Source organism: Gorilla gorilla, chromosome 17 (genome assembly GCF_029281585.2).
Source record: "Gorilla gorilla gorilla isolate KB3781 chromosome 17, NHGRI_mGorGor1-v2.1_pri, whole genome shotgun sequence".
Taxonomy (NCBI): domain Eukaryota; kingdom Metazoa; phylum Chordata; class Mammalia; order Primates; family Hominidae; genus Gorilla; species Gorilla gorilla.
The window spans coordinates 35716510-35788598 of NC_073241.2; the positions used below are offsets into that span (position 1 = coordinate 35716510).

Below are 72089 nucleotides of genomic sequence, written 5' to 3' on the forward strand. Positions count from 1 at the left end.
CGAGGTGGGCAGACCACAAGGTCAGGAGTTCGAGACCAGCCTGGCCAACATGGTGAAACCCCGTCTCTACTAAAAATACAAAAATTAGCTGGGCATGGTGGCAGGCATCTGTAATCTCAGCTACTGGGGAGGCTGAGGCAGGAGAATCACTTGAACCCGGGAGGCAGAGGTTGCAGTGAGCCAAGATCATGGCATTGCACTGCAGCCTGGGTGACAAGAATGAGACTCTGTCTCAAAAAAAAAAAAAAAAAAAGAAGAATTTAATCAGAGTGGCATGCACCTGCAGTTCCAGCTACTGGGAAGGCTGAGGTGGGAGGATTGCTTGAGGCCAGGAGTTCGAAGTTTCAGTGAGCTACGATGGCATCACTGCACTCCAGTGTGGGTGACCGAGGGACACCCTGTCTCAAATACAATACTGCCTACTGTCTGCAGGGAATGCCCCTCCATGAGTCACCCACCCACCAAAGCCCAGCAACCCTTGAGACTTACAGAAAGCCAGTCCCCAGCCCTGTCTCAAAAATGAAAAATAGGCCTGGCGCGGTGGCTCATGCCTGTAATCCCAGCACTTTGGGAGGCAGAGGCGGGTGGATCACGAGGTCAGGAGATCGAGACCATCCTGGCTAACACAGTGAAACCCTGTCTCTACTGAAAATACAAAAAAATTAGCTGGGCGTGGTGGCGGGCGCCTGTAGTCCCAGCTACTTGGGAGGCTGAGGCAGGAGAACCGTGTGAACCCAGGAGGCGGAGCTTGCAGTGAGCCGAGATCTTGCCACTGCACTCCAGCCTGGGTGACAGAGACTCCGTCTCAAAAAAAAAAAAAAAAAGAAAAACCGGAACTTATCCCTCCCAATAGCCATGCTTTATTAATGTTTTATAATACTAATTGCTACCATTTATGAAGAGTCCATTAATCTTCTAACAACCCAGACAATAGATATCATTACCTCTGTGCTATCAGTGGGGAAGGCTGACTCTGGCCAAGATTTGAGCGCGATCTGACTGCCTTCAGAGCTCAGGTTCCTGATGGAGAGGAGACAGGTGCTACTTGACGTGTAGTGGTCGGGGAAGCCCTCGGCTTCTCTCCTTCACTGTCTGCACATCCTCTCTGGGCCCCCCTGGGCATTTTCTGACTGTTTGATCATTGAGTGGATTAGGTGGTCCCTGAGCTCAGAGTGACAGAGCACCATCCACAGGATGGGGACCTGGGGCTAGTGGCATCTGTGCCCCTTAACTGAGAACAGGCTTCCTCGAAGCTCACTGGTGCTGACTGGCTGATACCACTCATAATGGCACACCTGGCAGGGGGATCCCTCCATCCCCTCCCCTTTGTCATTGTTCCAGAAATCTTCACTCAAAATCTCAGCCTGTGCTTTAGTTCAGGGTGACAATCATGCTGCCTCTCCATGTCCATACTAGAAGGGCAGGAAAAAATCTCTATTCCTTTCACCTAAGCCCTCATAGATTTGGAGTTCTCCCAAAGAAATGTTTCCTGCCGGGCGCAGCGGCTCACGCCTGTAATCCCAGCACTTTGGGAGGCCGAGGCGGGTGGATCACGAGGTCAGGGGTTCGAGACCAGCCTGACCAACATGGTGAAACCCCGTCTCTACTAATAATACAAACATTAGCCAGGTGTGGTGGCAGTCGTCTGTAATCCCAGCTACTCAGGAAGCTGAGGCAGGAGAATTGCTTGAACCCGGGAGGTGGAGGTTGCAGTGAGCGGAGATGGTGCCACTGCACTCCAGCCTGGGTGACAGAGCAAGACTGTCTGAAAAAAAGAAATGTTTCCTATGAAATATATCAAACTCCACTGGAGGCCGGGCGCAGTGGCTCATGCCTGCAATCCCAGCACTTTGGGAGGCCAAGGCGGGCGGATCACGAGGTCAAGAGATCGAGACCATCCTGGCCAACATGGTGAAACCCTGTCTCTACTACAAATACAAAAAATTAGCTGGGTGTGGTGGTGCATGCCTGTAGTACCAGCTACATGGGAGGCTGAGGCAGGAGAATCGCTTGAAACTGGAAGGCGGAGGTGGCAGTGAGCTGAGATCGTGCCACTGCACTCCAGTCTGGGCAACAAAAGCGAAACTCCATCTCAAAAAAAAAAAACCCACTGGATAGGCAGAGCAAGTTTTACTGTATTTTATTTATCCTATTTTATTTGTTTGAGACAAGTTCTTGCTCTGTCACCCACACTGGAGTGCAGTGGCGCCATCATAACTCACTGCAACCTCAAACTCCTGGGCACAAGTGATCCTGTGGCCTCAGCCTCTTGAGTAGCTGGGACTACAGGTGCAAGTCACAACCCCTGGCTAATTTTTCAATTTTTGCAGAGGCAGAGTTACCAAGGCTTATTTTGAACTCCTAGACTCAAGTGATCCTCCTGCCTTGGTCTCGCAGAGTGTTGGGATTACAGGTGTGAGCCAGCAAGCCTGGCCTAGAGCAAGTTTAGAGTATAGTTTGTTATTGTTTGTATGGCTGCTTTTTTTCTTTTTTCTTTTTCTTTTTTTTTTTTTTTTTTTTTACAGAGTCTCACTCTGTTGCCCAGGCTGGAGTGCAGTGGCACAATCTCAGCTCACTGCAACCTCCGCCTCCTGGATTCAAGCGATTTTCCCGCCTTAGCCTCCTGAGTAGCTGGCACTAGAGACATGTACCACCACGCCCAGCTGATTTTTGTATTTTTAGTAGAGACGAGGTTTCACCATGTGGGCCAGGCTGGTCTTGAACTTCTGACCTCAAGTGATCTGCCCACCTCAGCCTCCCAAAGTGCTGGGATTACAGGCATGAGCTATCACGACTGACCTGTTATGGCTTTTTAAAATTATTTATTATTTATTTATTTATTTATTTTTTTATTTATTTATTTTTTCATGACAGGGTCCTGTTCTGTCACCAGGGTTAGAATGCAGTGGTACTATCTCAGCTCACTGCAGCCTCGACCTCCTGGATTCAAGCAGACCTCCCACTTCAGCCTCCAGAGTAGCTAGGACTACAGGTATGTGCAACCATTCCTGGTCAATTTTAGTTTTTTGTACAGCCAAGGTCTCAGTATATTGCCCAGGCTGGTCTCAAACTACTGGGCTCAAGTGATCCTCCCACTTCCACCTTCCAAAGTGCTGGGATTACAGACGTGAGTCACCATGCTTGGCCTGTTACGGCTTTATTGAGATTTCTTTCACATACCACAAAATGCACCCTTTTAAAGTCTACAGTTCAGTGATGTTTAGCATATTCACAGATATGTGCGACCATCACCACAATCTAGATTATTTCAACTCCCCGAACCCTGACCACTTGACAGTCATTCCCCATTCCTGCACCCTCCTCTCTGCCACCTACCTCCTCACCCCGACCCACAGCCCTAGGGAATTAGTAACTTACTTTCTATCTGTATGGATTTCCCATTGCAGACCCTTCCCACAAATGGAATTATACAACATGTCGTCTTTTGTGACAATCTTCTTTCTACATGTTTCCAAAATTCATCTATGTTGTAGCATGTATCAGTACAGATGCAGGGCAGGCAAGCCCCCAAATTGGGGTTTAGCAGAGGAGGATTCTTGGTTTTGTCTGGGAAATAATTCAAGGGTGAGCCGGTGGTGTTAGACAGAGCTTTTATTGAAGCGACAGTGCACAGCAGCAGAGGTGCTGTTCCTTGTGGAGCGGGGCTACCCCACAGGCCGTGTGCTCAGAGTAGCAGCTCAGAGGCGGGTCTGCACTCATACCCACTTTTAATTGTATGCAAATTAAGGGGTAGATTATGCAGAAATTTGTAGGAAAATTTTGGTAACTTTTGGGTCATTGGGTCGTTGCCATGGAAAGGGGTGGTAATTTCTGGCTGTTGCCATGGCAATGATAAACTGAAATGCTGCACTGGTAGGCATGTCTTATGGAGAACTGCTTCCACTCCATCTTTGTTTTAGCTAGTTCTCAATTTGGTGCAGTGTCCAAGAGCTGACTCTGGAGTCGAGTCTCACCTCCTACCTCAGTATTTCATTTTTTTATTATTATTTTTTTTTTTTTTTGAGACAAGAGTCTCTCTCTGTTGCCTAGGCTGGAGTGCAATGGTGTGATCTCGGCTCACTGCAACCTCTGCCTCCCAGGCTCAAGCGAGTCTCCTATCTCACCCTCCCAAGTAGCTGGGACTACAAGTGTGTGCCAGCATGCCCAGCTAAGTTTTGTATTTTTAGTGGAGAAGGGGTTTCACCATGTTGGTCAGGCTGGTCTTGAACTTTTGACCTCAAGTGATCCACCCACTTTGGCCTTCCAAAGTGCTGGGATTACAGGCATGAGTCACCACGCCCAGACTGAATAATTTTTTCTTGTATGGATATATCATATTTTGCTTATCCATTCATCGGTTGATGGATATTTAGGTTGTCAGTACATGAACATTTGTACAAGTTTTTTTGTGTGTTGACATACGTTTCAGCTCTCTTGAGTATATCCTAAGGAATAGAATTGCTGGGTTTTACAATAACTCTAGGTTTAACATTTTGAGGAACTGCCAAACTGTTTTCCAAAGTGGCTGCCCCACCAGCCATGTAATAAGCGTTCTAATTTCACCACATTCTTGTCAACACTTGTTATTGTCTGTCTTTTTACTGCAGCAACCCTAATGTGTATGAAGAGGTAGCTCATGGTTTTGATTTGTATTCCCCTGATGACTACTGATGTTGAAAATCTTGGCCAGGAGCGGTGGCTTATGCCTGTAATCCCAGCACTTTGGGAGGCTGAGGTGGGTGGATCATGAGGTCAGGAGATCAAGACCATCCTGGCTAACGATGAAGCCCCATCTCTACCAAAAATACAAAAAAATTAGCCGGGCATGGTGGCGGGTGCCTGTAGTCCCAGCTACTCGGGAGGCTGAGGCAGGAGAATGGCATGAACCCGGTAGGTGGAGCTTGCAGTGAACCGAGATCGCATCACTGCACTCCAGCCTGGGTGACAGAGAAAGACTCCATCTCAAAAAAAAAAAAAATATTCTCATGTATATAATAGCTATTGGCATATCTTCTTTGGATAAATGACTTCAGATCCTTTGCTTATTTTTATTTAAATTGGGTTGTCTTTTTATTGTTGAATTTTTATTGTTCTTTATATATTCTAGATGAGTCCCTTGTCAAATGTATGATTTGCAAATGTTTTCTCCCACCAGGTGTGGTGGTGCATGCCTATAATCCCAGCTCAGGAGGATCACTTGAGCCCAGGAGGTCGAGGTTACAGTGAGCCATGATCATATCACTGCATTCCAACTGGAGCCACAGAGTGATTTCCTGGCTCAGGAAAAAAAACACACACACACACACACACACTTTTTTTTTCCATCCAATGATTGGTTGTCTTTTCACTTTCCTAATAGTATCCTTTGACACACACAGTTTCTAATTTTTATGAAGTCCAATCTATCAATTTTTTTCTTTTATAGCTTGTGCTTTTGGTGTTGCAGCTAGAAGATCCTCACACCTCAGCCTCCCAAGTAGCTGGGACTACAGGCATACACCTCCATACCTCACTAATTAAAATTTTTTTTGTGCCTGTGCATGGTGGCTCATGCCTATAATCCTAGCACTTTGGGAGGCTGAGGTGGGCAGACCACTTGAGATCAGGAGATTGAGACCAGCCTGGCCAACATGGTGAAACCCCATCTCTACTAAAAGTACAAAAATTAGCAAGGCGTGGTGGTGGGCACCTGTAATCCCAGCTACTCGGGAGGCTGGGGCAGGAGAATCACTCTAGCCCAGGAAGTGAAGGTTGCAAGGAACTGAGATCGTGCCACTGCACTCCAGCCTAGGCAACAGGGTGAGACTCCATCTCAAAAAAAAAAAAAAAAGAAAAAAATTTTTTTGGTAGACAGGGGGTCCTGCTATATTTCCCAGGGTGGTCTTGAACTCGGCGTCCAAAAGTGCTGGGATTACAGGACCTGCCACCACACCCGGCTAATTTTTGTATTTTTAGTAGAGATGGGGTTTCGCCATGTTGGCCAGGCTGGTCTCGAACTCCCGGGCTCAAGGGATCCGCCTACCTCAGCCTCCCAAAGTGCTGGGATTACAGGTGTAAGCCACTGGCCTGGTCTTTTCTCACATTCTTGATGATGTCTCGTGACATACAGAAGTTTTAAATTTTTCTGTTTTTTCTTCCATTGTTCATGCTTTTGGTACCAAATCTAAGAATCCATTGTCACATTCAAGGCCATGAAGATTTACCTTATGTTTTTTTCTAAGAGTTTTAGATTTTATTTTAGAGTCTATGATCTATTTTGAGTTAATTTTTGTAGACAGAGTGAGATAGTGGTCCAATTTCATTCCTGTGCATGTGGTTATCCAGTGTCCCAGCACCATTTTTTTTTTTTTTGAGATGGAGTCTTGCTCTATCACCCAGGCTGGAGTGCAGTGGTGCAATCTCAGCTCACTAACCTCCGTCTCCCGGGTTCACACCATTCTCCTGCCTCAGCCTCCCGAGTAGCTGGGACTACAGGTGCCCACCACCACGCCTGGCTAATTTTTTGTATTTTTAGTAGAGACGGGGTTTCACCATGTTAGCCAGGATGGTCTCGATCTCCTGACCTTGTGATCCGCCCACCTCGCCCTCCCAGCATGCTGGGATTACAGGTGTGAGCCACTGCACCCGGCCTCAAACACCATTTTTTTAGAAAAGATTATCATTTGCCCCATCGAATGGTCTTGGTAACATTGTCAAATATCAAATTGACATCCAGTGTGTTTCATGGATGTAAAAAATGTATGTATCAGTTGACCATAAATGTTTGGGTTTATTTCTGGATTCTTAATTCTTTTCCATGGGTCTATTTATCTAGCCTTATGCCAGTACCACACTGTTTAGATTACTGCAGCTTTGTAGTAAGTTTTGATATTGGGAAATGTAAGTACTGCTACTTTGTTTTAAATTTTGTTTTCACTATTTGAGGCCCCTTGGAGTTTCCTAAGAATTTTCTACATACAATCTCATGTCATCTGCAAATAGAGACGGTTTTACATCTCTATTTGTGGATGGCTTTTATTTCTTTTTCTTGCCTAATTGCCTGGGCTAAAACTCCCAGTAGAATATTGACTAGAAGTGGTAAGAGTGGACATCTTGTCTGTTTCCTGATCTTAGAGGGAATGCTCTCAGTCTATTAATTTAATAGCATGAAATACAATATTAGCTGTAGTTTTTTTTTTTTAAGACAGTGTCTCCCTCTGTCACCCTGGCTGGAGTGCAGTAGCTCAATCATGGCTCACTGCAGCCTCAATCTCCTGTGCTCAAGCAATCCTCCTACTTCAGCCTCCCAAGTAGCTGGGACTACAGGTGTGAACCACCACGCCTGGCTAGTTTTTGTATTTTTTGTAGAGACGGGCTTTCACCATGTTGCCCAGGCTGGTCTTAAACTCCTGGGCTCAAGCAAGCCACCCACTTCAACCTCCCAAAGTGCCAGGATTATAAGCATGAGCCACCCTGCCTGGCCTAGCTACAGATTTTTCATAGGTATGTTTATCAGGTTGAGGAAGTTTCCTTCTATTCCTAGTTTATTGAATTTTATAATCATAAAAGGGTGTTGAAGTTTGTCTTGCTTTTTCTGCATCTATTGAGATGATCATGTAATTTTTATTCTTTATTCTCTCAATTTTGTGTGTTTCATCAATTGATTTTCAAATATTAAACCAACCTTGTATTCCTGGGATAAATCCCACTTGGTCATGGTGTATAATCCTTTGTATACTTTTCTTGATTTGTTTTGCTGGTATCTTTTTGTTGTTGTTGTTTTGAGACAGAATCTCACTCTCTCTTCCATACTGGAGTGCAGGGGCATGATCTCAGCTCACTGCAACCTCCGCCTCCTGGGTTCAGGCAATTCCTGTGCCTTAGCCACCAGAGTAGCTGGGATTACACGTGTGTGCCACCACACCCAGCTAATTTTTGTATTTTTATTAATAGTAGAGATAGGGTTTTGCTATGTTGGCCAGGCTGGTCTCCAACTCCTGGCCACAAGTGATCCACCTGCCTCAGCCTCCCAAAATGCTGGGATTACAGGTGTGAGTCATCACACCCAACCGGTTTGCTGGTAGCTTGTGGAGGACTTTTGTTTCTATAGTCACAAGGGATATTAGTCTGAAGTTTTCTTGTGATATCTTTTTCTAGCTTTGGTATCAGGGTAATACTGGCCTCACAGTTCCTTCCTCTTCTTTTTTTGAAAGAGTTTGTGAGGGATTTGTATTAATTTTTCTTTAAATATTTGATAGAAATCACCAGTGAAGCCATCTGGGTCTGGAATTTTCTTTGTTGAAAGTTTTTAAATGACTAATTAAATCTTTTTCCATGTTGTAAGACTGTTCAGATTATGAGTTCTCCTTCTTATGTCAGTTTTGGTAATTTATGTCTTTCTAGGAATTTTTTCATTTCTTCTATTTATCTAACTTGCTTGCATGCAGTTGTTCACAGTGTTCCCTTATTAACCCTATACTTTTGTGTGTGTTTGTGTGTGGAGATGGACTCTTGTTCTGTCTTCTAGGCAGAGGGCAGTTACACGATCCCGGCTCACTGCAACCTCTGCCTCCCAAGTTCAAGTGATTCTCCTGCCTCAGCCTCCTGAATAGGTGGGATTACAGGTGCTCGCCACCACGCCTGGCTAATTTTTGTATTTTTAGTAGAGACAGGGTTTCACATGTTGGTCAGGCTGGTCTTGAACTCTTGACATCAAATGATCCACCCACCTCGGCCTCCCACAGTGCTGGAATTACAGGCAAGAGCCACTGAACCCAGCCCCCCTTTACTTTTTATAAGTATTAATAGCTCCCTTTTCATACCTGAGGTATTAATCTGAGTCTTCTCTTTTTTTTTTTCTTGGTCAGTCTAGCTAAACAGTTGTCAATTTGTTGACCTTTTCCAAGAAAAAACTTTTGGTTTTACTTACTTTCTCTATTTTTTCTATTTTCTATTTCATTTATTTTTACTCGTACCTATTATTTCCTTCCTTAGGCTTTCCTTTGGTTGAGTTTGCTCTTCTTTTTCTAGTTTCTTAAGGCAGAAGTTTAGGTTATTAATTAGAAATCTTTCTTCTTTTCTAATATTGACATAGTTACAAATGTCTCTCTAAGCACTGTTTTAGCTGCATCCAGTAAGTTATGTTATGTTGTGTGTTAGTTTCCATTCATCTCAAGATATTTTCTAATTTCCCTGTGATTTCATCTTTCACTCATTGATTATTTAGGAGTGTTTTTAAATTTCTACATATTTCTAGCCAGGCGTGGTGCCTCATGCCTGTAATCCCAGCACTTTAAGAGGCCAAGGCAGGCAGATCACTGGAGGTCAGGAGTTCGAGACCAGCCTGGCCAACATGGTGAAACCCCGTCTCTATTAAAAATACAAAAATTAGCCGGGCGTGGTGATACACTCCTGTGGTCCCAGCTACTTGAAAGGCTGAGGCAGGAGAATCACTTGAACCCAGGAGGCGGAGGCTGCAGTGAGCCGAGATAGTGCCACTGCACTCCAGCCTGGAGGACAGAGCAAGACCCGCCTCGAAAAAAAAAAAAAAATTCTACGTATTTGTTAATTTCCTCGGTTGTCATTTTCTAATTCAATTCCATTGCAGTTGGGGAACAGACTTTATATAATTTCAATCCTTTTCCATTTATTGAGGCTTGTTTTAAGGCCTAGTATAAGTCTATCCTGAAGAGCGCATCATGCGTAGCTGAGAACAATGTGTGTTCTGCTGCTGTGTGGAGTGTTTCGATGTCTTTCAGGTCTTGGCTTACAGTGTTGTTCAAGGCTTCTACTTCCTTGTTGATCTTCTGCCTCATTGTTTTATCTGTTATTGAAATTGGGGGCCGGGAGCAGTGGCTCATGCCTGTAATCCCAGTAGTTTGGGAGGCCGAGGTGGGTGGATCACGAGGTCAGGAGATCGAGACCATCCTGGCTAACACGGTGAAACCTCATCTCCACTAAAAATACAAAAAATTAGCCGGGCATGGTGGCGGGCACCTGTAGTCCCAGCTACTCGGGCAGCTGAGGCAGCGAATGGCGTGAACCCCGGAGGCGGAGCTTGCAGTGAGCGGAGATCGTGCCACTGCACTCCAGCCTGGGCAACAGAGTGAGACTCCGCCTCAAAAAAAAAAAAAAAAAAGGAAAAGAAAGTGGGGTATTGAAGTCTCCAACTACCATATTGAATGGTCTAATTCAGTTCAGTTCCCTTCAGTTTTATTAGTTTTTCCTTCATATATTTTGGGCTCTGTTGTTAGGAGTATATATGTTTACAATCATTTTATCTTCCTCATAAACTGCCTCTTTTATCATTATAAAATATATTGTATCTTTAGTAATAATTTTTTTTTTTTTGAGACAGAGTCTTGTTCTGTCGCCTAGGCTGGAGTGCAGTGGTGCTATCGTGGCTCACTGCAACCTCCGCCTCCCAGGTTCAAGCAATTAGGAGCTCCTGTCTCAGCCTCCTGAGTAGCTGGGACTACAGTGCATGCCACCACGCCCAGCTAATTTTTGTAGTTTTAGTAGAGATGGGGTTTCACCATGTTGGTCAGGCTAGTCTTGAACTCCTGACATCAGGTGATCCACATATCTTAGCCTCCCAAAGTGCTGGGATTACAGGTGTGAGCTACCTCGCCCAGGCTTCAGTAAGAATTTTTGTCTTAAAGTCTAGTTTGTCTCACGCTTGTGTAGCCACCCTAGCTCTCTTTTAGTAACTCCTCACATGGTTTCTTTTTGCATCCTTCTACTTTCAACTCTTGTGTCTTTGACTCTAAAGTAAATCTCTCACAGTTAGATCATTTTATTTTATTTTATCCATTCTGGGCTGGGCCTGGTGGCTCACAGCTGTAATCCCAGCCCTTTGGGAGGCCCAGGTGGGAGCATCACTTGAGCCCAGGAGGTTGAGACCAACCTGCTTAAGATAGCATGACGTCGTCTCTACAAAAATTTTGTTTTTAAAATTAGCCAAGCGTGGTGACGTGGCCCCGTAGTCCCAGCTATTTGGCAGGCTGAGGTGGGAGGATTGCTTGAGCCCAGGATGTCGAGGCTGTAGTGATATAGGATCACACCACTGCACTCCAGCCTGGACAATTGAGCAAGACCCAGTCTTATAAAAAGAAAAAAATAATAATCCATTCTGCCAATTTCTGCCTTTTGATTGTGGTGTTAAATTCATTTACATTCAATGTATCACCAATAAGCTAGGATTTATGTCTGCCATTTTGCTAATTGTTTTCATATGTCTTGCCTTTTTTGTTCCTCTATTCCTTGATTCTGCCTTCTTTCCTTCCTTCTTCCTTCCTTCCTTCCTTCCTTCCTCCCTCCCTCCCTCTCTCCCTCTCTCTTTCTTGTTTTTTTTTTTTTTTTGGAGACACAGTTTCACTCTGTTGCCCAGGCTGGAGTGCAGTGGTGCCATCTTGGCTCACTGCAACCTCCGCCTCCCCAGTTCAAGTGATTCTCCTGCCTCAGCCACCCGAGTAGCTGGGATTACAGGCGTGCACCACCACCCCCAGCTAATTTTGTATATTCAGTAGTGATGGGGTTTCGCCATATTGGCCAGGCTGGTCTCAAATTCCTGGCCTCAAGTGATCTCCCCACCCTGGCCTCCCCAAGTGCTGGGATTACAGGCGTGAGCCACCATGCTTGGCCTCCTCTGATTCTTGAAGGGGCCTGAAGTAGATAGGGAATCCCTGCATTCCAATATCTGTTGTCAATGCAAAAATTGTCACGGCCAGTTCTCTGTCAGGGTCAGGGTCGTAGTGAGGTTTCTTATGGGGCAAGAGTTGGGGTCAAGGAATTTGAGGAACTTGAATAGGGCAGGGCCAGGGAAATCAGAGCCTGGTCAGGAGCTAGACTTCTCCCTGTACCAGTGGGAGTGCTCAGGGATTATTGCAGGCCGTAAAGAAAGCTAAGCAGTAGGCGAGGGACCACCAGAGAAGACAAAAGTGGTCCCCTTCCTCAAGAACTTGTAATTAAGATGATAAGGAGAGTGGGGTGCCGTGGCTCATGCCTGTAATCTCAGCACTTTGGGAGGCTGAGGCAGCAGGATCCACTGAAGCCAGGAATTCAAGAACAGCCTGCACAAAGAAGCAAGACCCCATTTCTACAAAAAATACAAAAACATTAGGCAGGAGTGGTGGTGTGTGCCTGTAGTTCAGCTAACTCAGGAGGTTGAAGTAGGAGGATCACTTGAGCACAGCAGTTAGAGGGTGCAGTGAGCTGTGTTCAGGCCACAGCACTCCAGCCTGGGTGACAGAGCGAGACCTGTCTCAAAAAAAAAAAAAAAAAAAGATGATAAGGGAGCCTTCTGAGTAATGAACAGCTCCACTCCACCCGCCGTGGAGCTGAGAGACTGCCATGTGTGCCTGCCCACACTCCTATCCGGGACAGCCTAAACCATCCACACAGGGAGGCATGATCAGAATGTGGCTGTAACTTGGGGCACCGATGCCGCCTGGGTGTCCTGGACACAGCCTGGAGAAAGTCTAGAGATGGGCTGTCACATCTAGAACAATGGATTCTGATGAGCTTGGGAGCACTCTGTCCAAATCAAATCCTCCCTAGAAACCCAGCAATGTGAGACAGAACCAAGAGTGGCTCAGATGGAGGCCATGGGAGCTTGGATCCCTGCACGCTTGGTCCTCTCATACACCTGTTGGTGGTCACAACCCCATGGTGGCTCCAGGGAACACAGTTTGACCCTCACGGACCTGGGTTTTAGAGTCAGGCAAGAGAGACAGAGGCTGGCAGTCGTGAGTGTCCGGCACTTGCAGGATTTGTGCCCACCCTCAGAGCTCACAGCCTGGTGGGAGGCCAGGCCCTGGTGCCCAAGGTAGCCCCTTCCCTACAGCTGGGACAGGAGGCCACAGGCTCTCAGATGCCTGGTGCCTCCTGCTTCCCTGACTCTGGTTCCTGGTCTCCCCAGTAGATGAGACTGAGACCACTGTGGCACACACAACTCAACGTCCCTGTCCCTGCAACAGTTATTCCTATCGCTGTACTTAATAGACTGACAGCCTTGTCCATGCCTCCATTTCTTAGAGGCTTGGCCGGCTGGTTTCAGCTCAGGCTTAGGACAGAGCCAGTCCCTGTGCCAGAAAATCAAGAAACACTCAGAGCCTGAGAACAGAGGATCAGAACTCAGATCAGAGCACCACCAAGGAAGGAGGCCACCTAATCAGCTCCCCTGCCTGAGGCCCAAGATATGCCCAAACTTCTAGTTGCTTAAGTTCTCTGAGCCTTGGTTCCCCCATCTGTAAAATGGGGATGGTACAAAATTCAAGGGTCTTCCGTAAAAATGAAATGAAACCGATGTTTGTGAAAAGTTATCTGCATACTGGATGGCACCTAGTAGGTGCTCAGTAAATGTGCATTCCCTCCTCTGTCATCTCATGCTAGTGATTGTGATGAACTCACTGGGTCACAGTGAAATCTCTGAGTCAGTTTACAGTAAAGACCTACTCTCTGAAAAGCACGTTCTATTGCTCAAGGCCCTATGATTGAGAAGGCCTCCTGCAGGCGTTCCCAGGCTAATGCAGGAGTCAGGCAGGCCCAGACTGGGAAGCGGTAACTGCTAGCATCTCAGGAGGAAGGAATTTCAAGCCAGGAGGCTTCAAGGAGGCAGTGGCCTGTGAGCTCTGGGGAGGTCAGTGTTGAGTCCACTGGAGACCCGGTGGGGTCACAGGAAGCAAATGAGGACATCTTCTGGCCAGAAGGGACTCAGAAGGGCCTCTCCGGGGAGTGTGGAGAAGCCAGGCCCAAAGGGGCAGGGCACGGCTGCTGGGCAAAGTGCTAGCTCTCAAGAAGGGGCCGCAGCCTTCGGAGGCCTCGGCCTGCCCATGATGCTCCTTGGCCCCTTCAGGAAATCTGCCTTGCTTCATGGGACCTATTTCAGACTTCCTTCACTCTGCTCAGACTTTCCCTGCCACCTTCACGCCCAGCAGAGGTCCTCACCTTCCACTTCACTGAGGAAAGAGCCATCAGCTGGGAGCGGCCCCAATGACCTGCTGCCAACACTGCCTGCTAGTGTGCCCCTGCCACCTCCCTCTCTTCCTACTACACCTGGGGATGCATCTGCTAGGAGCACAGGCTACTGCTGCTTCATGGGCTCTGGGCACAGCTCTTCCTCTCTCTCTGTCTCTCACCTGGATCATTCCCGTTGGCAAGTAAATATGTGCTTTTGTCTTTTTTTGTTTGTTTGTTTGTTTTTGAGATAGGGTCTTGCTCTGTTGCCCAGCCTAGAGTGCAGTGGCATGATCATGGCTCATCACTGCAGCCTCAACCTCCCAGGCTCAAATGATCTTCCTGCCTCAGCCTCCCAAGTAGCTGGGACTACAGGCATGCCCCACCATGCCTGGTTAATTTTTGCATTTTTTGTAGAGTTGAGGTCTCACTATGTTGTCCAGGCTGGTCTCGGACTCCTGGGCTCAAGGGATCCTCCTGCCTTGGCCTCCAAGTGTGTTGAGATTACAGGCATGAGCCACCATGCCTGGCTGCTTTCATCTTTTAATGAAAGTTTCCCTCAAGCCACATATTTTCCCATTTTTGTTCTGTAAATATCTCTTCACAATTGGACTTCTCACAAGAGTGGTCTATGTATGCGCTCTTCCCTCCCTCACTTTATTAGCTCATTCCATCTGGTTTCTACCTCCACTGTGCCTCCAAACCTGCCAGACAGATAGTCTGTTTCTTCATTAGCTTAGTGTCTGTCTCTCATTAGAAGATAAGCTTTGTGAGGGCAGGAACCTATCTGTTTGGCTCATTATTTATATTTTCAGTACCCAGCACAGTACTGATATAAAGTAGACATTCAACAAGTATTTGTGGTATTATCAAATGAATTAGCCCTATCTTTTTCAAAAGCATTGTTAGGTTTTGGTGTAAGGGTAATGCTGGCCTCATAAATGAGTTGGAAAGTGTTTCTCCCTCTTCTATTTTCCTTTCTTTTTTTTGAGATGGAGTCTCGCTCTGTCGCCCAGGCTGGAGTGCAGTGGCACAACCTCGGCTCACTGCAACCTCCTCTTCCCAGGTTCAAGCAATTATCCTGCCTCAGCCTCCTGAGTAGCTGGGATTACAGGCACATGCCACCACACCCAGCTAATTTTTTTGTATTTTTAGTAGAGATGGAGTTTCACCATGTTGGCCAGGCTGGTCTTTAACTCTTGATCTCAAGATCCAACCTCAGCCTCCCAAAGTGCTAGGATTACAGGCGTGAGCCATGGTGCCCAGCCACCCTCTTTTATCTTCCAAAAGAGGTAGTGGAGAATTGGTATTATTTCTTCAATAACTATTTAAATAACATTTAAATAATTCAAATATTTAAATAAACTATTTAAATATATCAATATTTAAAATTATACTATTTTCTATTTAGAATATTTTAAAATTATTAAAGTAAATTGTTTAAAAATTTAAAAAATTCCTTAAATATTTGGTAGAATTTAACAGTGAAACCATCTGGTCCTGAAGTTTTCATTGTTGGGGGGTTTTAAATTACATATTCAATTTCCTTAGGAGGTATAGGACTATTCAGGTTATCTATTTTTTCTTAAGCAGTTTTGGCAATCTGAATCTTTCAAAGAATTGGTCTATTTCATCTAAGTTATTGAATGTATGGGCAACTTTATGCCCATAAATTCAATAACTTATGGGTCTATAGCCAGGCGCGGTGACTCACGCCTGTAATCCCAGCACTTTGGGAGGCCAAGGAGGGTGGATCACAAGGTCAGGAGATCAAGACCATCCTGGCTAACCTGGTGAAACCCCGTCTCCACTAAAAATACAAAAAATTAGCTGGACGTGATGGTGGATGCCTGTAGTCCCAGCTACTCAGGAGGCTGAGGCAGGAGAATGGTGTGAACCCAGGAGGCAGAGCTTGCAGTGAGCCGAAATGGTGCCACTGCACTCCAGCCTGGGTGACAGAGCAAGACTCCGTCTCAAAAAAATAAATAAATAAAAAGTAAAAAATAACTTAGGGGTCTGTAGTGATGTCCCTCTTTCATCCCTGATACTGATAATTTGTGCCATCTTTCTTTTTATTCTGTTAGTCTGGCTAGAGGTTTAGCAATTTCATTGATTTTTTTTCAAAGAACCAGCTTTTGGTTTCATTGCTTTTTTTCAACTGTTTTCAATTTCATGGATTTCTGCTCATCTCTTTATTTCCTTCCGCTTGCTTTAGGCTCTCCAAAGACCTTAAAGGATATCTGTTTTATTTATTATAGCACCCCACAGATTTACTGATATTCCCATTTTATAGATGAGGAAGCTAAGGATCAGAAAGTGGTTAAGTAACTTGCCCAATGTCCGAAACTACTAAATGGTGGAGCCAGAACTCAAACCCAGGACTGTCTGACTCCAGAGTCTGTGCTTCTAACTACTGAGTGACATTGCCTCCTAGCCACATAACTCCCAGGCCAGGTCCTTCTACTACAGCAGATGCCTCACCAAACACTGCCAAGGTAAGCAACTTCCCAGCTTACCTTGGGCACTTGGTACCTCCTGCCTTCCCTCCCAGGGACCATCAACTTTCCCTATGGTCCAATTGCCATTCCCTCAATTCCCTTAAACAAAAACCAAAGTGAGCTGGCTTGTACAGGGATCAAGCCTTCAGAATTGCCTTCATACGTACCTTGGACTTGGCTGAACTACAGGTGGTAGAATCTGTTGGTGAAAGACAGAAAAAAAAATGAAAGTTGCATCAGGGAAAAAGAAAGCTGAGTCTTATGCACACAATTCCCTCTCCTCAAAGGCTTCAGAAACCAGGGAATTCTGAAACATGAGATCTCCCCAGGCCCTAGGAGTATGATGGACTTCTGATGTCCATCTACGGGAGAGGGATGGAGCAGAAAATGATGTTAATTGCCACTTCCTCTAGAGGCAGGAAGTGACATCAGGCTGCCAACCACTGGCCCCTCATTTACCGATGGCTAAGGGCAAGGGGGCATTGTCTTTGAGCCTGGTTCCTCTCCCCTTCCCCGCCCGTCCCTGGTACTCTGAAGCACTGGAGAGAAAATGCCAAATATCAGGTGCAGTCCATGGAAACCACCACAGTGAAACACAGCAAATCACAGATGCTCTGGAGAAATGGAGACCACACAGTGCACAGAGAGGTGGGTGCCCTACATCCACCCCCGAGCACACAACAAAGAAGAGGGACCACATGAACAATGGATAAAAGGGCAGAAATGAAGTGGGTGGGATACAGGAGGTGGAGTGGGCTGGTGATTAGAGCCTTGACAGGTTCCACCTCCGGACCTGGGGTCACCCTGCCTCATGGGCAGGGTCCCCAGTTATCACCCAGTTATGAAGGAGACTAAAAGCATGATTTCTATAGGAATCGGGTCCCACTCCCTTAATATCACTGGGGTGGAGAAGGAACCAGAAACACGTCCTGGTGGGTCCTCTCCAAGGCTAGAGAGGCAGCAGGTTGGTCCAAGGGCCTTCTGGGGTCCCACAGGGTAGTGGGCAGGTGCGGTTAATCCACACTCTCTGGCAGGCAAGTTAGACGCCCCCCTCTCCAGACCCCTCCCCGTGCACGAGGTGAGAAAAGCAAGATGGGCGACCACACACGACACAAGAGGCGCTGGGAGCGGCGGGTGATTAGAAGAGACAGGGCGTCCCTCTCTGCCATCCCACCCCCATGTCTTCTGGCCCCTCCTGAGCCTGCCTCTGGTGACTAGGGAGCTCCTGTGTGGCTCTGTCAGAGACGAACAGAAATGCTAAAACTAAAGGGAGGGACAACCATGGCGGGGGGAGGAGTCAGTGGCTGCAGCCACAAAGGGAGTGGCCCTCATCTGTCTCTGAGCATGTAAATCATCTGTCCTCTGCCATGAGAGGGCCACAGGCCCTGCAAACAGGACTTAGGGCCGCGGTTTCTTAAGCAGGAAGAGGCGGCCCATTGGGGTGAGTGAGGTAGGAGTTAGAGATAAAGAGAAGCTTCTGGGCGTGGCATCGCTGGTCTCCAGAGAGTGTCGGTCCCCAGCCCGGATGACTAGCAGTGGTGAGACTCGGCAAAGAGAGGCCACAGGGTCTGTGGCACTGCAGGAGGGCAGCAATTTGATGCCCAGGTGTCCAGGCAACGGGGCGGGCCCTGGGCCCAGTGAGTGCCTCCTTCCTCCTGAGAAGGGGCTTTAGGATGGGAAGGGCATGTACTGCTGGGGTAAGTGGATAACAAGCAGGGGTAACTGGCATGTCAGTGTGGGGTCCTCACAGTCCGGGACATTCTGCCTGCCTCTGTGCCCACCCAGCCTTCTTATCATCACCCGCCACTGTTAGTGACCGAGGCCGCAACACCGCACTGTACCCTTTAAATCTCCAACAGGTCTGCTGGAGGAGGGGAGGGGGAGGAGAAGAGAAGGGGGTGGGAGGAGAGCACGGGGAGAGGAGGAGGGAGAGGCGGGGGTGCAAGGAGGAAAGGAAGAAAAATTAAAAAGAGGAACATGCCCAGAAGGACACAGCCAGCCCATGAGAAATTAAAGGCTGAGGAAAGAAACCAGTGAGAGAGAGGGAACAAAGCTCCGACCCTGCCTGGGGCGGGGCATCTGCGCAGACAGGAGGTGGGCACGGGGCAAGCTGGACTTCCCCAGGGAGGGAGAAGGCCCCCAACAGCCCCATCTCCATGGTGGCTGGCAGGGGAGGGCCCCGCTGGGGTGGCACAGGGAAGCTGGGCATCTGGCCAGGCATCTGGGACCCTCAGGAATGCAGTGTCCACCCTCCCGCCTCTCCACTCCCAGGGACCTGCGCTCACCTGACCCCAGGTCGCCAGGGGGCACTGTCCTGCCAATGTTGGGCAGGAGGTACTCAATGTTGGGCACTGCCTGAGGCTCCTTGTCACCCACAGGGGCCTGCAAACAGGAGGCGGGGTCAGCTGGCATGCCCTCGGATGCTGGGCTGCCGACCCCCCAGAGGGGTGTGCCCTGATGACAGAGCCCGTGTCTCCTCCATCAGACCGGGCTCACTGGGGCAGGGACCGTCTCCCTCATCAGCCGGACGCTCTTGAGGATGATTCCTACATGTCCCCTGTTAGACAGTTTTGCGCCTTCCTCAACATCTCGGAACTGCGAAGGCCAGAGCGGCCCCTTCAGCTAGGGGCAGGAGCTGTGTCTCCTGCACCAGACTGGAACTCCTCCAACCTAAGTACTTCTCAGTAGCCCAGAGGGCAGGAGCTGCCTTTACTCCTGAATTGGGTTCCCTCTGAGCAAGGCCTATATCTCCCCCATTTAGATTGGGGATTCCTGAAGGCAAGCTTTGTGCTTCTCTATCAGACTAGGGGCTCCTGAGGAGAGGGTCTATGTTTCCTCCATCAGACTTGAGGCAAGCTTCAAGGACAGACACCTTCCCCAGCTTAAGTCCCGCTGCCTGCCCCACCCCCAAGGACTGGGGCTCACCCCAGACCAGTCCCCAGGCCAACCCAGCCCGCGGCATCACTTACTCTCTCTGCCTTGTCCTCTTTGTCACTGAAGAACCAGTCTGACTGCAGAGAAGACAAAAGGAAGGAATGAAATAGCATGGGAAAGAAGAGTCTCTTCCACCTGCTCATTCCAGAGGACCCACTCAGGCGGCAAGGGGGGCCTCTCTCTTAACAATCCCCAGGCTGGCGGGGCTGCAAAAGAGGGCTCAGAGGGAGCTGGACGGACCCTAAAACCTGACTCCACAGACTATGAAAAACCCTGGGGGAGAGAAAAGGTGGGACCCCAGTGTGGGAGGAGACACAGCAGTGAATGGGAGCGGCCACCTCAGACAGGAGATAGGCTTAGGGAGAGCTTCGCTTTTACTTGCTTTTCTCTAAACACTGTCCTGGGCACACCCCTATGGTATACTCCCCACAGCGAGCCGGGGGGCAGGGATGCACCAGTGCCATTAGTGTTGGCCAGGTCCATGGCTGTGACAGCTGAGTGTGCCCCACGCCACCTGCCACCCATGGGTGCCACACTGACAACAGGGGTGTCACGTACTCAGCCCAGAAAAGGAAAATGACAGGAGAAAGGTGTTGGAGGTTTCCTGAGGGGCAGGAGGTGAGAGCTTTCTCATAAAGGCCAAACAAGAGAGAAAATAAAGACCCCGACAGTTTAATGTATTTTGTAAAATTTGAGAATCTTTAAGATAAAATTCTAAGTTTTCTGAAAAAAAAAATCCAGATTGCTTATAAATGAACACGTATCACAGGTACTTGGAACTTTCAGCAGCAAGACACAAGAAGACAAGACAAGAAAGTAAGTTTTGATGTGTTGAAGGAACCTAGAATTTTATACCCTGCTAAAATCTCATTTAAAAAAATGAGAATGTAAAATAAAACTATTCTTTTTTTTTTTTCCAACAGAATCTCACTCTGTCACCCAGGCTGGAGTGCAGTGGTGCAATCTTGGCTCACTGCAACCTCTGCCTCCTGTGATCAAGTGATTCTCTGGCTTCAGCCCCACCCCCCACCCCCCACCCCCCCGAGTAGCTGGGATTACAGGTGCATGCCATCATGCCTGGATAATTTTTGTATTTTTAGTAGAGATGGGGTTTCGTCATGTTGGCCAGACTGGTCTCAACTCCTGACCTCAAGTGATCCGCCCACCTCCACCTCCCAAAGTGCTGGGATTACAGGCATACCACAGATTGTTTTAATTACCCCTTAAGTGAACCTCCTGCTCTCTGGAACCACCACACCTGGCCTTGAAATAAAGCTATCCTGAGACAGCAGAAAATTTACTACACAAAGACTCTCTTAACTGAATACTTGAGCAAGTAAAGAGATGAACTTCGGCAAGCTCCAAGAAATAACTAAGGCACTTTTGGCTTTTATTGTATTTATTTATTTATTTTTGAGATAGGGTCTCTCGCTGTTATCCAGGTTGAAATGCTGTGGCATGATCCTAGCTCACTGTACCCTTGCACTCCTGGGCTCAAGAGATTCTCCCACCTCAACCTCCTGAATAGCTGGGACTACAGGCATGTGCCACCTTGCTCAGCTAATTAAAAAAAAAAAAATTGTAGATTTTGCGATTACAAGCACGAGCCACTGCACCCCACCACTTTTGGCTTTTAGATGTGGTGGAAGGAAGACACAGAAACTGATAAGCATTAGAAATTGACAGTGACAGGCCGGGTGCAGTGACTCACACCTGTAATCCTAGCACTTTGGGAAGCTGAGGTGGGTGGATCACCGGAGGTCAGGAGTTTGAGACCAACCTGGCCAACATGGTGAAACCCTATCTCTACTAAAAATATAAAAATTAGCTGGGCATGGTTATGTGCACCTGTAATCCCAGTTACTCAGGAGGGTGAGGTGGGGGAATCACTTGAACCTGGGAGGCAGAGGTTGCAGTGAGCTGAGGTCGCACCACTGTACTCCAGCCTGGACAAGAGTGAAACTCCATCTCAAAAAAAAAAAATGAATAAAAATTAAGGCAATTACCCTTTTCCCCCCTCAACACCTATGAAAGAACAGGAACAGGCAATTTATAATCTCATTATATAGACTTAAAACACACAAAGAATATTATATATATTTAAGGATAGCCATGCATTTACAGTAAGTGGAAGGTGTCCTGGAAGGACACATATTAGCCTATTAAGAGTGGGCACCTAGGGGAATGAAGAGGGGAAACAAGGGGACTTGCCTGAGCATGTGCCATGAGCCTCAGTTATTATTGCTCATGATCTGACGTGTGATTAACTCAAACAGCACAGGATGGCCAGAAGGGAAACAAGGGATAGAAGAGAAGAGAGCGAAGGAAGATAAGAAAAATGCAAGCTCTGGCCAGGCACAGTGGCTCACACCTGTAGTCCCAGCACTTTGGGAGGCTGAGGCAGGTGCATCAGCTGAGGTCAGCAGTTCAATACCAGCCTGGCCAACAGGGTGAAACCCCAGCTCTACTAAAAATACAAAAATTAGCCCGGCATGGTGGCGTGCGCCCATAATCCCAGCTATTTGGGGGTGCTGAGGTGGGAGGATCACTTGAGCCCAGGAGCCGGAGGCTGCAGTGAGTGGAGACCGCACCGTTGCACTTCAGCCTGGATGACAGAGTGAGACTCTGTCTCAAAAAAAAAAGAAAAGTGAAAGAAAAATGGAAGCTCTGGAGTCAGTCATCTTGGTTCAAGTTCACCTTAGCCAAGTTACTTTCCCTCTGTAAGTCTATTTACTTATCTCTAAAACGGGCATGATGTGAGTACCTCCTTCTAGGCCTGAGGAGGATTGAGATGAAATACTGTATGGAAAACGTTGAGTGCAGCACATTGTTAATGTATAATAGATGTCAGCTACCGTTATTCAAAAGTGCGGCTTCCAGAGGCAGGCTGACCAGGGGGAGCCTGAGGATCGGCCCAAAGAAGCCAGCCATTAACTCAGGTTGGAAGGTGCCCAGAAGTACTCTGTAAGCCACAGCATCTACAGGAAGCGCCCGGGTGGCCACGGCTCTCAAGACGAATCCACACTAGTTCCTGCCACCCTGTTTCTGCACGTGCTGTTCTTTCCGCCTGGGATGCCCTTTCTCCCTGCTCTGCCTGGCTAAGTTCTCATCATGGTCCTCTAAGGCAGTTCAAGAACTCCATGACTACGACCCCAGCCCTGCACCCAGGGCCGGGGTGGGTCCTTCTGTGGGGCTTCCTTGGACATAGCCCAGATCACAAAGAGACGCAGCTCTTACTTTGATAAACATTATTTTATCAAAGTAATAAAATAATAATGAGAAGCATCATTTTATGGATTTTTGTGTGTGTGTGTGTGTGGCAGGGTCTCACTCTGTCACCCAGGCTGGAGTGCAGTGTCACAATCTCGGCTCACTGCAGCCTCCCACCTCAGCCCCCCAAGTAGTTGAGACCACAGACATGCACCACCACACCGGCTGGCAATATTCCTTCTGAGCAGGCTCCCATTCACCTCCGTGTTCCCAGCACGGGGATCTGTCTCTGGCGTGGAATAATGACCACGACAAAGAGGATGACAGTCAGTTCTCACACAACACTTAGGACCTGCCAGGCATCGCTGCGAGTGCTTTAGCAGACGTTCACAACGATGTGCGGTAAACAGTATTGTCATCTCTACTTTACAGATGTGGAGACTGAGGCACAACAGGTAAGGAACTTGTCCAAGGCCACACAGCACATAGGAGCAGGCTGGCCCCAGAGCCACTGCCATCAATCCCCCCACCCCAGGGGGCACTTGGCAATGTCTGGAGACCTTTTTGATTGTGACAACTAGAGTGATATTCCCAGCATCCAGCAGGTAGAAGCCAGCGATGTTGCTAAATGTCCTATAACACACAGACCAGCCTCTCACAATAAGGACTTATCTGGACCCCAGCGGTCACTAGTGCTGAGGCTGAGAAACATTAGGTATCACTGCCTTTGCTGAGTGAGTCCCTAAGCAAATGCCCTGGGTGATCTTTGTTTGGGTTCCATTTGACTTCGTAAACATAGGTAGGGGCTCCTGGCAACTTGCCCGCTGCAAGATCAGACATCCAGGTTTGCTCTCCTCTCTGCTCTGCCATTATCTTGCTGCGTGGCCCTGGGCAAGTCGCTGTTCCTCTTTACCCCTCAGTTGCCACCCTCTTTCCAACCTGAAGACTGGTCTGGGTGCCCCAAGTGACAGCAGCACTGCCCTGGCTATGGAGCCTCCGGGCTAGACAGAGCCGGCACGCTTGGGTGGGCAGGCTTTCAGGGCTTGCAGAGTGGGTGGCTCATTCCCTCGACAATCGTCCAGGGCTGGTTACGTTCAATTGCCAAGGAGGCAGAGAAGGGAAGGACACTAGCTCAGTTAGCTCTCGGGAATGAATCTCTGAGTAGAAAAGCCCAGCCTGGCCGGGCGTGATGGCTCACACCTGTAATCCCAGCACTTCGGAAGGCTGAGATGGGAGGATTGCTTGAGTCCAGGAGTTCAAGACTAGCCCTGGCAACATAGTAAGACCTCATCTCTACAAAAGAATACAAAAATTAGCCAGGTGGTGTGGTGGTGGCATCTCTAGTCCCAGCTACTCAGGAGGCTGAGATGGCAGGATCGCCTGAGCCTGGAAGTGGGCCGTATCTGCCCACTGCACTCCAGTGTGGGTGACAGACTGAGACTCTATCAAAACAAACAAACAAACAAACAAACAAAAGTGAAAAGAAAGAGAGAGAAAGAGAAAGAAAAGCCCAGCCTGACGTAACCTCAATTAGCAATTTACTCATTCATTTATACTCCACAAGCACTGAGTATCCACTGTGTGCTTGGCGCTAGTGTCAGTGCTAAATGAGACAAACTCCACCTTCTCCACCCTGCCCAGAGCAGGGACTTCCCATTGGGGCTTTGGCCTCCTTCCTCCCTGAAGGCTTCAGTTCCTGACACCTCAGCTGACCTCAGACCTTGGGCTTCCAGGGGCTTCTCCAGGAGCACAGAGCCAGACACCCACTCTTCCCTGCTGCTGCCCCCAAAATACACCCTCACGGGAGGTTCCGAGGCTCCCTGGTGCCCTGGAGAGCTAAGCTTTCCCAAGGCCTCATCAGGATCCCCGACGCTGCAGGGCAGCCCTGGCCTCCCAGACAGCTCTGGAGTGGTGTTCCTAGTGTCCGGATGCAGCAGGCTGTGATGCTCCCTCCTGTGGCTCGGAGCCCTGAGCATGCAGTGAAGGAGGGAGATGGGCAACCAAGGCTGTTAACATGGCTCAGCTGCCCACCACCTCGCCTCCTTACCCTGGCGCCCTCCCTCCATCCCAAGCCAGCTCAAGGAGGGACCTAGGAGTCTGGCCTTTGGATTGATAGCAGGAGGAAAGCACAGGCTTTGGTCAGTCAGATCTGGCTTGAAATCGTGGGCTGCCACTTATTAGCTGTGTGACCATGAGCAAGTTGCTTTGCGTCTCTGAGCCTGTTTCCTCCTCTGTAAAATGGGGGTGATAGGGCCCAGCTTTCCTTCAGTGAGGTGTCTAAAGGGGGCTCGGGACTGAGGCTTCCCTTCCTCTGACCAGCTGCCAGTCTTATTTCCCCTGGCAGGAGGGGCTCTGTTCTCATCCTTTGTGGGCTGTAACAAGAATTGGAAATGGAAAATCTATGATTCATAATGACATCCGTGTGTGCCCCAGAAGGTGGCAGTGCTGCCTTAGGGTTGGGCTCTGGAAGACCAAGGCCTCCTGCGCCCTCTGCTGGTCACTCTGGGTTCTCCTCCGCCCATGCACAGTAACAAGAACCTACAGGACAAGGGCTGTTGGCATCCAGGAAGCCATGAGAAGGGAGGTGGCCAGCCCAGTATATGCCAAGCACTGGTGCAGGATCCTGCCTCAGGCCAAGGCCCTGTGCCCTGCCCCATCCACCCCTTGTTGTTACCATGGACATCACCACTACCTCCCCAAAACCTCAGTGGGGCCAGCAGGGAAAGTCACTAGAGCCAGGGCCTTCTGATGTCAGGCCAGACCTTGGCCACTGTCTGCTCGTGTCTGCCAGGACACCTCTCCAGGGGCCACCTTCTGAAGCTGCCCCTTCTGCCCTCCACCAGTAGCACCTTCCCCGCCCTTCCTCTTCTTCTGCCTTTCCCAGGCATCTTGGACACTCGGGGGCCTCTCGACTCTCCTGCTGGGGACACAACATCCCAGGGCAGCAAGGATTCCAGGATCCATTCCTGCCTTGCCTTGAAATGCAGCCCATGGCTTTGGAGGAGTATATACCACCCTAGCAGCATGCTCTAAAGCTGCCGAGCCCTTCCTGGGGCACACCCCGCCAGGCTGAGCAAGAGCGAGGGGCTCAGAGGAACATGGCCTGGGCCCCAGGGGCTGCCGGGCGCCCCCCCCGGAACAGGGGCTTACGTGCTGGATCAGTGTCTCCACGATCTTGTAGCCGTCAGGCATGTGGGTCACCACGTCTGTCATGTCCTCAGACGTCCTCACCATTGTCAGCCCAAAGACCAGGGCCAGGTTCCGGGGTTCTATCTGGGCAGCAGGGAAAGCAGGTCACTGTCAACATCCTGAACTCAGTCCTCCCTCACTCTGGCCCCTAAGGCCTCTGTCCCCAACTGCATCCTCACCAGTCCCCAGCTTAAAGGGTGGACACCCCCTTGTATGGGCATGGAAATGCTTGATGAGTAGAGCACAGGCCAGATTTCAGCCCCTTTCATCCCCAGGCCCAGCAGCCATGAGCAGTGCCCAACCTGCACACCTATACAGGGCAGCCCTGAGTGGTCAGTGCCAGCAGTGGGAGACGCTGCAGTAGGAAACATGTTGGAGGTCCCAGGGGTTATTTTAGGCCTGAGAAAAAATCTGATCACTTGCAGATGCCTGTAATCCCAGCTACTCGGGAGGCTGAGGCAGGAGAATCACTTGAACCCGGGAGGCGAAGGTTGCAGTGGGCTGAGATCGTGCCAAGGCACTGCAGCCTAAGCAGCAGAGTGAGACTTCATCTCAAAAGAAAAAACAAACAAAAAACACAAAAAATCCTATCACTCCCCTCATTTTCCCCACTGCAGAACCAGAAGGCATAAGGGGTTTGATGAGGAAAATGCAATGCGAGGGACTTGAGCTAAGTCGGAGGATGGCAATGCATCGGATACGGGGGGCCGGGGTTCCCTGCCTCTGGAAAGCCCTCAGAAACTCAGGAGATGGCTCTCTGGGGGAAAACACTGACCAGCATGTAGGAGTGGGATGGGGACGGAGCAGTCATAGGAGGAGGGCGTGCCTAGAGGGGCCTGAGTTACTGGACCTGCAGGAGCTCAGTGCGTGCTGAGGACCCCCACACAGTAAGTCCGTGCTTGCCTCCCCAGACTCCATGCGGGACTCCTACCCACCTTGTTTTTCTCAGAGTGGTCAGCGATGGTCTTGAGATGGCCCACAAGGAATTTGAGCGTTTCATAGTAGTGTCCTGGGAGATCCCGGATCTGAGCAGGAGAGAGGAGGGGCATGGGGACAGGCTGTAAGGGCCTGCCCCTGTCCCCCGTCACCACCATGCCCCAAAGATCTCCCACTACCATGCCTCAGGGAGTCTGGAACCTATCCTCTGACCCCCCATTCTCTTGTATGGATGGGGAAACTGAGGCCCTGAGTGGAGCAGGGCTTCTCCAAGGCCACAGGGGTCGTGGGCAGCACCGGACTCCCTGCCTCCTGGGACAGAGGTGCTCAGGCAGCTGCCCCACCTCATGCCTGGCAGCACCTCTCGCTCCTTACCAGCTTCCGCAGCGTCCTCATCCGCTCCCACACGTCCTTGATGCGGTTGGCCTCGATGAAGTCGTTGTATTTGTCTAGAACACAGCAGAGACTCTTTAGAGAGGTGGGCGCAGCACCTTCCCCTGTTCTCTGGGCCGAGGGCCCTGCTGGGAGGGCTGTGTTTTGAACTCCTCCGGTTCGGGGGCTCCAGTGTGGGCGACAGCCTCTTGTGTATGTGAACACACCCACCACAGCTGCACTTACCACAGCTGCACTCACCACAGCTGCACTCACCACAGCTACACTCGGGTGTGCACCTGACCTGGGGTAGCCCAGCTGTGTTCATTTGGGAGGCAATATGGTCTGAGCTGCATGCTGATCCCAGAAAAGGGGTCCCTGCCCCCATCTCCAGGACAGGGACACCAAGGTTCAGCAGGTCAGAAGAGAAGGGCACCTGGAGAGGAGGAGGGGCTTCAGACAGCCTCGACCAAGGATTCCCCCAACTCCCTTCAGAACAAGTCCATGGGGACCTTTAAAAAATGGAACATGATAAGCCTATTCTGAAATTCATCTGGATGAGCTAATGCACAAAGACAGCCAGGAATAGTTTTTAAAGAAAGAGTAACCTGGGAGGATCTGCCCTACCAGGCACTGAAACATCCTGAATGGATGGCACAGCTGAAGCCGGCTGGCACGGCAGAAAAGGCAGAGCAATGTTAAGGCTAGAAAGGGGGGAAGGGGGCCATGTGGATATTTATTATATGATAAAGGCAGCACTTCCAATCGGGGGGAGGGATGGGGGCCTCAACAGATGTCCCCGGGACAAATGGCTACCATCAGGGGTGGGGGGGATCATTTCTAGCTCACAATACACAAATGCAATCACACGGCAGAGCCAATTGTGAAAATTATAAAAGCACTGGGGAAAAAATAAGAAAATATTTTTATAATCCTAAGGCCATCCTAAACATGAGATGCAGAATCTATGAAGAAAAGATGAACAGCTTTGGTCACATTTTAAACAATTGTTTTCAGCCAGGCAAGGTGGCTCACGTCTGTCATCCCAGCACTTTGGAAGGCTGAGGTGCATCAGCTGATCACTTGAGGTCAGGAGTTCAAGACCAGCCTGGCCAATGTGGCAAAACCTCATCTTTACTAAAAATATAAAAATTAACTGGGCATGGTGGCAGGTGCCTGTAATCCCAGCTACTTGGGAGGCTGAGACAGGAGAATGGCTTGAACCCGGGAGGCGGAGGTTGCAGTGAGCCGAGATCATACCACTGCACTCCAGCCTGGGTGACAGAGTGAGACACTTTCTCAAAAAAATAAATAAAATTAAATAAAAATAAAATTAAAAATTGTTAGGCAGGGCGCGGTGGCTCACGCGTGTAATCCCAGCACTTTGGGAGGCCAAGGAGGGTGGATCACCTGAGGTCAGGAGTTCGAGACCAGCCTGGCCAACATGGTGAAACCCTGTCTCTACCAAAAATACAAAAATTAGCTGGGCATGATGGTGGGCACCTGTAATCCCAGCTGTTCGGGAGACTGAGGCAGAAGAATCGCTTGAACCCAGGAGGCAGAAGTTCCAGTGAGCCGAGATCACACCATTGCACTCCAGCCTGGGCGACAAGAGTGAAACTCTGTCTCAAAAAACAAAACAAAACAACAACAACAACAAATTTGTTTTCAGTTTCTGTACTGCAAAGTGAAAAGGCAAATGGCAGGCCAAAGCAAATATTTGTGAAAACTAACAAAGTGTTAATATGTGTAAAACACAAAGAGCTTTTCTCCCACAAATCAACATAAGAAAAAAATAAACAACCCAACAGAAAAATGGGCACATTGTCTGATCCAGCAATTACAGAGAAAATAGAAACAGCCAATATGCTAATGAAAAAAGATTTAATCTCCCTAGTAATGAGGGCAATGAAAATAAAAACAATAATGAGATGCCATTTCCCTTATCTGATTAGAAAAGTTTAAAATATTAATAATATTTAATGCTGTCTGGGTGAGGTGGCTCAAGCCTAAAATCCCAGCACTTTGAAAAGCTGAGGTGTGATGATCACTTTAGACCATGAGTTGAAGACCAGCCTGAGCAATGTAGGGAGACCCTGCCTCTACCAAAAAAAAATTTTTTTTTTTTAATTAGCTGGGTATGGTGGCACAAACCTGTAGTCCCAGCTACTCAGGAGGCTGAGATGGGAGGATCACTTCAGCCCAGGAGGTTGAGGCTGCAGTGAGCCATGATTGTGCCACTGCATTCCAGTCTGGGCAACAGAGCAAGATCCTGTGTCAAATAATAGTATTTTTATTTTTATTTTATTGTATTATTTATTCATTTATTTTGAGATGGAGTCTGGCTCTGTCACTCAGGCTGAAGTGCCGTGGTGCGATCTCGGCTCACTGCAACCTCTGCCTCCTGGGATCAAGCAATTCTCCTGTCTCAGCTTCCCTAGCAGCTGGGACTACAGGCACCCTCCACCACACCCAACTAATTTTTGTATTTTTAGTAGAGACGGGGTTTCACCACAGTCAGGCTGGTCTTGAACTCCTGACCTCAGGTGATCCACCTGCCTCAGCCTTCCAAAGAGCTGGGATCACAGGCATAAGCCACCATGCCTGGCCTTCAAATAACAATAATAGTTATAACATCCAATGCTGTTGGGGATGTGGAAAGACAGACTCCTACATCGTTAGTGGGAGTCTAAACCAGGGCCTCTTTCTCAGAGTGCAATTGACACTGGTCTCAGAAAGGTTCGCCGGGACTTTGACCCAGCAGTTCTACATCTAAGAATCTCCTTAGAGAGCACAGATCCAGGTGTGCAAGGACTTATTCAAGGAAAGCCATTGCAACAGGTTGTGTGATAGCAAACATTTGAAGACAAGCTAAATATCCATCAATAGAGGAGTACCTAAAGAAATTATAGTCCATTCAAACCATGAAATTCTATGTGGCTGATTTAAAAGAAGAATGAGGTAGACCTCTCTGCACTGACACGAACGAATCTCAGAATTACAACTCTGCTTTTGTTAAAAACAACTCAACCAGTGGTGTGCTGGAGCCCGCTCACACCAGCTCCTGAGAGTGACTGTGTGCCTCTCTTCCCAGTTCCATGTTGGTAACATCATGTTGGTGGCTTGAAATACACCATGGTAGGAGTATTTACACCATGGAAGCTGGAAAACGCTAGGCATTAGGGCTTTTTTCCCCCAGAGACAGATGTTAAACATCTGCCAGCACACCCCTGAACCCATCCAACTCCAAACCCCATGCAGGCACGTGTGTATCTCTGCCACGCATATAAGAGGGCCAGGAGAGAAACACAACAGATTGTGAATCAGCAGTTCAGCAAACGGCCAAAGCCCGTCGGAGCCCGATGCCTGGGGTGGAATCCTGGCTCTGCCATTTACAACCTGTGTGACCTTGGGCAAGGCATTAAACCTCTCTGAGCCTTGGTTTCCTCATCTGTAGAGGGAAGACAATAGCACCTTCCTCATGGAGTTGCTGTAGGGATTTGTGCTTGGCACACACTAATGCTCAGAAAGTGTTAGCCACAACCTCCCGTGAAAGGGAGCAGGAGATTCACAGGGTCCTGTGCTGTTTTCTTTATTCACATCTGTACAATCTATGTTTTTTTAATAAGCTTTTGTGTTAAAAAAAAAAAAAAAAAGCCAGCGTGGTGGCTCATGCCTGTAATCCCAGCATTTTGTGGGGCTGGGGCAGGCAGGAGGATTGCTTGACACCAGGAGTGTAACACCAGTCTGAGCAACATAGTGAGAAACTCCCCCCATCTCTGAAAAAAACTTTTAAATTAGGTGGGTGTGGTGGTGTTCACCTGCTGTCTCAGCTACTCAGGAGGCTGAGGTGGGAGGATCGCCTGAGCCCAGTAGCTTGAGGCTGCAATGAGCCGTGATTGCACCACTGCACTTCAGCCTGGGCGACAGAGCAAGACTGTCTCCAAAAAAAAAAAAAAAAAAAAAGAGTAAAACCAACAAACCAAATGCAAAAGTAGTGGTCAGGGTGCGGCACAGACTGGTATCCCCTCCCCACTCCCACTTCCACCTCCTACTCACCATCAGTGAAAAGAGGCTCGGGCAGCTTTCGGAAGAAGGACTTGAGCAGGCTGCTGATCACATTGAGGTCTTGCCAGCACTGGGGGAGGAGTCAGATGTCAGGCCACAGGCAGGCCTAGCCCAATGCCCATGCCTCCACGATCATTCACCCCAGAGCCCAATCAAGCCCACCAGGCCCTCCCTGGGACCCACTTAGACTAAGCTCTCTACTCATCAGGATGGTGGCAGCAGACCTGAGTCCCCAGAGAGGTCCTGTGCCCACACTCACACTTGGCCCCAGTACCTCCTTGTTCCTGCCAGCGCGTGGGCTCCAACATCTCCCCATTCACAGAAAGTCCCAGGCACTGTGGGGACACAGTGAGTGGCAGCTGCTGCCTCCACTGGGCACAGTTTAAGCATCCGTGACACAGCAGTCATTCGTGCTGCCTCCTTCCTGTCTCAGGTCCTCTGCATCAGCTGGTTCCCTCAACCAGAACTTTCCTCCCCGCCTCCACACAACTGGCTCCTCATCCCCGCCTAAAAGTCAGTCTTCAAAGAGGACTTCTCTGACCCTCATAGCTAAAGCAGCCACCTTCACCACTGCCCTGTCACCTGCACCCCAGCCCTGACTTTGTTTCCTTCATGGCGCTTAACCCAATTTGTCATTATTTTCTGCTTTTGTTTCTATGTTCATGCCTGTCTCCCTACAGGACTGTAAGCTCCAGGAGGAGCCAGGATCCCGTCGGTCTCATTTCCCACTGTGCTCCTATCACCTAGGACAGTTAACCTGATACTTACATGGCCCTAAATCAGTAGTTCTAACAGAAGGAGGCCATTTTGTCCCCCAAACTCCCTCTCCACCCCCAGAGGACATTTGACAATGTCTGGAGTCATTTTGATGTTCCCAACTGGGAGATGCCACTTGCATCTAGTGGATCGAGGCCAGGGATGATGCCAAATTTCCTCCAATGCACAGGGCAACCCCACACAACAAATAATTGTTCTTCCCAAAATGTCCATTGAGGTTGAGAAACCCTACTCTAAAATAAATGGTTGTTGAGTACAAGAACTAACGGCCGGGTCGTTGTCCCTTCTGTCCTCCGGGGGGCACCATCACCCCACACTGCAACCAAGTCGGGCACAGCCACCTCGCTGGGAATGGCTCAGAATAACTCAGGCCCAGAAAGCGACCTAATACCCCCAACAAAGAGACAGAGCACAGCAGTACACACACTCATTACAATGGATCCACAGCTTAATGCCAGACAATCCCATAAACAATACACTCCCCACAGGCTCACCAGGGGTTAGATTCATCCCCCACTACACTTATTCCCAGCATGACCCACAACAAATGACACAATGATATCCAAGACAAAACAACACACCCAATACACCTTGTATGCCCCCGGCTGGCCCTGGCTTGGACCAGCTGCCTGCCAGCATGGCCCCCTCATCTCACACACACCCAGTGCGGCTCCTGCCCACCCGACTCCGTTACCTCCTGCCCCTCAGGTGTGAGCTCCTCTCATCTCCCAGCTGCCAAACCCAATGCCCTGGCCAGTGCTTTCTGGCTCCTCCAGAGTGAAGTGTCTGCCCTCACCCCAGCCTCACCAGCGGCCCTCTCCTTCTGTCCCACTCAGAGCGTGGCCCCTGCTGTTCTGCGACCCACCCTTGGTCATCCCATGCCCCAGCTGCAGCAGGACCCATGCCACTCTCTAGTCCACGCTCAATCTAGTGCCTGTTTATGCCCTCGCCCCATGCAAGGGACTTTCCACACCCCAAATCCATAGTCCACGCTCAATCTAGTGCCTGTTTATGCCCTCGCCCCATGCAAGGGACTTTCCACACCCCAAATCCAATGGAGCCACTCCCTGAGATGGCCCCTCCCTTCCACCTCTCCTCATGCTGCCCTACTCCCTGGTTTCTGCCAGGGGAAGATACCACCAGCCCCAGCTCAAACATGCAGCTCTTCCTCGCCCCTCCTTCCTCCCTCTCATGCAGCCAACTCTTAGGGTTGCTCCCATCCTCCCCCTTCCCCCGGGACCACCAAGTCCTCCTGACACTTAGTGCTTCCATAGATCAGTGACTTCTCCCCAGACCCCTGCCCTCCGCATTTGTATCCAATGGACATGAGCAGAAGCATTACTCTTTCTTTAACTTTGTTCTCACGATGCCTCCCCAGCTTAAGAACCATCAAGAGCTCCCTACTGTCCATCAGATCAAGGTCAAAGTCTTCAGTGAAGCCATCAAATGCCCTCTCTGTCCCCCTGGGGCCTCACCCTCCCCACCTCCAAGCCCAGGAGGTAGATCTACTCTCTGTGCTAACCCTCAAGCCCTCCCTGGCCCTTGCTGGGGTTTTGGAAAAATGCCATTATCTCACACCCCGAAAGGCTTCCTGTCCACCTGCCCCCTCCTATTCATTCCTCCAATACTCAAATCCTCCAGCCACCACCTGCTCCAGCCTGAGCACCCTGTCCTTCCTCATCACAGTGTGGTCCCTGATGAGAGATCATCTTTTTCTCTTGTCCACAATTTCACACACACTTGTCTCAGCTCCTCACTCTCCAAGGACAGGAAGACTTGTGTATTCCATGAGCCTTCACGTGTGTGACTCATGGAACATCACTGCCCACATTCATGGTTTTCCAAAATATCTTTTTTATCAGAGCCCCTTTGGGCAAATAAAATTGTACGTGAAAACCCAGTACAACAGACAGGACAAAGCAGGGTTGCTCTAGCAAGGACAGGGGGTCCTGACCTGCCCCTGGCCTCCCATGCCCCTCTGGGGAACCCTAGGACTCTGTGGAACACCCTTTGAGAATCGCCGGCCCTGCTGGAAACACTTAAGTGTGATTGCAGATCCTTTCACAGGCTGGTCTCATCTCGCCTGATCAGCCACTTCTCTTTCCATGTTGCAGCCACCCAAATTGCTGGCCATTCTAGAAAACATCATATATTCCCCTTTTTCTAAGCTGGCGGTTTGTAAAACATGGTCTGTAGGCAATATCTAGCCACAGCCTGCTTCTGGATGGACCTTGAGCTAAGTATGATTTTTACATTGTTAAAGGATTAGGAAGAGAAGGAGGAGGAAGAGAAGGGGGGAATGCAACAGAGCAAACTACAGCAAAAAATATTTACTTTCTGCCTTCTACAGAGAAAGCTGGTAGACTCCTGGCACACTTTCCACATCTACACCATTGTGCAGGCCATTCTGCTGCCTGGAATGCCCTCACCTGGCTTTCACCGGCCTTTGGTGAACTCTACTCATCCTAAACACTCGGACAAAACTGCTGTCTGTGAGCCTCTGCCTCAGAGCTCCCCAGGCCATGACTGCATTTACTTGGTCAGCTTCAGCCTGGGGTGATGCCCATCCCCAGGCTGGCCAGTGGGGGCAGGTCCCATCTTGCCCATCTTGGTGTTCTAGACCAATGCCGGGCATGTCATAGGGCACAATGCATGCAACACAATAGACCACAGAACTCTCCAAGCGGAGCACCACCTACACACCATCTCAGCCCCCCTTCCACAGACCCCCCCCCAGCTTCACCCACCTCATCCTGCAGGTTGATGTCACCAGGCCAGCGGTTGAGCTGCTCCTGTAGGCTGGACACCACTGCATTGTTGCCGGGCACTCGGTAAAAGCCTGTGGACTCCAGCCCTCATGCCTCCACAATGCGACAGCATGCAGCCACGATTAAGGGGACATGCTGGGGACACAGGGGAGGGGTGTTAGGGGGGACAGGAGCCAGAGGAGCTGGGGAGGCCAAGAAGGGGACAATGCAAGGCCCAGAGCTGCTGCCGGGAACCCTTGGGGGGAACAAAAGGCCCTTGCTGCCTCCAGTCTGGGAGCTAAAAATGACACCAAAGCCTCGCCATGGTCTGAGAAGGAGCCGGGCTCAGCCTCAGCCCTGCTGCTCCCTCCCTGGGAGGCCCGGGGCAGCTGGGGGCCTTCCTCTCTCTGGGCTGTTTTCCCAGCTGTGCTTGTACAATGAGGTGAAGAGCTGGTTCCATGTCCCTTGCTGCTCTGACCCTCTGTGCCTCGGTCTCCCCCTGCCGGGCCTGCTCTGGCATGTGGCAGAGACCCACCTGGTTCTCCGTGGCTGGCTGGCACTCCTCCAGCTTTACCCCAAACGCCCTTCGGGCGGCCTTCTTATTTTTCTTGATGATGTTGATGCCCCAGGGGGTTTTGGTGGCTGCAGCACTGTCATCGGAAGTGGGGGAGACAGAGCCAGAGTGAGCTGGAGTATCCAGTAGGGTCACACATATTCACTGTCACATTCACACATATGGAGTTATGGGGATTCCATCAGAGAAGAAACCAGATGCCCAGGGCTGATGGGACATTGTATGGCAAGAGAAAAGGCCTGAAGTGGAGGATGCTTACCCCAAAGGAGAGGCCCAGAGCAATGCAAGGACTTCCATGTGGCTCGTGGGCCAAAACTACAAGGCAGAAGCCATAGAACTTTGTTTCTTTAGAGACAGGGTCTCTGTCGCTCAGACTGTAGTGCAGTGGTATGATCATAGCTCAATGCAGCCTCAAATTCCTGGGCTCAAGCAATCTTCCCTGCCCAGCCTCCAGAGTGGCTGGGACTATAAGCTCATACCACCACACCTGCTAATTAAAAAAAAAAATTTTGCCAGGCACAGTGGCTTATGCTTGTAATCCCAGCACTTTGGGAAGCTGAGGCCGGCAGGACCACATGAGGCCAGGAGTTCAAGACCAGCTGGCCAACATGGCAAAACCCTGTCTCTACTAAACATACAAAAATTAGCCGGGTGTGGGCCGGGCATGGTGGCTTACGCCTGTAATCCCAGCACTACAGGAGGCCGAGGCAGGTGGATCACAAGGTCAGGAGATCGAGACCATCCTGGCTAACATGGTGAAACCCTGTCTTTGCTAAAAATACAAAAAAAATAGCCAGGCGTGGTGGCGGGTGCCTGTAGTCCCAGCTACTCAGGAGGCTGAGGCAGGAGAACGGCGTGAACCCAGGAGGCGGAACTTTCAGTGAGCCGAGATCACGCCACTGCACTCCAGCCTGGGCAACAGAGCAAGACTCCGTCTCAAAAAAAAAAAAAAATTAGCCAGGCGGGGTGGCGCATGCCTGTAATCCCAGTTACTAGGGGGGCTGAGGCACAAGAATCACTTGAACCCAAGAGGTGGAGGTTGCAATGAGCTGAGATCATGCCACTGCACCCTAGCCTGAGTGACAGAACAAGACTCTGTCTCTAAATAAATAAATAATATATAAAAAAATATTTTGTAGGGATAGGACCTTGCTATGCTACCCAGGCTGGTCTCAAACTCCTGGCCTCAAGCAATCCTCCAGCCTCAGCCTCCCAAAATGATGCTGGGATTATAGGTGTCAGCCGTCATGCCTGCTGGCCCAAGGGAAAAACTTTCTTTTTTTTTTTTTTTCTTTTTTTTTGAGACAGGGTCTCGCTCTGTCACCCAGGCTAGAGTGCAGTGGTGTGATCTTGGCTCACTGCAACCTCCACCTCCCAGGCTCAAGTGATTCTCGTGTCTCAGCCTCCCAAGTAGTTGGGATTACAGGCGCACACCACCACGCCCGGGTACTTTTATTGTATTTTTTTTTTTGAGATGGAGTCTCGCTCTGTCACCCAGGCTAGAGTGCAGAGGCGTGATCTTGGCTCAATGCAAGCTCCGCCTCCCAGGTTCATGCCATTCTCCTGCCTCAGCCTCCTGAGTAGCTGGGACTACAGGTGCCTGCCACCACGCCCGGCTAATTTTTTGTGTTTTTTAGCAGAGACGGGGTTTCACTGTGTTAGCCAGGATGGGCTCGACCTCCTGACCTCGTGATCCACCTGCCTCTGCCTCCCAAAGTGCTGGGAGTACAGGCGTAAGCCACCGTGCCCGGCCTTTTGTATTTTTAGTAGAGTTGGGGTTTCGCCATGTTGGTCAGGCTGGTCTTGAACCCCTGACCTCAGGTGATCTGCCTGCCTTGGCCTCCCAAAGTGCTGGGATTACAGGTGTGAGCCACCTTGCCCAGCCAGGTAAGAACTTTCTAATAGCCAAAGTGAGGGAAATGGGAAGGGTTGCTCTTGGAAAGGGTGGGCCTCTCATCCCTGCAGAGACACCAGCAAAGATTAGAGGACCACCCAGCAGGGATGTCAGGGAGGGGAATCAGGCTCCAGGCCCTTCCCCCCCGAGACCCTGAGAGCCCCCAGACCCTCACAGGCATGCACACGCAGACAGACATACCGGTAACCCTGGCACACAGTCAGACACACACGAGCAGACACAGCCCAGCACACACACACACGCTCTCCCCTCCCAATGCCCTCTGCCCCAACACACCACCCTGTCTCATTGGCCACCTTCCTACCCTTGCTCCCTGCAGGCAGGTCCTGAGTCCTGAGGCCACGTGCCGCACTCTGCTTGAGGAACTCAGACTTGAGGTCCCCCAGGCTGCGAGAGCCTTTGAGGGAGGAATCAGCTTTGGACCCAGAGCTATGGCTGTGTAGGAAAAAGGGGGAGAGGAGAGGTCTTCACTTGGGGTGGCCAAGCAGGCCACCCACCCTGGCCTCCCGCCCCTCGGGACCTCCTCTCCACCCTGAGGCAATGCCTCCATGCCTAACTGCAGCCTGGAGACCCTGGATACCCTGGATACCCCTTCCCCCAGCAGAGGGCAGCCTTGGAGGTGGGCCAGGAAGACATACTTTGCCTTCAGCCCCCTACCACCCCCACAGAGGAGACTGCTCCACGAGGGCTGGGCCTCACCTCACTTTGCGATAATCATTAAGCTTCTTGCTGATCTGAGCTTGGTTGGCACAGCCAGGGTCCTGAAGCAGGAGAGGAGAGAGTGGATCATGTGAGTGCCCACAGCCAGCCACCCCAGGGCTCATCCCTAGCCCTGCTTCCCCTCTTGTCCACCTGCAAGGTGGACAGCCCAGACCCTGGAGTTAGAAAGACCAGGCCTGGACTCCCCAGCACCCTCTCACCAGCTGAGGCCTTGGGGAAGCCTCTTAGCCTCTCTGAGCCTCAGTCTCCTTGGTAATAAACATGGGAGCCTAACAGGGAAGGCTCAGGGCTGGGTGCAGAATCATGCAGCACTCGCCACCATCCTGGCAGACGCTGAGCAGGCATGGAGGAGGTGCCCCAGGAGGGACTGCTAATGCCATAGTGATGGTGACTTGGGAGCCCCCTGACTAAGCCTTGTTGGGGACAGCCAAGCCAGGCCCCCAGAGGAGGAGGCCCAAATTCCAGGTGCCTTCCTCCCTGCAGTGGGGAAAGCTGTTCCTGGGAGAGCAGAGCCTGGTCAGCGAGAGGATGTGTCCTCAGCAAGAGGCCATGCACTAGCGCCCCCTCCTATGGCCAGAGCAGGCCCAGGCCCACTGCCCTCTTGGCAGAGACCCCAGGCCTGGGATGCCCACATGACTTTGTGTGGGTGTCTCAAGGCACTTCTGTGCAGCTTCCTGGCCAAAGAAGTAAACAGGGAGGAATCCCTACCTAGGTCCCTGGAGTGTAGCTACGGCTGACCACAATGGGTGCCATTAAAAAAAAATTCTTCAGCTGGGCACAGTGGCTCACACCTGTAATCCCAGGACTTTGGGAGGCTGAAGTGGGAGGATCACGAGGTCAGAAGATCAAGACCATCCTGGCTAACATAGTGAAACCCCGTCTCTACTAAAAAAAAATTAGCTGGGCGTGGTGGCATGTGCCTATAGTCCCAGCTACTCGGGAGGCTAAGGCAGGAGAATCACTTGAACCTGGGAGGCGGAGGTTGCAGTGAGCTGAGATCATGCCACTGCACTCCAGCCTGGGCAACAGAGCGAGACTCTCTCTCAAAAAACATTCTCCCAAAATCCCTGCCGAGGCCCTTGGCTCCGCCCCTGCCCACCTGTGGCCAAAGGCCAAGCCTCTCGGCCTCCTCACAAGGTCAATGTGTTCATCCCCCTGAAGACAGGCCAGCCCAGTGCAGTTCTGTTGCGGGGACACTCATGCCCTAACACACTTCATAGGAGGACCCTGTCTTCCTCGCCTCCTGAGAAAAGCTGAGACTGGCCTGGAGCTGACCACTCCACACCAGAGCCTGCTGAAGGCGATCCTAACACAGTCACAATAATCCGTGTCATCATTAGGGTCAGGATGGTGACTGCCGATCCCCGCACCCGAGGACGCCAGGTCCTCCGTGAGCCCTGCCCTTGCATCCTCCTCACCCCGAAACCTAGGGGGACACAATCACGAGGTGCACTGCTGTCAGTCCCCCTTTCTAGCAGAGGGAAGTGAGGCTCAGAGCGGACATCCCAGGTCCATAGCCTGTGAGAGGCCACCCCACCCGCCCTCTGTGGCCGCCGGGCTGGCCAGGCCCTCACCTCGCCCTCGGCCCTGCTGTTCTCCCAGATCGCTCTGATCCAGCCCAGCATGTCATCCCAGTCCTCAGCCTGAAAGAGATATTCACAGAAGTCAGCGGTGGTCAGCCGGAACACGTGCCTCCTCTTGGTCTCGCTGTAGGAGGTGTCCACGAGGCAGGAGCCGATGCAGAAGGGCGCCGCCTCGTGTTCACCTGCACCGGCCGCTGCAGCCCCTCCGCCGCCGGCCCGGGCTCCCGCCGCTCCTTGCTCAGCGAGAGCGAGCACGCCCGCAGCGCGGCGTACACCCGCTTCCACTGGCTCAGGCCGCTGCCCGCTTTCTGCAGGGAGACACGGGGTTGGGGGAGACAGGAGTGGTGAGAGGCCAGTTCTGCCCACTGCTCTCAGAGTAGCAGACAGAGTACAGCCGGGGGATGGACCCCACGCTGCCTACCAGAAGCCCCCTGCTCCACCCGGCTAGACCTGGGCAGCCTCCTGCCCACAGCCCACCAATGCTTTCTCAGCCCCTCGCCTGCCTAGACACCCCTACCCATCACCCTAAAGCCCTCCAGCAGACCCCAACCCTCTCCCCCTCTAAACACCAGCATCAACACTCACCGAGCGGTGGCAATGCTCACACACCCAGCATGGCCCTCCCTACATGAAATCCTCGGGAAGCCATTTGCAGCCCACGCCCCTCCCCAGGCTGCCCCTCATCCCAGCAAACCTGCTGAGAAGCCGTCCGCACTCTTAGAGGGTTGTTCTCCCCACTTTCCTGCCACCCACCCAAGACTCCGCTTGCCCAGAAGCTCCTCTTAGGGACACCCAGAACCTCCATGTGGCCAAAGCCAGTGGCTGCTTCTCCCCAACTTGCCTTAACCCCTCGGCGGCATCTGACACAGCCGGCCCCTCCTTCCCTCTCCAGACCCTGTCTCGGCACCTGAGACCCCACGTTCCCGGCTTTCTTCCTAATGCCACTGGCTCCTTCCTAGTCTTCTCTACTTCCCCTCCCCCACCCTCTACACCTGTAGTTAAACAGCCAGGAGACTCGTCCCCACGGGACATTTGTGTGGAGGGAGCTGGAGGGTGTGCTATGGCATCTGAGGGATGCGGCTAAACATTGCACAATGCACAGGACAGCGTCCCCCAACAAGGAATTATCTGGCCCAAAATGTCAGCAGAGCTGAAGGTAACAGACCCCACCCTAAAGGAGGCGGAGCTCCAGAACTTTGTCCTGACTCTCCCCTCCTCTCCTCTCCCTGCACACCTCCCTCAAGGATGTCACCTGTGCCGTGCCTTTAAACCAGGTCCATCTGCTGATGGCCATTCCCCAGCCCAGCGTCTCCCCCAGCCACAGCCCGGCACCCCCACCCTGCTCAGTGTCTTCATTTGCAGGTCCCATGCGCACTTTGCACAATACTTGCCAGGCCATGTGATTTCTTACCATCAGACCTCTTCTCCACTCTCTACCCCCATCTTTTCCAGCCCAGTCAATCCATCCAGTTAACCAGAAACCTGGGAGCTGCCCTTGACTCCTCCCTTTTCCTCACCCTTGACATCCCATCCATCAGGAAGTCACAACTGTCCTGCCTCCAAAACATCCCCTGTCTCTGTCTTTCCTGCCAGAGGAAAGACATCTTTCCACGCCATCAACGCCTCTTGCTTGGAGGATGCACAGACCTTCCCAGTCTCTACTCTCGCTCCTGCAACCATTCTCCAGCAGCAGCTGCAGCGATCATGTTAGAATGAAAAGGAGATCACATCTCTCCCCTGCTCAGCATCCTCTCAAGAGATCCCATCGCCCTCAGAATCAAATCTAAGGTCTCCTGTGGTCTGTCCCTGCCTTTCTCCAAATTCATATTCACACCTTTCTCATTATGTCAAGCCAGGGGGCCCTTGCAGGTGAGCGAGCCAAGGCTTTCCTTTCTCAGGGCCTCTCCGCTTGCTTTTCCTTCTGCCTAAGCCCCCCTCTGTCACTTCTATATGTGGCTGCTTCCTTCTTCCCCTTCAGATCTGAGCTCCAGCATCACCAACGTCACCTCCTCAGCGAGGCCTTCTCTGGCCATATTTTTCCCTCAATGCAGCTCCCGCTTCTGATCAGCTTGATCCCTTCCAAGAACTTACTGCAGCCTCAGGCTGTCCTGGGGACAGGGAGCTTGTCCGTCCTCTCATTTCCATATCCCAGGGCCTACAGCAGCATGCAAGCGCTCATCAATATTTGCTGAATAAATGAATTAATGATCATTGGAGCACCCTGAGGGCAGGAGCTCCATCTCCCATCAGACCAAGAGCTCCTCTCTGCTGGCTGGTGGCTCCACATGCAGCACAGGCCTCAGCTTTCCGAACAAACCAGACAAAGAGACCCCATGGCTGGCAGATGGGCACAGCCCACATCTGGCCTCCCATCGTGTGGATCCTGAGCTGTGAACCCTGCTCATCACAGAACTGCTGGAGGGGGACAGGGACATTCAGAGTAGGAGACAGCAGAGCCCTCCAGGGAGAATTTTAATGTGACAGTGAGGTGGTGACAAGGGCACCTCTCTGAGGCTAAACCAGCGGCATGACCTAGGACAAGTCAACCGCACTCCCAGGCCTCAGTGTCTCTGGCTGGTAAATGAGTGAGGGAGTTGGTCACCAAGGCTGCATGCAACTCCTATGCTGGGGCTGAGGCTGCGGGGACAAGCCACTGTCCCTTTCCCTCCTCTGCCTAACAGTCCGTGTCTCTGAAAGAGGCTGGGGCTGAGAGGGAGCACAGAGAGGGAGCCCACGGCCTGGGTAGACCAAGGGCCTGAGGCTGACTTGAAGACTCTCCTCTAACGTCCAGGCCACGGCACCAAGGGAACAAGTGACATCAGGTTTTGGCCAGCAAGGGAGTGGAGGCCTGGTCCTCCAGAACTGGCCAGTGAGCAGGAAGGGGACAGCTCCTGTCCCTGAACTGGGCTCAGGGCCCCCAGGAGCTGAGGGTCAGGCTCCCCAGCAGGGGGAGCCAGCCACCCTCACAAGGACCCTTCATGTGGCTCACACGTTAGACTGGAAGGGCTGGCCCACATGTGGCTCTCCTCGCACAGTGCACGTGGCTGGTCCCTCCTTGCCTCATGGCTCCCACCCCACGGGTCGCTGCCAACTTGCTGGCTCTTTTTGGTCTCTGTCGGCCTCCCCGGCCCCCCCACTTCTCTCAAGGCTCAGCCAGGTCTCTTGCCTTCTTCCTTCAAGCACCTGCACAGAGGCACAGGTAACTCGTCGGTGCTGACAGACAAAGGCCGTCCCCAGGTGGGCCTCCCTCTAGTACCACGCCCTCAGAGCCTCTGTCCCCAGGACATCTCCACTGGGGTCTGTCCCAGGGCCCTCAGACTCACATAGCCCCAGTGGAGCCACTTGGCTTCCTCTCCCCAAACCTGCTCCTCCAGTGTGCCATGGCCCAGGGAGGGTCCCACCACCCACCACCCTCCCTCAGCCCAAGCCAGGAATCCAGGAACCTTATCGCCTCCTCCTCCTTCCATACCTCCCAGCAGCCGGCAAGCCCTGGCCGTCCTTCCCATGGAATCTCTCTCTAAAGTGTCCGCTCCATCTGGCCCCACACCACCGCCTTGGGTCAGGGCCCCCAGCCTCACTCACCTGGACAAGGGCAATGGGATTGGCTCCTCCTGTCACAGACATAACCCCAGTCTCCTGCCAGCCCCAGCCCACATTTAAAACCCTGGACAGAACCGGGCACGGTGGCTCACGCCTGTAATCCAAGCGCTTTGGGAGGCCAAGGCAGGCAGATCACTTGAGGTCAGGAGTAAGAGACCAGCCTGGCCAACATAGTGAAACCCAGTCTCTACTAAAACTACAAAAATTAGCTGGGTGGGTGCCTGTAGTCCTAGCTACCCAGGAGGCTAAAGCTCGAGAATTGCTTGAACCTGGGGGGGCGGAGGTTGCAGTGAGCTGAGATCGTACCACTGAACTCCAGCCTGGGCAACAGAGTGAAACTCCATCTCAAAAATAGATAATAAAATAAAATAAAATAAGATAAAATAAGATAAAATAAAATAAAATAAAATAAAATAATATAAAATAAAATAATAAAATAAAATAAATAAAATAAAAAAATAAAAAAACCCTGGACAGGCTCTTCCTGGGTATCAAGGCCCCACACTCTGGGCAGGTGCCCAATTCCCCAGCTCATCTTCCACCTCTCGCCCTGGCTCCCAGCACACCTCTCCCCACCTCTCCCCAGGACCCTCTAAGGAGACATCTTCCCTGTCAGGCCCTTCCACTGTCTCCCAGTTTTGTGGCTTCTCATCCTTTCATGTCTCAGCCTCTGGATACCTCCCTACCCACGACCACCCCGCCCCTGCACCCCGGTGTCACAGCAGTCTGTGCACTTGGAACCATGATGCCACATGCGTTCTCTCTGCTCGACAGGAGCCCCAAGAGGGCAGGGCTGCCCTGGCTCCCTCACCACTAACTCCCCAGAACCTCCACAGAGGCTCCCGAGCAGGGAGGCCTTAGTCATTCTCCACAGAGGAGCGCCAGTCCCGCCTCGACTTCACCCTCACTTAGTCCACAGCAGCCCTTGGGGTAGGATAACATTGTTCCCATCATACAGATCAGAAAGTGATGCTCGGGGAAGGTAAGTGGGGTGCCCAAAGCCATGTGCTTGATATGTGGCCAGATAGGAACTCAAAGTCTGTCTGCTTCAAAGCTTATGTTCTTTCCAGGGACCCCCAAGACCCCAGAAGGCAGGGTAGAAAATTCAAATAGCAGTAAGTGGGCTGGGCACGGTGGCTCATGCCTGTAATCCCAGCGCTTTGGGAGGCCAAGGCAGACAGATCATTTGAGGTCAGGAGTTCGAGACCAGCCTGACCAACATGGTGAAACTCCGTCTCTACTAAAAAAATACAAAAAAAAAAAGTAGTTGGGTTTGGTGGTGAGTGCCTGTAGTCCCAGCTACCTAGGAGGCTGAGGCTGGAGAATTGCTTGAACCCAGGAGGTAGAGGTGGTAGTGAGCTGAGATCGCGCCACTGCCCTCCAGCCTGGGCAACAGAGCGAGACTCCATCTCAAACAAAGAAAACAAATAGCAGTAAGCAGAAGTACAGCAGCTTCAAGTGCCGGGCACTGGGTAAACCCTTTACTTAGATCATCTCATTTAATCCTTAGCAACAGGCTTATGAGCTAGGGATTACTGTTAGCTCCATTTACAGACGAGGACACTGAGTCATGGCCAGGTGAGTCACCCAGGCTCTCAGAGCAATGGGTGATGCAGTCAAGAGTCAAACCCGGGTTCATCCTAATAGCTGGGAGGGAAGGCAGTGGTCTCTCCTCCCACTTCTCCAGCCCACAGTGCAGACTGGGGCCAGGATTTGCACCCCATGGATCCAGGGGCTCTGCCCTTCTCCTCTCAGAGTCCTGCTGGTTCCCTCCCAGGCCCTCCCCAACTACTCCCCGAAGCCCCCTTTGCCTCTCACCTGGATCTCCACGGTGGCTCTAACTGGTCTTCTTGCCTCCAGTGTGGCACCTCCCTAACTCACTCCCAGGGAGCCAAATGGATATTTTAAAGCTGTAACTCCCTTGGCAAGAGCCCCCGAGAGCTTTTGGTTGCCCTTAGGATGAACACTAAGCCCTTTGCTGGCTTGCCTGTGTCTTCTTGGGCCTTAACTCTCCTACGGAAATCACCCCGGCCTTGCTCCTTGTTTTCCATGAGCCCCAGCGGCCATCTTCAGGATGACCTATCAAGCCAGGGCCACTGTGGGATGGTTTTGCCAGAATTCCAAGCATGACTCGATCAGATCCATCCCACAGCAAAATCCACCTCTCTTGTTAAGTTCTTTTACATAAGTTCTTTAAATCCCCCTGCCAGGAAGTTCTTCCTAGCATCTAACCTCCATCCTTCATGCAACAACCTACACTGGTTCTCTCTGGCTCCAGAGGCTGTCAGGGTAGGCCTAGGAGAGGCTGGAGGGTTCTGCTGGAGCCAGCTTCAGCCTCATTCCTCCACCCATCTTACCTTCCCCTTCTTGGTGAGAATCTGCTTATAATACAACCAGCCTTCTCTCCTGATATCGCTGAAGGTCGCATCTGAGAGATCAGAGGTTGAGTGTCACTTAGAAGGAGCGTCAGCATCTTCAGAGGTGCCCCAACTATCCAAGGACTGCAGGGAGACAACAGAGGACAATTTAGGGTGGCTCCCACAATACCAGCATCTCAGGAACCCCATGGACCACTTGTGGCCACACAGTACTGATATATGTCTGTGCTACACCCCGATGTGCCGTGCGACCTCATGGGCAGTGCTTGTCCTCTCTGGACCACTTGTGTTGAGGTCATGAGACATACATAAAGGAGAAGCCAGAAAGGAGGAAAGGCTATGACCTGTCAGCAGACCACACGCCTCACCACGCTAGAGGAGCCAATTCGGAGCCTCCCGTAACTTTATAGACTTAGAAGAATTAAGGAAATGGAGGAAGTGATCGTGTCAACGAGGAGTTAAATAAACAGGGGAAGTGGGAACATCAACAAAGGCTGAGTGAGTGGAGCAGGTAGTCATGTCCACGAGGCGTTAAACAGAGGAAGTGACAGTGTCAACAGGACTCCAGCCAGAGGGCGCAAGTCAAGGGAGAGTTAAGTAAGCAGAAGAAGTGATAAGAAATAAGCTAGGTGCCAATATCACCAGGGTGTTCAACCAACCAATGAGACAGAGCGCTTGACATCAAGATGGCTTTTCCAGTCCATCTATAATCAAAAACAGCCAGGGAAAGGTGGGGCGGGCATGGTGGCGCATGCCTGTAATCCCAGCACTTTGGGAGGCTGAGACAGGCAGATCACTTGAGGTCAGGAGTTCAAGATCAGCCTGCCAACATGGTGAAACCCCATCTCTACTAAAAACACAAAAATTAGCCAGGTGTGGTGGCGCATGCCTATAATCCCGGCTACTCGGGAGGATAAGGCATGAGAATCGGTTGAACCCAGGAGGTGGAGGTTGCAGTGAGCTGAGATCGTGCCACTGCACTCCAGCCTGGGCAAAAAAAAAAAAAAAAAAGAAAGAAAAATCATGCATGAAAAATATATATATATATGATTTTAAAAACAACAATATGTCCAGGTGTGATGGCTTATGCCTGTAATCCCAGCATTTTGGGAGGCCAAAGCAAGAAGATCACTTGAGGCCAGGTGCGGTGGCTCACGCCTGTAATCCCAGCACTTTGGGAGGCCGAGGTCGGTGGATCACCTGAGGTCAGGAGTTCAAGACCAGTCTGGCCAACATGGTGAAACCCAGTCTCTATTAAAAATACAAAAATTACCCAGGCGTGGTGGCACACGCCTGTAATCCCAGCTGCTCGGGAGGCTGAGGCAGGAGAATAGCTTGAACCCAGGAGGTGGAGGTTGCAGTGAGCCAAGATCATGCCACTGCACTCCAGACTGGGCAATAGAGTGAGACTCTGTCTCAAAACAAACAAACAGCCAGGGCTATCACAGGCCTGATCCTGCCTCCCCAGGTCCTGAGGCTGGGAACTCCACCTGTCCACCAATCTCAACCTTGTGTCCCGGCCACACCTTTCCAGTGTCCACCCCGACCCCATCCCATGAAGACGAGACGCGATGCAAATACTGACTGAAGGTAGTGAAGGAAACAAATGAAGCCCCAAGTATAAGCTCGGGGAGCTTCTATTCTAGCTGGGGAGCCAGGCAGGGAGGAAGGGAAACACCAATTGTGCATGAGGCGTGCTGAGGAGGAAAACAGAGTAGCGAAGGGAGGCGTGAAATGTCAGGAGCGGAGGCTGGAATTTCAGGGAAGACCTAAAAAGCCGCGAAGACAGTGGAGAAGTGAGTCGTGTGACTATGGGGGATGGGTCTGGAAAGAGGCAGTCCAGACGGGCGCCCCTGGGTGGGGCTGCATGGTGTCATTCAGGGATGTCGGGGCCCACAGCAGAGGGCGGGTCCCGCGGTGGACACAAGGGTGAGGGGTGCAGGGAGGAGGGGGAAGGCAGGAGCTGGAGCAGGAACCCCCATGCCGAGGCTGTGGCCCCACCTCCCTGACACCCTCTCTCCCCACACCCTCGCTCCTGCGCATGCACACACACTTGCAGCTCACCCCGTCGGTGAAGAAGCTCCGGAGCAACCGCAGGCTGGGTATGCGGTTTGGCAGGCGCCTGGAAAGCGAGGGTCGAGAGTGAGGGATGTGGGCAGCAAAGCTGGGACCTCACTATCTCGTCACCCACCAAACCCCAAGCCCAGAAGCCTTCCAGCGGGGGAGGCACACTGTCCCATGCATAGAGGACCCCCAGGGCCAAGAGCCCTGCCCCAGAGCAGCTGGCCAGGGTGGCTGTGGCTACCCCACCCCATGTCCAGACAGGGCCTCACCGCAGAACCCGGCCCTCGTCGCGGAAGGTGTTGAGTCCATCATCGCAGGACTTGGAGAGCTCCTTGGTGATGGCCAGCAGGTAGGAGGAGCGGCGGCCAGCCTTGATGCTGCCTGCAAAGCCTCCCGCATCGGGCCTCAGGGTCAGCGGGGCAGCAGGTCAGGGGCTTCCCAGAGCCCTCCCCTTTGGGCAGGGGCAGGAGGTGACTCTCCCAAGGTGCCCCAGGAGAAGCGGAAACCAGAGGAAGAGGCCAGACATCAAGCAGCAGGCCCAACAGAGACCCCTGGGACTGGGCAGCGAGGGAGAGGGTGGGACTGGGGGTGTGGGGAGTGCTCACTGCAGTCCTGCGAGTAATGGCGTCCGAGGGTGAAGGTGAAGGTCGGGGAAGATGGGCTGGTGCCCAAGACAGGGGCTGAGTTCATGGCACTGGAGACCACAGCAGAGGCAGGGACGTGCTTGGCTTGGAGGTCAGTGCTGAGGCTGGTGGGCTCATCTATGCATGTGGAAGGAGAAAGGTGTGAAGGCGGCAGACAGCGGAGCCTGCCTGCCTCCACCCTAGCCTTGCCAGCCCCCGTGCCACTCACCTCCAGGCTCAGACACATTCCAAAGGGTCCTGCTGGCAACATGCCCACTGTCAAGCATGACTGGCCCACTGTCCAGACTGTGGCCATGGAATCCTTACCCTCAGGAGTGGGGCTGAACCACCCTCCTTAGACCGGGCTCCTGATGACAGAGCCAATATTCCCCCATCAGACTGGGAGCCTCCTGAGGGCAGGGACAGTGTCTCCCCCATCAGACTGAGGGCACTCAGAGAGAATGAATTATGTCTCCCCTCTCAGACCAAGAGCCTCCTGAGGGCAGGGGCAGTGTCTTCCCCATCAGACTGAGAGCTTCCTAAGGGCAAAAGCTCCCCCATCAGCTGGGGCTCCTCAAGGGCAGAGATGACATCTCCCCCTCAAACAGAGTGTGCTCTGGAAGAAGAGACTGCCTCTCCCGGCCACAGCCTAGAGCCTTCCATCAGGGGTCAGCGGTGTGGATGGGGCCCTTGAGACAATCCAGTGAGATCTGGAAGTGAAGAAAAAGATTATAATCTGGGATAAATATAAAAAATTACAATAAAAATTTTATTGCAAATTTACAAATTATGGTTGTTTATATGTACAAGGTAAAGGACAATGTTATGATTTGTGAATACAATATGAAATAACTAAGATAATTAAGAAATAACTGATATAATTATCATTCATTGCTTCAAATTTTTATCTTTTATTGTGACAACATTTAACATTTACTCTTAGCTCTTTAAAATGACTGATGTACTATTTTAAATGAACCAATAGAAACCAATTTATGTAAACAATTGAAAATCCGGGAAATCAATTAAGAATTACTGTAATAATTTAATAATTAAAATTTAATGATGTAGTTAATTAAGTTTGATTTTTTTCAAACTTTTTTATCATTTCATTGTAATGTTTAATATGAATGCCTACATATACATGCATTTGTCTGTGTATTTATACAGCTTTCTATGGGTATAAATTTATGTCCCTATAGCTATGTAGTTGCTGATGTCAACAAATGTTAATAAAACTCTGGAAGAATCAGTGCAAACAATTAGGAATGTTTATTTCTTGAAAGTATATACTTAAAAATATAATAATATGTAGAATGTTAATAATTACTAAAATTTAAATATTAATGATAAAATTCATAATAAATATAAGTAACAAAATATCACAGCCTAGAAGACTCCAGAGTCCTGCGAAGATAAACGTGACTTTTCCAGCTGAGGAGAAAGGAAACCTCTCCCGGCACCTGCTCCTGGGACCTGTCCCATCCTCAGTGGGTCCTGAGGGCCCCCTGGTTGCCCCACGCGCCCCTGCAGGGAGGTTTGTATCTGGGCTTACAGTGACCTCCCCTCACTGTGTCTGTGGTACAGTAATACACGGCCGTGTCCTCGGTTTTCAGGCTGTTCATTTGCAGATACAGCGTGTTTTTTGAATCATCTCTTGAGATGGTGAATCTGCCTTTCACAGGTGCAGCGTAGTCTGTTGTCCCACCATTAGCTTTGCTTTTAATACGGCCAACCCACTCCAGCCCCTTCCCCGGAGCCTGGCGGACCCAGCTCATCCAGGTGTTACTGAAAGTGAATCCAGAGGCTGCACAGGAGAGTCTAAGGGACCCCCCAGGCTGTACCAAGCCTCCCCCAGACTCCACCAGCTGCACCTCACACTGGACACCTGCAAACACAGAGACACTAAGGTCAGAAACTGCCACACATATCCACTGTTTCTCTCACTCATGTCCACTCACACTCAATCTCTCTAGCTCTCCATAAATTACCTTTTAAAATAGCAGCAAGGAAAACCCAGCTCAGCACAAACTCCATGGTGATTCCTGTGTGTTCAGTCCTGATCACTGAATGAAAACACTTGGCAATCCCAAGGCTGGGGCTCCTCTCCCAGAGCTGCAGGGTCAGGACTGGGCTGGTTTTCATCAGGAGAGGGAGGGCCCTATTTGCATGTCACCTACTATATAGCAAGCTCTGGGGTGGGACGCCTGAGCAGAGGGCAGTGCCCAGATAAGGTAATGATGCCCTGCAAGAATCTGATGACAATGATGGTGTTTGGAAAACTTGCTGTCTTATTAGGAAATTGTGCTGTGATAAACACTTTGCACTAATCACTCTCTTACATTTTTACATATTTGTGTAAATCATATTTTTAGGGGTCAATGGTTTCTCGATTTACAGATGGCAAAGTAAACCCATACATGGAGGGGCTTTGTATGTATCTAAGAGCTCATAATTGAGGTTAGTGAGCCCCAGTATCTGGGCCTGTGCTCCTCATCCACTGGCACTATATTACTCCCTAACCCAACTCCAGGACAGAGCTGGGCATGCCTAGTGTGGTTTGTGAAACCCACTTTCTGTATTGAGAACACGTGTAATTTTGCTGCATTCTAGCATTCACCTAATAATATGGTGAGAACTAGGGTTCACGAAGATAAATTATTAGGTGTTTCTGAAATTTAATATTTTTTCTATCTTTATATCACTTATTTCTTGTGCAAGTTTTCATTTGTTTGCTGGTAATAAATTTTATAAATTTCAGTTTACTGATAATAAACTTCACATATTTAAAGTGTACAATTGATAAACCTGATGTAACCATCCTAGTTATCAAGGTGAACCAGAAAATGCTCAAAATTTCCCTCTCATTCTTCCATATTCCTCCTCCTTTCCTCTTCCCTTCTTCTACCATTTCCCCAAATGGTAAATTCTGATCTTCTTTATATTGCTGTAGATTCAATTTAATTTATCAGAATTTATGAAAATGGAATAACATAGTACATATTCTTATTTGTTTGCTTTATTTTCCTGAACATCAATACTTAGATATTTTACCTTGTTGTTATATTGCTTAAGTTCAGTTTTTATTTTCCAGAATTTATATAAATGAAATTATATGGCAAATCTTCTCACTTGTATGGTTTATTTTACTCAGCAAAAATACTTAGATATTTTACCTTCTTGTTGCATGTATCAGACAATTATTTATTATAAATGTTGTGTAGTATTCCATTGAACAAATTTACCATAATTTGATTTTCTGTTAAGCAACTTAACAATGTTCAAATTATTGTATTACTCTGGTAGTACTTAAAATCTGCTACTCAACTTGAAAATGTACATAAATGAGGAATATATTTTCTTTATTTCTTACAACTACATCAACAATAACAGATAAACAGTCAAGATGAAATTTTGCAGATTTCTGAATGCTTAGGATAACAGAAGTTAAAAAAATCTTAAATTTAACAAGAAGCAAGTTCTTGTAGAGAGTAACAAAGCCAGCATATGAGATTACCTAAGGCAGAGTCTGGCATATGAAATATAGGCTGTTAAAGATAAAAATACAAATATATATGGGATTGCTTGAAATTGAATATGGTTAGCTTGTTGTAGTTTGAAATTCTAAGGGACCACATACTGAAGAGCTTTTCTATCCTCTTGAATCCCTTTCCCCAAAAAAGGGGCAGTCACAAAATCTTCCTTTCCCAAAGTGTCTGTCTGGGAGAGAACAAGAGTCCCCATTTTTGAAAGGCATTCAGACTCGACTCCCTTATGTCCACTACAGATCTAAAAATTACTTTGCAGGGGAACCACCAAAACCAGTACACTAGGGGCACAGGTGCAACCCCTCAGGAATTGAGATGGGAACAGAGGTCAGTGCCACGAGGTTCTATTGAGACATAACTCTCTTTCTTATGGAATCAGAGCTTTAGTCTGCAGGGCAGGGCAGCAGATCTGGGAGGTGATGACACTGATGGGGAACACTGGAGCTGTGGGAGGGAACACCTGGGGGAAACAGGGGGGCTGTATCCCAGTGGAAGGGACAAGAACACACAGATGAGCATCTCATCTGGAGGAGGGTCAGGAACACTCAGAAGGTCACACCCAGACTTACGGGCACAATGCCTTTCTAGGAATATGGACCGAGATGAGGTCAGAGACTCTTCCTTCAGTGTAAGGGCTTCCACTAATTTATCAATTGTCAGTTACATATAACAGAGGAATGCACCTGTGGGAGCTGAAAGAGATTCTCTGGAGGATGGAACAAGGAGAAGAGACACAGTCACTCAGCAAAGAAAAACAAGATATCACTGGAGCATCTGTAGTCTCTGGTGGACATAGAAGAACAGACTTCAATTAGTTGTTGAAACTTTTATATCAGTCTTTACTAATTTATATGCTATAATAGTCGGCCTCATCAATGGAGTCTTATTATCCCCATCAGGGATGAGTGTCCATGTGGGCACGTGGTGCAGTTCTAGTCATGGGGGCAGGGGAGGTGTTCTGTTCAGTTGTTCCTGGTCCTTCAGAGAATTGCAGAACTGTCTCTGCCCCTTTTCCAGCCAATGTATAAAATATGTATGTGACCATGGGAATATTGTCACCACGTAACTGCATGATGGGAGTCACCTGGGGGGTGAAGCTGACTTTCTGGATGCATCAGTGTGGAAAATTGAGAAAAGAAACTTCCTGGGCACATGAGCTGTCAAATTATTCAATCCTGGAGCCACTCACTTCCAGAGGCTTCCTGTTTCATCAGGTTGTGATTTTCCTCATTGTGTAGTCAGCCTAGGTTGTCTTTCTTCACTCTCTGCTAAAATAGTCACACATAATATCTAGAAGCATTAAGATTGATAAGTAACTAATTTGAAAATTAGAATAAGTCCCAAGTGAAGTCGAAGTTACTGTGTGGTTGACAGGAAACCTGGCTGGATACTAAGAGTGTGTTCACATCTGTTTTATGTAGATTAGCAACATATTTTGTATATCCCTTAAGTAATACTTTCATTGAGACTCCTGATTTAACACTATTTCTTGATGAATAACACCTAAATCATAAAGGTGGAGGTTATTACCTAATAATTCATATTACTGGTACAAACTTTCACCTAGGATATATTCCTATACCTGATGTAAAATCAGCCCAGAATGGAGGAGTTACTTCTCTTATTAGAGCTTGTCAATTAACTAAAAAACAGGATTAAATACAGATGTTCTACATTAGTGTGTAATTTTAAAATGTGTTGCAAGCAGAGGAGGTTCTTACGTCTCCTGGAAGCCCCATCAAAATGGACAAAAAAAAGACACTTTTAAATAAATTCCTACATTCTAGAGACCTGACATATGAATTCGAAACCAAATGCCAACAAAGGAGAAAACAAACAAATGAAACAACTAGTATGGAAGCTAGAATAATGTGATGCACCATTACACCAAATATTCAGTCTTAACGTGGTTTTTAATATTATGTAAACATGGAAGGTATTGCCATTGTTCATATGATACAGAATCAATGGCACTCACAATCATCTGAATATGTTGAAAAATGGCATCTTCAAATAAAAGTTATGAAAACTTCAATAAAATATTGAACTCTCTTCACCAAGTGTTATACCATTAGCACTGTGGCATGATGGTTTCCTCCCTCAGCACACATCAGTTATTACCCTATGACTTGGTAGCTGGAAGATTCACACTTTTGAGATTTTACCCTCATCACATACCTTTGTCCTATTGCATGCATGTGTTACAAAATATGGAAAATGATTTTTGTGTTATTCGCACTCCAACAACTAAAAATTTAAAGTTGCCTTTTTACCACATCTTTTAACAGCATTTTGTGATATCCGACCATCAAGTTATGTCTATTGTGTGTCTTTTATCACACAATGTGAATCTAGTTAGGAATCGCAGAAGCTTCCTCATTTGACACCAGTGGGTGTTTCGCACTGTACAATCCCCTTCCTGTGAGTGGGAAGCCTCACTCTGACCCACCACGAAACCATCACAAAAACCCTGAGCCAGTCTGCTTTCTGGCTCTATCGAGCCATTTTGGGTGTTCCTGAGAGACCAGCACTAATCTCAACAGACGCCTCAAGAGGTAATTAACTTTTCCATATTCACATCGAGGGAGTATGCAGCACCCACAGATGTGACATCCACCTGACATTTTAGTTGAGATCCCTTCGCCTTTTTGAGGTGTCAACTAGAACTGATGCTGTGAGCTTGTTGTCATGGCTGCTAAACACACGACCCACCTGTTCCCTGAACCAACTCCAGGACAGAGCTGGACATGCGTGGTGTGGTTTGATAAACCCCCATTTTTAATAAAATCATGACATTGTTTTGCTGTATTCTAGTGTTTCCCTAAAAATATAGGTAGACCCAGCGTGTATTCATGTGTATATTCAGGAGTCTCTGATTTCTCATATATATTTAATGGAATATGTAATCCTTCCTTTAAATTATACTTTACTTTCTGGGGTACCTGTGCAGAATGTGCAGTTTTGTTACATAGGTATACACACGCCATGGTTGTTTGCTGCACCCATCAGCCTGCCATCTACCTTAGGTATTTCTCCTAATGCTATTCCTCCCCTAGCCTTTTACCTCCTGACAGGCCTCAGTGTGTGATATTCCCCTCCCCGTGTCCATGTGGTCTCATGGTTCAACTACCACTTACAAGTGAGAACAGCAGTGTCTGGTTTTCTGTTCTTCTGTTAGTTTGCTGAGAATGATGGTTTTCAGCTCCATCCATGTCCCTGCAAAGGACATGAACTCATCATTTTTTATGGCTGCATAGTATTCCACGGTGTATATGTGCCACATTTTCTTTATCCAGTCTATTATTGATGGACATTTGGGTTGGTTTCAAGTCTTTGCTATTGGGAATAGTGCCGCAATAAACACACGGGTGCATGTGTCTTTGTAGTAGAATGACTTATAATCCTTGGGGTACATACCAAGTAATGGGATTGCTGGGTCAAATGGTATTTCTACTTCTAGATCCTTGAGGAATCGCCACACTGTCTTCCACAATGGATGAACTTATTTACACTCCCACCAACAGTGTAAAAATGTTACTATTTCTCCACATCCTCTCCAGCATCTGTTGTTTCCTGCCTATTTAATGGTCACCATTCTAACTGGTGTGAGATGGTATCTCATTGTGGTTTTGATTTGCATTTCTCTAATGACCAGTGATGAGGAGGATTTTTTCATGTTTTTTTGGCTGCATAAATGTCTTCTTTCGAGAAATGTCTGTTCGTATCCTTCACCTACTTTTTGATGTTTTTTTTTCTTGTAAATTTGTTGTAGATTCTGGATATTAGCCCTTGTCAGATGGATAGATTGCAAAAATTTTCTCCCATTCTGGAGGTTGCCTGTTCACTCTGATGATAGTTTCTTTTGCTGTGCAGAAGCACTTTACTTTAATTATATCTCATTTGTCAGTATTAGCTTTTGTTGCCATTGCTTTTGGTGTTTTAGACTTGAATTCTTTGCCCATGCCTGTGTCCTGAATGGTATTGCCTAGATTTTCTTCTAGGATTTTTATGGTTTCAGGTCTTGATAAGTCTTTCATCCATCTTGAGTTAATTTTTGTATAAGCTGTAAGGAAGGGGGTCCACTTTCAGTTTTCTGTATATGGCTTGTCAGTTTTCCCAACATCACTTATTAAATAGTTCTGGAATTCTTTCCCCATTGTTTGTTTGTGTCAAGATTGTCAAAGATCAGATGGTTGTAGATGTGTGGTGTTATCTGGGAGGCCTCTGCTCTGTTCCATTGGTCTATATATCTGTTTTGGTACCAGTACCATGCTGTTTCAGTTACTGTAGCCTTGTAGTATAGTTTGAAGTCAGGTAGGATGATGCCTCCAGCTTTGTTTTTTTTTTTGTTTTTTTTTTTTTGCTTAGGATTGTCATGGCTATGCAGGATTTTTTTGGTTCCATATGAACTTTAAAATAGTTTTTTCCAATTCTGTGAAGAAAGTCATTGGTAGTTTGATGGGGATAGCATTCAATCTATAAATTGCTTTGGGCAGTATGGCCATTTTCATGATATTTATTCTTCCTATTCATGAGCATGGAATGTTTTTCCATTTGTTTGGGTCCTCTCTTATTTCCTTGAGCAGTGGTTTGTAGTTCTCCCTGAAGAGATCCTTCACATCCCTTGTAAGTTGTATTCCTAGGTATTTTATTTTCTTTGTAGCAATTTTGAGTGGGAGTTCACTCATGATTTGGCTCTCTGTGTTTCTGTTATTGGGCTATAGAAATGCTTGTGATTTTTGCACATTGATTTTGTATCCTGAGACTTTGCTGAAGTTGCTTATCAGCTTAAGGAGATTTTGGGCTGAGATGATGGGGTTTTCTAAATATACGATCCTGTCATCTGCACACAGAGACAATCTGACTTCCTCTTTTCCTATTGTTATACAATTTATTTCTTTCTCTTGCCTGATTACCCTGGCCAGATCTCTCAATACTATGTTGAATTGGAGTGGTGAGAGAGGCATCGTTGTCTTGTGCTGGTTTTCAAAGTAAATGCTTCCAGTTTTTACCCATTCTATATGATATTGGCTGTGGGTTTGCCATAAATAGCTTTTATTATTTTGAGATACATTCCATGGATACCTAGAGTATTGAGTTTTTAGCATGAAGGGGTGTTGAATTTTGTTGAAGTCCTTTTCTGCATCTATTGAGATAATCATGTGGTTTCTGTCATTGGTTCTGTTTATGTGATGGATTACATTTATTGATTTGCATGTGTTGAACTAGCCTTGCATCCCAGGGATGAAGCCGACTTGATCATGGTGGATAAGCTTTTTGATGTGCTGCTGGATTCGTTTTGCCAGTATTTTATTGAGAATTGGTGCATTGATGTTCATCAGGGATACTGGCCTGAACTTTTTTTTTTTTTGTTATGTCTCTGCCAGGTTTTGGTATCAGGATGATGCTGGCTTCATAAAAAGAGTTAGGGAGGAGTCCCTCTTTTTCTTTTTTCTTTTTTTTTTTTTTGGAGACGGAGTCTCCCTCTGTCCCCCAGGCTGGAGTGCAGTGGTGCCATCTCGGCTCACTGCAAGCTCCGCCTCCCAGGTTCACGCCATTCTCCTGCTTCAGCCTCCCGAGTAGCTGGGACTACAGGTGCCCGCCACCAGACCCGGCTAAGTTTTTTTGTATTTTTTAGTAGAGATGGGGTTTCACCGTGTTAGCCAGGATGGTCTTGATCTCCTGACCTCGTGATCCACCCGCCTCGGCCTCCCAAAGTGCTGGGATTACAGGCTTGAGCCACCGCACCCGGCCACCTCTTTTTCTATTGTTTGAAATAGTTTCAGAAGGAATGGTAACAGTTCCTCTTTGTACCTCTGATAGAATTTGGCTGTGAATCCATCTGGTCCTGGACTTTTTTTGGTTGGTACGCTATTAATTACTGCCTCAATTTCAGAATTTGTCATTGTTCTATTCAGGGATTTGACTTCTTCCTGATTTAGACTTGGGATGGTGTATGTGTCCAGGCATTTATCCATTTCTTCTAGGTTTTCTACTGTATTCACATGGAGGTTTTTATAGTATTCTCTGATGGTAGTTTGTATTTCAGTGGGATCAGTAGTGATATCCCCTATATTACTTTTTATGGCATCTATTTGATTCTTCTCTCTTTTCTTCTTTATTAATATGGCTAACTGTCTATCTATTTTGTTGATGTGCTGTATTCAGGAGACCCATCTCATATGCAAAGACACACATAGGCTCAAAATACAGGGATGGAGGAATATTTACGAAGCAAATGGAAAGCAAAAAAAATAAAAAACAAAAAACAAAAGCAGGAGTTGCAATCCTAATCTCTGATAAAACATTTTAAGCCAAAAAAGATCAAAAGAGACAAAGAAAGGCACTGCATAATGGTAAGGGGATCAATGCAACAAGAAGAGCTAAATATCCTAAATATATATGCACCAAATACATGAGCACCCAGATTCATAAAGGAAGTCCTTAGAGACCTACAAAGAGACTTAGACTCCCACACAACAAGAGTGGGAGACTTTAACTCCCCACTGTCAATATTAGACAGATCAACGAGACAGAAAATTAACAAGGATATTCAGGACTTGAAGTCAGCTCTGGACCAAGCAGACCTAATAGATATCTACAGAACTCTCCACCCCAAGTCAACAGAATATACATTCTTCTCAGCAACTCATTGCACATATTCTAAAACTGACCACATAATTGGAAGTAATACACTCCTTTCCAAATGCAAAAGAACAGAAATCATAACAAACAGTCTCTCAGACCACAGTGCAATAATCAAATTAGAACTCAGGATGAAGAAATTCACTCACAACTGCACAACTACATGGAAACTGAAAAACCTGTTCCTGAGTGTCTACTGGGTAAATAAATGAAGGCAGAAATAAAGATGATCTTTGAAACCAATGAGAACAAAGACACAACATATGAGAATCTCCGGGACACATTTAAACAGTGTGTAGAGAGAAATTTATAGCACTAGATGCCTACAAGAGAAAGCAGGAAAGATCTAAAACTGACACCCTAACATCAAAATTAAAAGAACTAGAGAAGCAAGAGCAAATTCAAAAGCTAGCAGAAGAGAAGAAATAACTAAGATCAGAACAGAACTGAAGGAGATAAAGACATGAAAATCAATTCCAAAAAATCAATGATCCAGGAGCTGGTTTTATGAATCTTTAATTCTGTGTTGAGAAATTTAAAATTTCTATAGTTTGATGATTGAAGTCCTTATGCCATCGTTCTGATATTTTCTTTTTTATTTCTCATATATTTTATCCATCTCTAAATTCTTTTCTACCAAATTATATATGTTTAAATTTGTCATATTTTAATAAGTTGAAATTAGAAAGTAACAATCTTTCCTTAATGTGTACAATTTAACAAATAATGACATAACCATAACTTTTCTCAATACAGAAAAAATTATCCTCAAAATTTCCTCTTGTTGTCCTGTAATTTCCACTTCCTACACCTTCCCTTCTCATACCATGACCATGGCCAACTACTGGTTTTCATTATGTAACTTTAGATTAGTTTTCATTTTATAGAATTTATAAAAGTGGAACTGTATATATGTACTTGTATTTTTTGGTTTATGTTACTCATCATAAGTACTTGTGAATTTAGCCTTGTTGCGCATTTCCAGCAGTACTTGCTTGAACAGTGGGTATTATTCAAGTGAACGAGTTTAGAACCAAGTGTTTACTGCTTAACCTGCTGATCAATATTTGGATTGCTTTCAGTATCTGGGTATTATAAAGAAAGGTGCTACTCAGCTTAGAGAACTACACAGTTGAGAAAGACAATGTTCTTATTCCTACATCAACGTGAACAGCAGTTAAACTGAAAAAGCTGCAATTCAATAAATTTTCTTCAACACATCAGGTAATTAAAGTTGTAGAACTCTTTGTGTGTGTCAGTTTGTGTGTGAGAGAGAAGGGAGGAAGGAACACAGAAAAAGTGAGAGATCCTACATAATTGACCATAATTTATGAGGTGCTCAAATATATACAAGGACTTAGTCCTAAAGGACAAGGTCCACATTAGATGGAGAGGACAACGTGGTGCACCTTCGTATGGCTATCTATTTATATAAATATCATTGTCTAATAACACAATAATATACATTAGAATAAATATGGTGGAGAGTAAAATATGTCAGTGATGATAAACCCCACCTCCAGCACCTTTTTCCCCTCTTGCACCTGCCTTGATGTGTCCTGAGCGCCCCTTGGTGACCTGAGCACCCCCTGGTGTCCTGAGCTTCCCTGCAGGGAAGTTTGTGTCTGGCCTCACAATGACTTCCCCCTCTGTGTCTTTTGTATAAAAATCCATGGTGGTGTACTCATTGCACAGGTAGCTCAGCTGTAGGAAAAACTGCTTTCTGAATGTGGATCTGGAGGTGGTGACTGGACTCTTGAGAAGCGGGTTGTACTGTGTGCTTCCTCATGACCTACACACCTGACCCACTTCAGCTCCTTCCCTGGGTGCTGGCAGATCCAGCTCCAGGAGGAAGTACTGGTTATGATCAGAAATCCAGAGGCAGCACAGGTGAAGGAGACGGTCTCTGAGAGCTTTACTAGAACATGAGTGCACTGAAAAACACAATTTTTGTCATACGCAGCATCTGAATGACATTTTGATGAGAACAATCACAGGCTAGAAGCATCAATAACAAGGTTGACATCAGTGTAAGGTTGGACAGGCAGTTGCTGTGCAGATATTTTCACAGAAGTAATTCTTTTATTGTTGTGGTTGCCTTGTGCAAGATTGTGGCCTTTCCGAGTGTTACAAAGCTAGCTCTTGTTGTTAGGGATATAAATAATTATTTTGTTGTTGTGGTTGCCTTTGTGCATAGTTGTGGTTATTCTGAGTGTTATAAAGCTAGCTCTTGTTCTTAGGGATATAAGTAATTCTTTTACTGTTGTGGTTGCCTTTGTTCAATTTGTGGTTTTTTGGTGTGTTATAAAGCTAGGTCTTGTTCTCAGGGGTATGTGCATGAGAAGCTTCCATAAAGGGCCTTCCCCAGCTCCATTTGTCAGGGTTTGAACACAAGGGACTCCAGTTGGATTCCGACAACTTTTACAGGCTCTTCTAACACTACCGGTGAAGAAGGTGACTCTGTGACACTTTACACAGCACAGGATCAATTCCACATCCTCACCCCATTATGACCAAAGAAGCTTATGCCCTCATTCCTAATGGCCACATGCATTCCCAGATGTGTCTCCAGAAAACAGAGTGGAGTGTCCTGAACAATGAGAGAGAAGAAAGTCTCAGCAGCCTCTCCCAAGGGCTGCAGGAGTCACAGCCTGAGCCCCACCTAAGCTCCAGGGAAAGGGCTTGAGCCCCAGGATTTAGACCACAGGGACAACGTCCTTTTTTCCAGAAAGCAGGAAAAGCAAATGGAAAAGCGAGAACCACTAAAAATGAAAGTCAGGAAGCACCAGATCAGTGCTGATACTCATTTGAATACTTTATTTTCAGGAGAAATGTCATACATAAAACCTGTGAGGTCCTACATGACACTGAACCTGCTCCAGCCTCTCTCTTGGCTGTAATCAAAATCCCTAAAAGCCATTCTAGTCAGGGAATCCCACTGAGGTTCCTGTCCTGAGTCTGACTGGAGAAGACTCACCAGGCACCCCTGAGCTTCCTCACGACTCTGATGCTGGTGCCCATGGTTGAGGAGTTCTCATTCCTGTAGGTGGCAATGTACATATTGTGCATGTGAGAATGAGTCCTCATATTACAATGATTAAAAAAATATATGTAGAGATGACATTGGTGGGCACAGAAATCTAAAATTAAAGAGTTTCCCTAGAGAAACTGTCAGAAGCAGAGGAAGTCCCAAATCCTGACAGGAAACAAACCCCAGCCTCCATGTGAACCTGCTCTGGGGTTGACTCTGATGAGTGGGTCCTGAGCGCCCCCTGCAGCTGATTTCCCCCAACGTTCCTGCAGGAGGTTTGTGTCTGGGCTCACACTTGTGTCCCCTCACAGGATTTCTCACACAGTAATACACAGCCATGTCCTTGGCTCTCTGTCTGTTCTTTTGCAGATACAGGGACTTCCTGGAATTGTCTCTGGAGATGGTAAATTGGCCCTTCACGGAGTCCACATAGTGCATCCTACCGCCATTCCAACTAATACCCGAGACCCACTCCAGCCCCTTTCCTGGAGCCTAGAGGACCCAGTTCATGTCACTGTTACTGAAGGTGAATCCAGAGGCTGCACAGGAGAGTCTCAGGGACCCCCCCAGGCTGGACCAAGCCTCACCCAGACTCCACCAGCTGCACCTCACACTGCACACCTGCAAACACAGAGACATCCTGGTCAGAAACTGCCACACATAGCCACTGTTCTGTCACTCATGTCCCCTCACACTCAATATCCTTAGTTCTCCATGAATTACCTTTTAAAATAGCAGCAAGAAAAACCCAGCCTAGCCCAAATTCCATGGTAATTTGTTTATTGCTGTTGACCCAATAGAAACACCTGAGAATCCCAGGGCTGGGGCTTCTCTCCCAGGGCTGCAGGTTCACGGCTGGGCTGCTTTTCATCAGAAAAGGGAGGGTCCTATTTGCATGTCCTCTATTACATAGCAAGCTCTGAAGTGGGACACCCGAGGAGAGGACTGAGCCCAGAGTAATGAGAGTGAAAGAGCAAACCTGAACAACTACAGATAAAAGAAAAAAAAAATCCTCAGCATATCAGAGTTGATATCATGGAGCAAACATGAACTGAAAATTTGAGGACAGGGGTTGATAGGGAGACCCAGGATGCATATATGAGTGTACCTGGGGCAGCTGTCACTCCATGGCATTTAAGCTAACCTGGAAACATTTAGAGTTCCTTGAGGATGTGCGCATTAACGGTGTTGGAGTGTGAAGCTTCTAGAGCCACATATTGTTGCAGGCTTTCCTTACAAAGTTTGAAATATCCCACATGACCTCACACTCACACAGTGTGACCTTGCACATCCCCAAGGTCACCTCACATGTGCTCTGAGTCACCTCACACATCCCCAATGTCACTTTACACATCCCGCAGGTCACCTCACACATTTCCCAGGTAACCTCACACAAGTCCCAATTCACCTCACACATCCCGCAGGTCACCTCGTCAATCTACTAGGTCACCACACACATGCACCAGGTCACCTCACGCATTCCTCAGGCAACTTCACACCTGCCCCTGTTCACCTCACACATCCCCCAGGTAACCTAACACATGCACCAGGTCACTGCACACATGCCCTTTGTCACCTCACACATTCCCCCATGTCACCTCACACATCAGGCAGGTCACCTCACATATACCCCTTGTCACCTCACACACACTCCTGCTAAGCTCACACATCCCCCATGTCACCTCAAAAGCTCCCAGGTCACCTCACACATTCCCCAGGTCACCTCACACATGCCTTAGGTGATCTCACATGTGCCCAGGTCACCTCACACATCTCCCAGGTCACCTCACACATCAGGCAGGTCACCTCACATATACCCCTTGTCACCTCACACACACTCCTGCTAAGCCCACACATCCCCCACGTCACCTCAAAAGCTCCCAGGTCACCTCACACATTCCCCAGGTCACCTCACACATTCCCCACGTCACCTCACACGTCCCACAGGTCACCTCACACATGCCTTAGGTCACCTCACACATTCCCAATGTCTCCTCACACATCCCCCAGGTCACCTCACACATCTCCCAGGTCACCTCACACATCAGGCAGGTCACCTCACATATACCCCTTGTCACCTCACACACACTCCTGCTAAGCCCACACATCCCCCACGTCACCTCAAAAGCTCCCAGGTCACCTCACACATGCCTTAGGTGATCTCACATGTGCCCAGGTCACCTCACACGTCCCACAGGTCACCTCACACAGCAGGCAGGTCACCTCACATATTCCCCATGTCACCTCACACACACTCCTGCTAAGCTCACACATCCCCCAGGTCACCTCACACATCCCCCAGGTCACCTCACACGTCCCCCAGGTCACCTCACACATTCCCCAGGTCACCTCACATGTCCCCCAGGTCACCTCACACATTCCCCAGGTCACCTCACACATTCCCCACGTCACCTCACACGTCCCACAGGTCACCTCACACATGCCTTAGGTCACCTCACACATTCCCAATGTCTCCTCACACATCCCCCAGGTCACCTCACACATCCCCCAGGTCACCTCACACATTCCCCAGGTCACCTCACACATGCCTTAGGTCACATCATACATGCCCAAGTCACCTCATGAGTTCCCCGTGTCACCTCATGCATGTCCAGGTAACCTCACACCCACCCAGGCCACCACACATGCACCCTGGGTCACCTCACATGAGCCCATGTTCACCTCACACATACCCCCAGGTAACCTTACACATCCCCCAGGTCACCTCACTGTCATGTGACCAGGTCACCTCACCTTCATACAGGTAGGTCCCTTCACACATGCTATGATACATGTATACATTATGGAATTGTTAATCAAGCTATTTAACATATCCATCACCTCACAAATGTGTAATTTCTTTTTTTTTTTTTTTTTTTTGAGACTGAGTCTCACTCTGCCGCCCAGGCTGGAGTGCAGTAGTGCGATCTCGGTCATTGCAGCCTTTGCTTCCCAGGTTCAAGCAATTCTCCTGCCTCAGCCTCCCGAGTAGCTGGGATTACAGGCGCCCAACACCACACCTGGCTAACTTTTGTGTTTTTAGTGGAGACACGGTTTCACCATCTTGGCCACTCCAGTCTTGAACTCCTGACCTTGTGATCCACCCACCTCGGCCTCCGAAAGTGCTGGGATTACAGGTGTGAGCCCCCGCTCCTGACCTGTATAATTTCTTAGTGGGAAAAATTTTAACATTTACATTTTTAGCCATTTTGAAATATATAATGCATTCACAGCCATATTTTCCATCTTGTGCATTAGAACAACTGCAACTTACTCCTTCTGTCTAACTGGAACATTTTACACTTTGACCAAAATCTCCCTTTTTCCAGTCCAACCCTCCAGCCCCTGGTAACCAACATTCCGTTCTACTTCTGTGAGTCTACCATTTTAATGCACTACAGTGAAATCACGAATTACTTGTCTTCTGTGCCTGCTTGTTGCACTTCACGTGTGGTCCTCTAGAGTCATGATTGCTGTAGCATTTCAAAACCAATCATGCCTGTTCAAGAGTGTGCCAAAGTCTTAACTCATTTGAGCCTTAACTCAAAAGTCCACAGTCCAAGGTCTCATTTGAGATGAGGCAAGTCTCTTCCATATGAGCCTGTAAAATAAAAACCAAGTCAGTTACTTCCTAGAAAGAATGGGAGTTCAGGCACTGTGTAAATACAGCCATTCCAAATGGAGAAATTGGTCCAAACTACAGGCCCCATGCAAGTCTGAAATCCAGCTGGGCAGTCAAATTTTCATGTTCCAAAATAATCTTCTTTGATTCCATGTCTCAAATCCAGGTTACCTGATGTAACAGGTGGGTTCCCACAGTCTTGGGCAGTTCTGCCCCTGTGGCAGAACTTTTTTAAAACTTTTCAAATGAAAAGTTTTAAAAAACGTTTGCAGGGCACAGTCTCCCTCCTGGCTGCTTTCACGAGCTGGCATTGAGTGTATGTGGTTTTTCCAGAAACATGGTGCAAGCTGTCAGTGGATCTACCATCCTGGGTTCTGGAGGGCAGTGGCTTTCTTCTTACAGCTCCATGAGGTTGTACACCAGTAGAAACTCTGTGTGGGATTTCTGACCCCACATTTCCCTGTCACACTGGGACTAAAGGCAAGTGCCACAATACCTGGCTATTTTTTGTATTTTTAGTAGAGACGGGGTTTTACCATGTTGGCCAGGCTGGTCTTGAACCCTTGACCTCAGGTGATCTACCTGCCTAAGACTCCCGAAGTGCTGAGATTACAGGCCTGAGCCACCATGCCTGGCCAAGATTAATATGTCATTTAATGATGTATTTGAAAACTTCATGGTTCTACAAACACACATACATACACAACAGCCCAGCAAAGACACCTACATATGCCCATGAAAAGTGAATATATATCTAAACACCAAAATAGCACACCCATTTGTTTCATATTTTTTAATTACTTAATTGAATTTAAATTGTATTTGCAGTTTGAGGTTGTAGTAGAAAATAATGCTCTTCTATGTGTATGTCTGCCTATTCCAATACTAAAAAGACAAATATATTTACATACATGTTTTGTTAAAGCTGAATGTAAATGCTGTTCTTGCCAAATATGTCACTCAAATGTGCAATGGTATTAACTTTAAATATCAGTCTGTTTTTAATAAATTGAATAACTAAGACAAACATTGTATTACATTATTTGTTAAATTTAGGTTGTAGTTTTCAAACCAGGAAAGATAAAATTGTTTCATTTGAAAAATTTAAAAAAAACTTTTCTGGCATGAATATTCAATACAAACTCTAGTATTTATTTGTCAATATTCCTTTATGATAGAGAACATCCAGGAATATGAAACTGAATACAGCCCATGATTTTCAGGGCTCACTCACAATGGCATCTTCCTACAGGGTGGTCTCTGAGGGTCCAAGCACATGGGGATTTGGACTTCATCATCAAAACACTAGTGAGCCCCAGGGCTGAACACACAGAGGGCAGCAGGAGCTGCAGAGCCCACTCTCAGGTACTTAGGGAAATGAGGGGATGGTCTGCAGGACCCTGGAAAAGGGTGAGTAGGGCAAAGAGTCTGCAGGTAGATGAGCATATTCTAAGGAGAACCATTATCCTCTAAACTTTGTTGGCTTCCGTGATTATGAAGACAAGGGAACTGATTCACCAGACTTGGAGGTCAGAAAGTAAAGTGACTTTCTTTTTCCTTCATGGAGACTGAGGAAGGTAAAATACTTTCAAAGAAAAAGGGAAGATGGAGAAACAGTCTGAAAAACAGGACACCTGAAGCCAACCAAAACGGAGAACAAGAGCATTTAAAGTCGTGTTTAATTTCCAAAAACAGCAGATGAAAGAAAAAGAAACAAAATACCATGTATATGCTGAGTTAATGTTAAAAAACATGTACAATTGTTTGACTATTACAGCACAAAAATACAAAACTCTAATCATTGAAACAGTTTGTATTGAGGATATACATTTTCTTTAAATAGGGTCTCACTCTGTCAACGAGACTGGAGTGCAGTGGCACAATCACAGCTCACTGCAGCATTAACCTCCCAGGCTTAAGGGATCCTCCCACCTCAGCCTTTCAAGTAGCTGCTACCATAGGTGGAACCATACCCAGGTATTTATTATTATTATTTTTGTATAGAAAAGACCTCACTGTGCTGCCAGGCTGTTCTAAAAGTCCTGAGCTCAAGTGATCTGCCTGCCTTAGCCTCCCAAAATTCTGGGATTACAGGTGTGATTTTTATAATTTTACTATTTTAATAATAGTATTATTTTTAATCAAGAGAATATATGAATAACCTATTTTAAAAATTGTCCTGAGAGATCATTGCTAGTATTACTTGGAAAATATGCAGCATTAAAAGTTGAATTAAATCCTGTTCTAAGTTAATGTTTTGTAGGTAAAAGTAATCATGGATTTACAAGGAAGAAATGGTGAGAGATCCTGGGGAAGACTTTTACTTGACCAGGTCGGGAATCACCAAGGTTTAAAAGAAAACCACAGCTTCTCAGGCTCCTGATTTGGAGCTGCTTCCTGAGAAACCCCGTGTACTGAGCGCCCCCTGGTGGTTCTGAGTGCCCCTGGTGTCATGAGCGCCCCCTGGTGGTACTGAGGGCAGTGTGATATCCTGAGCACCCCTGATGCTTCTGAGCGCCCCCAGGTGTCTGAGCGCCCCCTGGTGGTTCTGAGTGCCCCGTCGTGTCCTGAGTGCCCCCTGGTGGTTCTGAGCACCCCCAGGTGTCCTGAGCGCCCCCTGGTGGTTTGAGCGCCCACCTGGTGTCCTGAGCGCCCCCTGGTGGTTCTGAGCGCCCCCTGGTGGTCCTGAACACCCCCTTGTGACCTGAGTGCCTGCTGGTGGTCCTGGGCAAACCCTCGTGTCCTGAGTGCCCCCTTGTGATTCTGAGTGTCCCTTGGTGTCATGAGCACCCCCTCGTGATCCTGAGAACCCCCTAATATCCTGAGCACCCCATGGTCCTAAGCACACCCTGGTGGTTCTGAGTGCCCCCAGGTTGTCCTCAAGGTGCCTTGGTGGTTCTGAGGAGCGTCTACCACGCAGCTCCCTCCTGTCTTCCAGCAGAGATTTTTCTGTCGGAGCTCATGCAGATATTCCCTCTCCTGTGTCTCTCACAGTATTACAAGGCCTTGTCCTTGACTTTCAGTTTGGTCCCTTTAAGGTAGACTGCACATTAAAAGGTGTCGCTTGGGGCTGTTAATTTATTTGTACTTACGGAGAGTAACTCTGAGAACTCCCACTTGATCACTCACTGTTTCTACCTACACAAATCCCTGTCATGAAGCTGGCTGGACCAAGCTCATGCTGTAGCCAGTAAAGGAGAAATCAGAGGCTTTGCATGAGAGTCTCAGTGAACCACTGGGCCGTACAATTTTTCCCCCTCTGACTCCATCAATAAATTTCACACAGGACTTCTGCAAACACTGAGGAAATGGAAGAACGGCCCCATGTGGAGCAGCCGCAGCTGGACCTGATTCACAAGGGACACTAATATTGAGGGTGATGAGAAGGGAAGCCCAAATCAGTGCAGACCCCACGGTGTGGACACTGAGGAAGGGAAGAGACATGGGTTGGCTCCTCACCAGGGCCTGAAGGAACAGGGGATGAGCTGCCTTTCATGAGGAGGGGAGGGGACACATTTCCTTGTCTTTCTTTTTGTGGTCTTGGGTGCACCGCTCAGCATTGCTCATCTGTCCTCTGTGTCTCCATTTCAGGGGGGCAGGGTCAAAGGACTCGTGGGTCTGGATGCACAGGGTTAATCTGCTGATTAGTCTTTTTTATTTTCTAGTGTGGACACTGTTCAGGTATCTTCACAGTAGCAAACATTATCAAAAAAAAATACATCCAGTAAGAACTTAAAAATACATTTCCAGAGAAAACGGACACCAATCTCTAATCGGTGCATTTAGAGCTACAAACTACTGTTCTTGACAATAAGGCAAAGTTAAGGTACAATTAAAAAATGCAGATCTACACCTTGTCAGGGAGGGATTTTATAATTATTATCTTGAGATCATTTTGCCATAAAACAGTTCAACATTGGATATATGTGCTTGTGTCAGGAAACAGTCAATGTGGAAATATGTGTACTTATCAGAGTGAAGAGTTCACATGGAGTCATGTTTGTTTGTCTGAGACAAGAGTCCACATGAGGAAATGTCATTACCAGAGGAAAGAGTAAATGTAAGGACATATGTGGTGGTCTGAGGAAAGAGTCCATGTGGGGACATGTGTGTTTGTCTGAGGGAAGAATCCATGTGAGTAAAGGTGTGTTTGTCTGACAGAAGAGTCCCCATGTTGACAGGTGTGTGTACCCATCTGAGGGTAAATGCCCATTCAGGGACAGTGTGTGCCTGAACTGAGCTGAAGTTTGGGAAAAATCTTTCTCAACCAAGGAAAGAAAAGAATTATCTGGGTTATTTGCTTGTCAGGAAGAAAAAACCTGGGTCACGTTGAAAATTGATTTTTTTTAAAATTAAAGGTCTTTAGTGAATGGTAACATCTTATATGCAAATGAGGAAAATTACTTCATTCTTTTTTGCATGCATCTCATGACATCCCCACCCTCACCAAATAAGTTATTAGATAACTTTATACAGTCTGCATTTAATCCTGGGTTTAATGAACTGCTAAATATTTTTTACAAAAATTGTATATATTTAGGTTTATATTTTCCATCACACAATTATGAGCTTAGACAAATTAACTGCATCATGTCTCAACCATTTTGTATCACTAAAAATAATTTTACTATTCTTAAACAGTGCCATTTTTACTTATTTAATACTCATTCTCTGAATTCCTTGAATATCCTCTATCTGTTTATTTGACTATGGTTTTGGTTTATACCGAATTTCAAATAAATGATATTATACAGTGTAATTGAAATGACTTCACTGAAGAAAGTAGAAAACGAAGTTGCTAGTCTAATTAACTTTGAAAATGAGGAAATTCTGTATGTTTAAAATGTAAAGAAACTACACATAGCACTCTATTCTAGTAGATAAACATATTTCCAATGAGCTTTACATTTCTGATACCGCTATGCATGTGTCCTAAAATTGTGCAACCAGGTAATAATAAGGCAGTTGGTGGGATAGGATTCCTCACTTTAAAGTGGATGGTTATGGACAGTCAAGGAAGGAAGGCTAGAAAGGTCCACGTGGTAGCATAGTTGGGTCAGGAGACCAGGGTGTTCTCATTTTTAATATAATAAAGTTACAGAAGATTAGGTACATAAATAGTTTTGATGTGTCCATAAACATGGGTTCACATAAACATGCAAGTCTACTAGGCCAGTAGGTTGAGAGGTCCTAGAAGTAATTATGCACGGTATCACAATTTTTTTTATTTTACTGCTATTCGTTAACATCAGAAACAAGCAATCTTTAGAAAAATGGCTAATTCTATGTACAAAAGAGGTAATATAGAAAATGAACTTAGAATTTATTGTAATACAAGGAAACAGGGAAGTGTTCAAAAACAAAAGGATGAGGGGCACTGTAAGGATACAGGATCCAAACTAAATGAGCTCCCAGGACCTAATAAAGCTGTGGTGATTTGAATGACAAAATGAATAATACAGCATGGATCTTCTTCAGTGTATGAAATATATATTCATAAACCAATACACATATTAATAGATGATTATGAAAATAAATATTGGGAAGATGAACACATCTCCTTACAGAAGTATTCCAAATATCTGAGGTCAATAGTCCTCCAATCAAGTAGGTGAAGTTTAAACACTCATGAGTTGATTGTGGCCTGAGCTTAGACACATGGAAAAAATAACCACTATTTGTGTATTCTATAATGAGACTTCAGATATAATGCCAAAAACATCATCTATGAATGAATACAATTTTACATGTTTTTGAATCTAAATTTGTACAAACACACACATACACACACAGACACATGCACACACACACGTATGTTTCTGCAATACACACTGATAAGGGAGTAAAGACAGCCACAGACTTGGAAAAAATACTTCCAAGTCACATATTTGTGAAATGAATTCTTTTAATTTGTCAAATGACTTTTATAAACAATATGCAAGTAAACTTGCAATGAATCAAAACGAAGCAATGCAGTTAAAATGAACCAAATGTCAGGAGAGGCATCTCAACAGAAGTTATAGGAAAATTGTTAAATATGAACTTTTGGAGGGACATGTGCATTTAAATAAAAATTAGATCCCATTACTCACCTGCTAGATTGGTTAAAACACACAATTCTCATAAGGATACATGACAATATGAATGTGGAAGACCAAGAACTATCATGCATTGATGGTGGGAATTCAAAATGCTACATGCACAAAAGATTTTTTTGGCATTTTTAATAGATATGAATGCAGACTTAAAATGTGATTTTGTGTCTGTATTCCAAAATACTTACAGCACTGATTAAGAAATTAATGTTTACAGAGATACCTTCAGAGGAAGTTCTATATTAGTTTCATTAATTTGATTCATTCTTTAATCATTGAAATTTGTTTACAGAATAAGTGTTGTATGAAACATCTCTCAAATAATTAAAATTTCTCAAATACACATTAATATTGTTCCTTTTCTTTAATGACTTAATGTCATTTTCTAAGCAAATCTTTAATCTAATAATCTTTGTCATCTCCTCTGTGTCAGCACAGGTGTCTCCTTCCTGGGGTTTCTGACACTCTCAGGATGTGGGTTTTTGCATTGTGTCTCTCACACAGTAATACACGACCATGTCTTCAGATCTCAGGCTGCTCAGCTCCATGTAGGCTGTGCTCATGGACCTGTCACTGGTAATGGTGACTCTGCCCCGGAACGTCTGTGCATAGCGTGTGTTATCATTGTAAGGGTTGATGCATCCCATCCACTATGCCCTTGTCCAGGGCCTTGTCGCACCCACTGTGTAAAGTATTTGGTGAAGGTGTATCTGGAAGCCTGGCAGGAGACCTTCACTGAGGACCCAGGCTTCTTCACCTCAGCCCTAGGCTGCAACAGCTGAACCTGGGAATGGACACCTGTGAGGAGAATGGAGGAGTTGATAAAAGCCCCCTTGACTGAACTCAATCCCCTCCTCATCACTGGTACTTGGGAGCCCCTTACCTGTGGCAGCTGCCACCAAGAAGAGGATCCCCCAGGTACAGTCCATGGTGAGGAGCTGTGTTCTCAGGGGCTTCTATAGAAGAGGGATGTGGTTGTAGGGTGATGCTCTCAGGGCACAGACATCCAAATTTACCTCAGTGGA

At 48.0% G+C, this 72089-nt stretch overlaps 2 pseudogenes and 1 gene segment (V, D, J or C); all 3 read right to left on the minus strand.

Annotated features, from left to right (window-relative positions):
- Positions 1-18277: 18277 nt before the first annotated feature.
- On the minus strand, positions 18278-48410 carry LOC101124827 (rho GTPase-activating protein 23-like; annotated as a pseudogene).
- A 1200-nt stretch (positions 48411-49610) lies between these two features.
- LOC129528472 (immunoglobulin heavy variable 3-15-like) lies at positions 49611-50175 on the minus strand. The segment is given in 2 exon segments: positions 49611-50011; positions 50115-50175. Coding segments are annotated over 2 exon segments (447 nt in total).
- A 21209-nt stretch (positions 50176-71384) lies between these two features.
- Positions 71385-72089, minus strand: part of LOC115933242 (immunoglobulin heavy variable 1-18-like) — an 840-nt pseudogene continuing 135 nt past the window's right edge.